This window comes from Ranitomeya variabilis, chromosome 7 (genome assembly GCF_051348905.1).
Source record: "Ranitomeya variabilis isolate aRanVar5 chromosome 7, aRanVar5.hap1, whole genome shotgun sequence".
In the NCBI taxonomy this organism is placed as follows: Eukaryota; Metazoa; Chordata; class Amphibia; order Anura; family Dendrobatidae; genus Ranitomeya; species Ranitomeya variabilis.
This window is the reverse complement of record NC_135238.1, coordinates 181,174,605-181,235,552: the sequence shown is the minus strand read 5'-3', so window position 1 is coordinate 181,235,552 and position 60,948 is coordinate 181,174,605. Positions and strand designations below refer to the sequence as shown.

Here is a 60,948-nt window from a genome sequence, read left to right as displayed (position 1 = left end):
TTCATTGACAGTTGGATTATTATATCGGCGAGGGTCTTGATTCCGATCTTGTTTAAGGGCCATGATGATATTTGGCATGAGAGTGCCATTAGCTTCAGCTTTAAGATGTTCTTCATGTTCCACATCTCGTAACATTTTGTAGGCAGCAACAAAGGGATTCACATTGTCTAACTGAAGAGCAATTATACTCATCAAAGTGGGATGACATTTTTGATTTTGTTCACAGTTTAAACGTTGTTCATTCGCGGTAGCGGTATCCAAAATATACAGTTGGGCATAAGCTGGAACTTGATCATCACTGGGATGTAGGGTTCCAGTACGATGATATATTTGTCCATGTATACGGAAACAGTAAGGGCCATGTCCAGGTGGAGGGGATATATTGGCACCCATGGAGGCGAAAGCAAATGAGCTGTTAATACTACAAATATTTTCCATGAGATTCTTACTGAACTCACTCTCCCCTGTCAGCAATCGTTTAAAAACCTCGGGATATTGGGGTATAGGTATATGCACTTTACTCTTGTGACAACACAGAGTAAAATTTTTATCTGCTGGTATCTCAGCATTAAAATGTAATGCTTGACAATGTTCACATAAATAGTTCATAGGACCACAGGAGTGTTCTACTATGGTACTGTCATCATTAGTAAAACCTGTAGGATGTTGAGGTACAGGTTGTGGTAACGGAGCATTGGAATGTTTCTTTAAGCCAACATATATAAAGCGTGGTATCAACCGATACTGATAAGCAAAAGCACAGAATTATAGAATGTATATCTGTGTCCACATAAGGGGATAATATCATGAAAAAACCATGAAAAAACTCCATGCAAAAGATAAATACAAACAACCTACAAAGAAGATAATTGCACAAGGGAGATTAAAGTGTTAAATAATAAACTTTATTGGGTTAAAAACCAAAGGACAACGTAGAAGAAATGCTATGAAGGTGACGCTGCACCATAGCCGCAGGACAGAGGATATATAAAGTAGACTAATCATAGAAACAGACAAGGTAACATTTGTACTGATATAATACGAGATTTAAACATAACTCGGCTGGTAAATAGTATCCAGTGCAGCACAAATGTATAATATACAAAGAAAATGTCTATAGAAATGAAGCACAAATACCTCTGACCTGCGGCGCCACCTGCGGGGTGGCGCCGCAGGTCAGAGGTATTTGTGCTTCATTTCTATAGACATTTTCTTTGTATATTATACATTTGTGCTGCACTGGATACTATTTACCAGCCGAGTTATGTTTAAATCTCGTATTATATCAGTACAAATGTTACCTTGTCTGTTTCTATGATTAGTCTACTTTATATATCCTCTGTCCTGCGGCTATGGTGCAGCGTCACCTTCATAGCATTTCTTCTACGTTGTCCTTTGGTTTTTAACCCAATAAAGTTTATTATTTAACACTTTAATCTCCCTTGTGCAATTATCTTCTTTGTATATATAAAGCGTGGACCTGGTAGAGGATCTTCACTGTCCACAGATTCAATCACTGAGGAGTTGGAAGGTGTATCGTGGTCAGGGTTTATTAATATGGAGGTGCAAGCGGTTTTTTTGCGCCGTTCACGGCGTGCACCAGCTGCATTTGGTAATGGTTTGTTTCTTGCCTTAGAAGAGTCAGGTGTGAAGCATGTCTTATAAGCAGACTTAACGGTGTACAGGCGACGGCGTTTATCATTTGGAGTGTAAGTAGGACAGTGTTTGCGCTTACGTGCAGATTTACCAACGGTTAAAGGAGCTTCAGGCTGCACACATTCTATGAATGGAGACAAAGAAGCTGTATTGTGAGCAGAATCTATGACTGAGGACGTGGAAATATTATGTTTGCAATGTTGAGAGCGTGCAGCAGCAGCTTTATTACTTAATCGATTAGTTTTGTCCTCAAAAGACTCATTAGTAATGCGTTTATTGCAAGCAGCATTAGCAGTGTCCAGGCGCTTCTGTCTGTCCTCTGTAGTCTCGTTAGCACGCTGTTTGCGCTTACGTGTGGCATCGGCGGCTTTTCGCTCTGTGTCATTGGTATACTTATTATCAGACCTGATGTTACGTGCGCCATCAGCAGCTTTGGGCTCTGTGTCATTAGTATACTTAACAGTGTCCAGGCGCTTGCATCTATCCTCTGTACTCTTGTTAGCACGCTGTTTACGCTTACGTGCAGCATCGGCGGCTTTTCGCTCTGCGTCATTGGTATACTTATTATCAGACCTGATGTTACATGCGTCATCAGCAACTTTGGGCTCTGTGTCATTAGTATACTTAACAGTGTCCAGGCGCTTGCATCTCTCCTCTGTACTCTTGTTAGCACGCTGTTTGCGCTTACGTGCAGCATCGGTGTCTTTTCGCTCTGCATCATTACCATACTTTATATCAGACCTGATCTTACGTGCGCCATCAGCAGCTTTGGACTCTGTGTCATTAGTATACTTAACAGTATCCAGGCGCTTGCATCTATCCTCTGTACTCTTGTTAACACGCTGTTTGCGCTTACGTGTGGCATCGGCGGCTTTTCGCTCTGCATCATTACCATACTTTATATCAGACCTGATCTTACGTGCGCCATCAGCAGCTTTACACTCTGTGTCATTAGTATACTTAACAGTATCCAGGCACTTGCATCTATCCTCTGTACTCTTGTTAACACGCTGTTTGCGCTTACGTGCGGCATCGGCGGCTTTTCGCTCTGCATCATTACCATACTTTATATCAGACCTGATCTTACGTGCGCCATCAGCAGCTTTGGACTCTGTGTCATTACTATACTTAACAGTGTCCAGGCGCTTGCATCTATCCTCTGTACTTTTCTTAGCACGCTGTTTACGCTTACGTGCGGCATCGGCGTCTTTTTGCTCTGCATTATTAGTATACTTTATATCAGACCTAATCTTACGTGCGCCATCAGCAGCTTTGGGCTCTGTGTCATTAGTATCCTTACTATTAGAGCTCATGTTGGCTAAGCTAAACAGCTTTAAGCGTGGTGGTGGCAAACAACAGGTTAATAAGAGGCAGTGTCAGGTAGTAGGAAAATAGCCAGTTAATAATAGGCAATAGTTCTTTGCAGGAATACAGATATTAATAAATAGGCAGTTTATATTGCAGAGAAATTGCTGGGCAATAATGGACAATGTCCTTATGTGGCAAATAATAGAGCAATATACCCAGTGTGGCAAAGAAGAGGTTAATAAACGGCAGTCTCTCAGTATAACAGTCAGTGAATAATAGGCAGTATATGGAGAAAACACCAAACAAAAGTTCAAAATTGGTGTGAAAATGTCACTGAACCACTTCACAACTAAATATATATAGTTTTGGTAAATGGTATTATCATTTTTTTGACGAAATTCGGCAGGAGCTTGAAGAGCGACGTCACTGGGACCGCCTCCACGCAGTAGAAACTTGCTGTGAGGTAAAAATTCAAATATCACACCAAAATGGCGGGCGGAGTGTGTCACAGTACGGCACATTTCTGATTGGTCGCTCGCGGCAGGCGGCAACCAATCAGAAAAGTGCCGCGCACCACGAAGGCATATATCTTTGTCCACCCTGAGCGGGTGTAGGACGCTGGTGACGTCACTTATCTCCGGACATTATCTCCGGACAAAGCCACGGAAGTTGGCACAAATTGCCGGAAGTAGTATTCTAGGCAATTATATATTAGATTTTAATGTTATCAGTGTTTACCTTTGAACATTTATATTGTATTGTCCTGTCACCAGCCATGTGTACGATTATCGGCCGAAAGCCTCTCTGGAACCAATAATCACCCCATGTAAAGGTATCTTTATAAGTTAAAGATTCAGAATACTATGACTTTTATCATATCCTGAACAGTCAAGTTTTTTATGAACCGTTAAGGTTTTCTGGTTGAAGTAAAAAAAACTCTGAGTGTTTACAGTTTGAAACCATAAAATGTTGAAAAATTATGTCATTCTTGAGTATATCACTCAATGGTGCTCATAAACGTGTCAAATTTGATCTATAATATACTTTAATATACGTTACTTTAATCTTTAATATACTTAAGAACAGGGCCCCAGACATCACACAGGGGGTCTGAAACACCGCACAGTGGTCCAAAATATCGCTGTGCTCTGCCTGGGGCCCCATATGCTGCCTGGGGCCCCTGTGCTCTGCCTGGGGCCCCATATGCTGCCTGGGGCCCCTGTGCTCTGCCTGGGGCCCCTGTGCTCTGCCTGGGGCCCCATGTTCTGCCTGGGGCCCCTGTGCTCTGCCTGGGGCCCCATATGCTGCCTGGGGCCCCATATGCTGCCTGGGGCCCCATATGCTCTGCCTGGGGCCCCATATGCTGCCTGGGGCCCCTGTGCTCTGCCTGGGGCCCCATAGGCTGCCTGGGGCCCCTGTGCTCTACCTGGGACCACTGTGCTCTGCCTGGGGCCCCATATGCTGCCTGGGGCCCCTGTGCTCTGCCTGGGGCCACTGTGCTCTGCCTGGGGCCCCATATGCTGCCTGGGGCCCCTGTGCTCTGCCTGGGGCCACTGTGCTCTGCCTGGGGCCCCATAAGCTGCCTGGGGCCCCTGTGCTCTGCCTGGGACCACTGTGCTCTGCCTGGGGCCCCATATGCTGCCTGGGGCCCCTGTGCTCTGCCTGGGGCCACTGTGCTCTGCCTGGGGCCCCATATGCTGCCTGGGGCCCCTGTGCTCTGCCTGGGGCCCCTGTGCTCTGCCTGGGGCCCCATGTTCTGCCTGGGGCCCCTGTGCTCTGCCTGGGGCCCCATATGCTGCCTGGGGCCCCTGTGCTCTGCCTGGGGCCCCATATGCTGCCTGGGGCCCCTGTGCTCTGCCTGGGGCCCCTGTGCTCTGCCTGGGGCCCCATGTTCTGCCTGGGGCCACTGCTCTGCCTGGGGCCCCATAGGCTGCCTGGGGCCCCTGTGCTCTGCCTGGGACCACTGTGCTCTGCCTGGGGCCCCATATGCTGCCTGGGGCCACTGTGCTCTGCCTGGGGCCCCATATGCTGCCTGGGGCCCCTGTGCTCTGCCTGGGGCCCCATATGCTGCCTGGGGCCCCTGTGCTCTGCCTGGGACCACTGTGCTCTGCCTGGGGCCCCATATGCTGCCTGGGGCCCCTGTGCTCTGCCTGGGGCCCTATATGCTGCCTGGGGCCCCTGTGCTCTGCCTGGGGCCCCATATGCTGCCTGGGGCCCCTGTGCTCTGCCTGGGGCCCCTGTGCTCTGCCTGGGGCCCCATGTTCTGCCTGGGGGCCCTGTGCTCTGCCTGGGGCCACTGTGCTCTGCCTGGGGCCCCATATGCTGCCTGGGGCCCCTGTGCTCTGCCTGGGGCCCCATATGCTGCCTGGGGCCCCTGTGCTCTGCCTGGGGCCCCTGTGCTCTGCCTGGGGCCCCATGTTCTGCCTGGGGCCACTGTGCTCTGCCTAGGGCCCCATATGCTGCCTGGGGCCCCTGTGCTCTGCCTGGGGCCCCATAGGCTGCCTGGGGCCCCTGTGCTCTGCCTGGGGCCCCATAGGCTGCCTGGGGCCCCTGTGCTCTACCTGGGACCACTGTGCTCTGCCTGGGGCCCCATATGCTGCCTGGAGCCCCTGTGCTCTGCCTGGGGCCACTGTGCTCTGCCTGGGGCCCCATATGCTGCCTGGGGCCCCTGTGCTCTGCCTGGGGCCCCATATGCTGCCTGGGGCCCCTGTGCTCTGCCTGGGGCCCCATGTTCTGCCTGGGGCCCCTGTGCTCTGCCTGGGGCCACTGTGCTCTGCCTGGGGCCCCATATGCTGCCTGGGGCCCCTGTGCTCTGCCTGGGGCCCCATATGCTGCCTGGGGCCCCTGTGCTCTGCCTGGGGCCACTGTGCTCTGCCTGGGGCCCCATATGCTGCCTGGGGCCCCTGTGCTCTGCCTGGGGCCCCATATGCTGCCTGGGGCCCCTGTGCTCTGCCTGGGGCCCCCGTGCTCTGCCTGGGGCCCCATGTTCTGCCTAGGGCCACTGTGCTCTTCCTGGGGCCCCATAGGCTGCCTGGGGCCCCTGTGCTCTGCCTGGGACCACTGTGCTCTGCCTGGGGCCCCATATGCTGCCTGGGGCCCCTGTGCTCTGCCTGGGGCCACTGTGCTCTGCCTGGGGCCCCATATGCTGCCTGGGGCCCCTGTGCTCTGCCTGGGGCCCCATATGCTGCCTGGGGCCCCTGTGCTCTGCCTGGGGCCCCTGTGCTCTGCCTGGGGCCCCTGTGCTCTGCCTGGGACCACTGTGCTCTGCCTGGGGCCCCATATGCTGCCTGGGGCCCCTGTGCTCTGCCTGGGGCCACTGTGCTCTGCCTGGGGCCCCATATGCTGCCTGGGGCCCCTGTGCTCTGCCTGGGGCCCCATGTGCTGCCTGGGGCCCCTGTGCTCTGCCTGGGGCCCCATAGGCTGCCTGGGGCCCCTGTGCTCTACCTGGGACCACTGTGCTCTGCCTGGGGCCCCATATGCTGCCTGGGGCCCCTGTGCTCTACCTGGGGCCCCTGTGCTCTGCCTGGGACCACTGTGCTCTGCCTGGGGCCCCATATGCTGCCTGGGGCCCCTGTGCTCTGCCTGGGGCCACTGTGCTCTGCCTGGGGCCCCATATGCTGCCTGGGGCCCCTGTGCTCTGCCTGGGGCCCCATATGCTGCCTGGGGCCCCTGTGCTCTGCCTGGGGCCCCTGTGCTCTGCCTGGGGCCCCTGTGCTCTGCCTGGGACCACTGTGCTCTGCCTGGGGCCCCATATGCTGCCTGGGGCCCCTGTGCTCTGCCTGGGGCCACTGTGCTCTGCCTGGGGCCCCATATGCTGCCTGGGGCCCCTGTGCTCTGCCTGGGGCCCCATGTGCTGCCTGGGGCCCCTGTGCTCTGCCTGGGGCCCCATAGGCTGCCTGGGGCCCCTGTGCTCTACCTGGGACCACTGTGCTCTGCCTGGGGCCCCATATGCTGCCTGGGGCCCCTGTGCTCTGCCTGGGGCCACTGTGCTCTGCCTGGGGCCCCATATGCTGCCTGGGGCCCCCGTGCTCTGCCTGGGGCCCCATGTTCTGCCTAGGGCCACTGTGCTCTTCCTGGGGCCCCATAGGCTGCCTGGGGCCCCTGTGCTCTGCCTGGGACCACTGTGCTCTGCCTGGGGCCCCATATGCTGCCTGGGGCCCCTGTGCTCTGCCTGGGGCCACTGTGCTCTGCCTGGGGCCCCATATGCTGCCTGGGGCCCCTGTGCTCTGCCTGGGGCCCCATATGCTGCCTGGGGCCCCTGTGCTCTGCCTGGGGCCCCTGTGCTCTGCCTGGGGCCCCTGTGCTCTGCCTGGGACCACTGTGCTCTGCCTGGGGCCCCATATGCTGCCTGGGGCCCCTGTGCTCTGCCTGGGGCCACTGTGCTCTGCCTGGGGCCCCATATGCTGCCTGGGGCCCCTGTGCTCTGCCTGGGGCCCCATATGCTGCCTGGGGCCCCTGTGCTCTGCCTGGGGCCCCTGTGCTCTGCCTGGGACCACTGTGCTCTGCCTGGGGCCCCATATGCTGCCTGGGGCCCCTGTGCTCTGCCTGGGGCCACTGTGCTCTGCCTGGGGCCCCATATGCTGCCTGGGGCCCCTGTGCTCTGCCTGGGGCCCCATGTGCTGCCTGGGGCCCCTGTGCTCTGCCTGGGGCCCCATAGGCTGCCTGGGGCCCCTGTGCTCTACCTGGGACCACTGTGCTCTGCCTGGGGCCCCATATGCTGCCTGGGGCCTCTGTGCTCTGCCTGGGGCCACTGTGCTCTGCCTGGGGCCCCATATGCTGCCTGGGGCCCCTGTGCTCTGCCTGGGTGCAGGACACTGGTGACGTCACTTATCTCCGGACATTAGCTCCGGACAAAGCCACGGAAGTTGGCACAAATTGCAGGAAGTAGTATTCTAGGCAATTATATATTAGATTTTTACAGACTGAATGATACATGTGAAATTGTGGAGACTTGTTCAATGTTGATTTGTTAGAGTTGCATTGATGATTTTGATCTATGGAAAAAAAAAAAAAAAAAAAAAGGACTACACTTGGATGCCATCCAAGTGCATTTTTTTTTTTTCATGGGTTGCTAGTTACCTTGTGTGGTGTTTTTTTTTTTCTTCTTTTTTTCTATCTAAGAAAGGCACACCTATCTGAGACCAGTTTTCTTGTATGTGTTGGGGGAAAAAAAACTGATGTGTGAATGAGCCTTAGCTTTCGTTCCATGGGTGGGGAAAGGGTATTCAGATTATTAAGCTTGTTCCTGCTGACTGTTATACGTACAAAAACTTCAAAGGAAATCCTGACTGATTTTGAATAAATCAAATCCAATTTTGTTGGTATCTGTTTCCACCTGTATCCAAGATAAGTTCTCTAATCCGCCTTACAATCTTCCTGTTATCCAGACTGTTGATGTGCTGGCAGCAGCTATTTTTGCGACTGAGGGTATGTGCACACGTTGCGGATTTCTTGCAGAAAATTCCTGAAGAAAACCGGAAATTTTCTGCAAGAAATCCGCATTTTTTTTTTTGCGTTTTTTTTCCGTTTTTTTCGCGTTTTTTTAGCATTCTGCAAGCGTAATTAGCTTGCAGAATGCTAAAGTTTTCCCTGCGATCTGTAGCATCGCTTGGAAAACTGACTGACAGGTTGGTCACACTTGTCAAACATAGCGTTTGACAAGTGTGACCAACTTTTTACTATAGATGCTGCTTATGCAGCATCTATAGTAAAAGATAGAATGTTTAAAAATAATAAAAAAAATAAAAAAATGCTTATACTCACCCAGACATCTCACCGGCGTCCGTTCCGTATAGCTGGTCTGTGCGCACAGGACCTCCCGTGACGTCACGGTCACGTGAGCGGTCACATGACCGCTCACGACCAATCACAGGACAGTGACGTCATTCGGCGAGGTCCTTCAGCGCACACCAGGTACAGAAACCGAACGGCAGCGTGCGAGGAGGCGGCAAGACATCGAGGGTGAGTATAGGACTGTTTATTATTTTATTTCTTATTTTTTGACCAGTTATATGGTGCCCAGTGCGTGGAGGAGAGTCTCCTCTCCTCCACCCTGGGTACCAACCGCACATAATCTGCTTACTTCCCGCATGGTGTGCACAGCCCCGTGCGGGAAGTAAGCAGATCAATGGACCCCTAGGTGTGCGGAATCCCTGCAATTCCGCATTTTTAATGAACATGTTGCTTTTTTTTCCGCTATGCGATTTTTTCGCGGAAAAAATCGCAACATTTGCACCAAAAATGCGGAATACCCTGTAAATAATAGGAGGCTTATGTAAGCGGTTTTTTTCGCGTTTTTATCACGTTTTTATAGCGAAAAAACGCGAAAAAAACGCTAACAATCCTGAACGTGTGCACATGGCCTGAAGGATGCCGGTTGTTGGATGTGGACCCCGGAGCATCGACCAACAGAACGGTGTACACCTTCGTGGGTTCCCCAGAGGCAGTTGTTGAAGGGGCGCTGAATGCGGCACGCATTGCTTTTAAGATGATTGATATGAGCAAACACAAAGGTAAGTGTCTGCCTCCCTCATATTAACCTGTCATCTTTGGAAATGCTGCACAGTCTTAAATATAGCAGGAGAGCATTATAGACTTCTTCTGTTTTTGAGGCTTGACAACTGATTCTCAATTGAATTGAGATCTGGGGAGTTTCCTGCCCATAGACTTTTTTTTTTATTTTTTTAATAAAGATAGATATATCTGTCTTTGCTCACTGAGCCACTCTGTCATCTTTGCCTTGTAACATGATGCTTCAAGAAAACATTGCTCTTCACCAAGTTGCTCCTGGATTATTGGGAGAAGTTTCTCTTGGAGGATGTTTAGACACATTTTCCATCCCTGATTCATTATGGTATTTGTTAGTGATGTGCTAATAAACCGGTAATCCTTGCATGTGCTGTGTCTGTCGAACAGCCGTGAGACGTGCAGCCACGGGGACAAGAACCCCTTTTTTTTTTTAGACCACGGAAAACCAAAATATCCTCTGGGTGAAAAAAATGTAACTTCCCAAAGCACTATAAAAGATTTTTAGACCACACCGAATCGTTCTGTTGGCCCACGAGCATGCTCAGATAACGTCTTATCTCAGCATGTTCGCTCAACTATCATCCTACAAATCTGCTAATTAATGTATACATAACTGCATATTCCACACTTATGTCATTGCCCTCCAGGGGAGCATCCTCGTATGGGCGCTCTGGATGTGTGTCCATTTATTCCTGTCCAAAATGTGACCATGGCTGAATGTCAAAGCCGAGACAAAATAGTGCTTTAAGGCCACTAGGAGTTATTACCACTTATAACAACCAGTGGCAGGAAATCCGTGGGATCCTTACAAAATATTGGGGGATCCTATATAGTGAACCTAAGTTAAGATCACATATAGCCGAACGACCTAGCCTAATCGCTAGAAGACCAAAAAATCTAAAAGACTGCCTGAGCCATAGCCATTTTAAGCGCCCGGTAACTAAGCTGAATAGGGGTTTCAGGGTAACTGGTACATTTCCCTGTGGCAAATGTAATATATGTCCATTTATTGGTAGCAGTGACATATGTCTCTCATCTTCCTCCTCTTCATTTCAGATGGTGGCAAAATCGTATTTCAATTGTAAATCTCGCAACCTGGTTTACGCTCTTGTTTGCCCATGCCCAAAGACATATGTTGGTCAAACAACACAGGAGCTGAAAAGAAGAATACAACAACATCTATCAAATATAACCATGGCCAAGAAGGATCTGGAAAAGGGCAAAGCCTTGACTTCGGTGGCATCGCATTTTTTAACAACACACAACTCACAAAATAAAGGGATCAAGATTGTGGCCTTGGAATCCGTCCCATCAGATATTAGAGGGGGAGACATTACATTGGAACTACTCAGACGAGAGTCTAAATGGATTTTTAATTTGAACAGTCAGACCCCATTTGGACTGAATGAAGATCTTTTGTTCACAGGGTTTTATAAACAGTCTTGAAACCGTATTTTGTGTGCTGTGGGGGTAATTTGAACCTGGTTTTGAAAGTTTCTGCTCAACTATATGTATTAATGAGTGATAAGGATATACAGCAGGTCCAGGTCTAATCTTTTGAATTTATCCTGGTGCCCACCTGGCCCCTGACCTCTGCATGAACAGTCACATCTTTCTAGTGGAGGCTCATATCTCCTCCGCTTAGATGTCTGCATGTACATCACAAAATCCACCTGATTGGTGGCTTGAATATTAGACACGATGGGAAGTGGCCTTTGTCCCCCAGTACAATACATGTTGGTTTTTTGTGGGGGGGAGATTTGGGGTTGTGTAGTTCCTTTTTTCACTCGGTGGTTGCACCTGTTATTAAATTTGAGTCTCTTGCAGAAATATGTGTTTTTTATCCATTCTTTGGCAATTGAAGGGTCCATTATGGCTCGAGTCTGAGAGGACCTTAGTTGTATCCCGGGAGACTTGTATTTTTTCGTTGAGTGAGTTTTCACTAGGTTTCCCTCTTGTTCCTTGAAACATTTGGTGCAGGAACTATGCCTATCTATATTCATGAGCGGCTTCTTGTGTCACCTGATTTATGATGTGTGGCAAAGTGACCCTAATGTATCTGTGGGGCTAAAATGATGTGTCCTCCCCTAGTGTATGTGGGTTGGAAGCTTGATGAGGGTTGTATCAACCATAATTCTGTAGCATATGTATGTATGATTTATTGATCAGCAAGCTTCCTCCTACGTACATGGGTGTTTAGGAGTCCAGTGTTCATCATATTATATCTTTTTGACTGGTCTCTCTGACTATGTTTTAGGCATGGTTATATGATGATAAGTAGGGATTTACTCCTTGCACAGAAATAGGTTGCCACTGTATTGCAATAGAGATTATCAGGTTTGGCCAAACTTGAATATAGTCTGTGGATGCAAGTATTGAAGTGCTCCACAACTGTCGCACACGACCGGTAGCTATGGGCACAAAACCGGCTGTGTGACGACGGATAGTAGTAGGAGCCCTCCCTTATGTGCCTTATGGTTTGGCTCTGAACTACCACACCTATAGGGCATCATGGTAAATAATGTGGAAATAGCAAAATGTAGGCAGGAGGGGTGATTGAGCTTTAGGGCTCATCTGCTGATGCGGCTGAGCCAGGACTTGTTGCGTCCGGAGGGCTCCATGATAATGGCAAATAACTACATGATGGCTATTGGGGACATTCCCGTATTATAGGCATACTGTTAAAATGCCGTGTTAGCGACTACTAGAGTTGAGCATAAGGGTCTGTGTGTGCACGCGCCGTAGTGCCATTCAACTGCCGCACACAGCCGGTAACTATGGGTACCAGACCGGAAGTGTGACGGCAATCAGTAGGAGGAGTCTCCTGTATTATACGTGGCGGATGAGTGAGAGACCGCCGCGTCCTCAGGGCACTATGGCAACTGCAGTACGTGTATTAAGACGAAGGTAGGAGTGGTGAAGCCCTGCCAGCTTATTAGCTGTGATCTTGTACAGCACTGCCTCTGATATCCCTGTATGTGTCACTATAGGCATGCTGTTTAGGTGCCGTGGTAGCGACTACCAGATTTGAGTATAAGGGTCTATGTACGTACGCGCCGTAGTACCACTCAGCTGCCGCACACAGCCGGTAACTATGGGTACTAGACCGGAAGTGTGACGGCAATTAGTAGGAGGAGACTCCTGTATTGTACGCGGCGGATGAGTGAGAGACTGCCGCGTCCTCAGGGCACCATGGCAACCGCAGTACGTGTATTAAAACAAGGGTAGGAGGAGTGGTGGAGTCCTGTAAGCTCATTGGTTGCGATTGTATGCAGCACCGCCCCTGAAATCTCTGTACGTGTCTGCCTCTGTTAAGCAACACAGCTGCAGCTGCGTAAGAAGCAATCATTAGACTAGATAAGGACGCCGGATTTCCACAGGAGCTACCCCTGACGAAGCCACTGCTGTGGCGACACGCGTCGGGTCTCTGCTCCTCCTGTCGACACCCCCCACTGTGTACGGGGCCTGAACAGCACTTGGGTTTGCACACCAGTTTTATGCCTTTTGGCCATTGATTTTTTTTTTTTTTTTTTTTCTGTCAGCAGGTTTTCTATGCGCCTTACCACAGGGGCTGTGGCAATTTATGAGTAAGGTTTCACTATATGATTTCACTATTCAGTGGAACCGCTAAACTATCTATTTAGTGATTACACATTGTTATATCTTATAGTGAGCAGTGTTGCTTGTCATCATTGTGGTTCAGAACCCAATTTATTATTCATACATACATGCCGATGTGATATGGTTTTTGTCCATGTTGTTTCCACATTGTTAACGGGGTTTTCTTTTCCACATGCAACTGTTCATTCATGTCATAAGTTAGCCTGTTGACGTTAGTTATTTGTTCGCTGGTGCACTTCCTTTTTTGGGCAATACTATTGCCCTAAGATATAGGTATTCCATCGCATGTGTTTGGTGCTGTTCATGCAGACGTCCCACACTATATATATTAACAGCCTTTTATTATAGAAAGGGTGTGGGAGGTGTCGTACGAAGGGGAGGGTTCTATTGTGAGCCGAGTTTATGTATATAGGTCCTATGTGTGACCATTTTTAAATGTTTTTAATGTGTGTGCTCCATGTGGTGTTTTGTATGTCCATATATGGCATTTCAATAAAGATTGTATTTTTTTCATATTCAATCCATTGCCTTGGGTGATCCCCGTTTATGGTCTATTCCTTGTCTTGTTTCCATGGCTGAATGTGTTTCCTGCGCAACCACTTTGCTGAAAGACTAGCGAATGAGCTGCATGTCCCAGGTAAGAAATGGGCGTTTATAGCCCTTATTTCGGTGCAAACTTTTGATTCCTATAAATAATCATACAAAGTTTAGTGAAGTGGATGTAGTGGGGCAAATTCTTCCACGATGTGGAGTTTTATAAACAAAATCTCTAATAGATTCAGGTGACCTTTTAAGGCACCCTCCTCATTTGCTTCTCGTCAGTCTTTCAACCAATACCTTCTCCTCCAACTTAACATCGCAAAATTGGTCAACCAAAATTTTGATCTTTTTAAAAAGGAGAAAAATTACTCTCGGACCCATGTATTACCATGGTTATTTGCCAGGTATAACCCAGATTTACCAGCAGAAATATGTTCTCAACAAAGAAAATGTGTGGTGCCCCTGAAGGTCCAGTCACCACAGAGGTGTACTGCACCTCAGCCAGAGGTGTGGTACTCTGCTCTCGGGTAAGGAGGGGGCACTACCCGAGACCCACACTAGCATCCAACACCACTCCCGGCCAGGGGATAGGTGTGGACCCTATTGAGGGAGGGCCCCATCTCAGGCTGGAGGGTGAACTAGGTAGAGGGTGTGGGTGGAGAGAGAGTTAGAAGGTGGAGTGTGTCAGTAATGAGTGGAGGAGAGCAGACGTGGAGCGAGAAGCTACTGAGAGAAGGAAGGAAGGGGTCCTAGTGGACAGGGAAGTGAGGAATCTACCCTGGGTGCCCGAATCCATGCTGACCGTAGTCGGGTGGAAGGACCAGGTCGCAGTGGGGGGACCAGCCCCCAGACTAGTGGAGGAACTACAAGACTCGGCTAGCAAGCCAGAGGCTGTGGTATCTGTATGTGCCAGCCACATCCACACACATTCACTGAAAAGGCAGCCATATAGGATCAAGGGGACCAGGAGAATGTCGCCGACAAGATCCGAGGCTGCTGGCTTGGAACACTGTATGAGGCGCAGGGCAGGAGGGCGAAGCCAGCTCAAAATGATGCCAGGGAAGGAGCATAAGAAAGGGAGTCTCAGGAAAAGTGAACCACAAATTACCTGAGAGCTGGCTGGATCACGGACTCGGAGGACACAGCACCCTCCTGGGGACTGTACCTAAGAACTGTGAAGACTCCACCCTGCTGTGTCCTCAGAATTATTTACTACGTCACCTGCCCTGCACTACAACATTCACTATCATTGACTTTAACTGCCCTGGGGCCTAGCTCTACCCGTGGAGAGCTGGAACATCTCTGAGGCGTCACCAACTGCCCCCAGTGGACCTGAACTGCAGCATCGGCCATTTCTTTATTGCTGAACACCACGGGTGGCGTCACAAACTAATATCCTATAAACTTTATTCCCCCTTCATTCCCATTTTATTGGACGCCCAGGGCCATGGACCGGGTCACTGCTACTGTGACAACAACCCCCGACGAACTGTCCAACCCGGCCCGAGTACCCCACGGCCCTGGTGGGCACTCCAAATGTAGATAGGAAATGGATAATTGAATTTCAGCCAAGAGTGGCAAGCTCAGCAGGTGAGGCGACCATTGGGCCATAGTAGAATCCTGTTGGGAGCTGATGCCTGTTAGAGGGGTAAGAATGGCAAATCGTATAATTCAAAGAAGGGGAAACTGGAGACGTTCCGGATAAGAGCATGTGTGGGTTACATGTGACGGCATCTAGGGACTAGTGAAGACATTTTAGTAGGAAATGGTTACCGTATTTTTCAGACTATAAGATGCACAGGACCATAAGACGCACCCCAAATTTTCAGAAGGAAAATGGGGGAGGGGGGGGGAAATGTGTCAAATGGGGGTCCGTCTTACAGTCTGAATGTAGCTTACCAGTGAGGGGATGGGCACAGGTGGGGGAGTGGGGGGAGTGGTCACAGGGGTCATTCGGTGGTCCAGGCTGGTGCGGTGGCCTCCGGGAAATCCCAGGCTGGTTCTGTGCGTCAGGGGTGGTGGCTGTGTGCTCAGGGGCTGTGGCTCTCTGTGCTCCGCCGGCATTTTGTCAAAGCCCGGAGGCCCCCGCTCATCCATTAATGTCATGTTGTGGTGGCCTCCGGGAACATGGCCGGCGCACGCTCAGATTCAGATCTCGGGACGAGATCTCGTTGCCAAAATTTGAATCTGAGTGTGCTCCGGCTTGGCGGCCATCTTCCGGGGGCCTCTGGGCTTTGACGAAATGCCAGCGGAGCCCCCCAAGGAGCAGAGAGCCGCTGCCACTGCCCTGGAGCACTGCACAGCCCACCACACCACAGACCCCAGCCGCACCAGCCTTGGAAGGGAGGCTGCATCGGGACCGCTGCCACCGCCACAGGATTTGTAAGTATATTGTGACCATACGACGCACCCCCATTTTCCCCAAAAAAATTTTGGGGAAAAAAAGTGCGTCTTATAATTAAAAAAAAAAAAAAAAAATACTGTAACTTGCAAGAGAATGTTAATGGAATATTTGGTTTCAGCAATAAATTCTAATATACTGATCTTAGCTTAGCTTCATAAATTCCATCTCCCTTTACATTTGCAGACATTATCCCTGTCCCCATTGGGGCCCACAATCCCGATCAGTATGTGTTTTATATGTTCTCCCCAGTTTCTTTCCAAACTTCTCTCAGATGTTTTTGTATTTCTTCCCCCATGTCTACAGCCTGTTGCTACAGTATATTAATGAGTAATTTCAGTGCACTTGTCTACTAAACTATCAAACTTTTTTTTTTTCTCCTTTTTATTTTAGTGTATCTTTATGCAGAGGCTGCACGCACTGAGAATCGAAGGACTCTCCCCGCTGTGAGAGCTGGAGAGTATGAAGCTCTTCCCACCAAGGTATATTATATGGCTACAAATCTTTAATTTTCTTTCTCTTTACCATGTAGCATATTTATCATTTGTGTAGGTAGCTGTATATGTACAATAGGAAGTTATTTTAGATATGTTCACTACAATAAGTCATGACCAATGTTTTATCAGTCTTGTTGTATCTTCAATTGCGGGTCAATTTTAATGGGGGCCTTTACGATAATAGGTGATTTTCCATCAGATTTTTGTCACCTCTGATTCCAGTGATGCCACTTACTGGGCTGCTTGCTGTAGATTTGATAATCTCCTGCTGATAAAATAGTGATTTTATCACAAGAGGACTAGTAAACCTGCTGCCATGTAGTCCTCCATATTCGTGAGCTCTGTATAACCTCATTTACACCACTGATTGTCAGCTTCCTTTCTGTGTACACTGTGCATAGTGGTGGGGTTATACAGAGCTCATGAACATGGAGGACTACCTGGCAGCAGGTTTACAAGTCCTCTTGTGATAATCTCCTGCTGATAAAATAGCGTTTTTTTTTTTTTTCAAAACTACAGCTATCAGCTCAGTAAGTGATATAGCCCTAGAATATGGGTCTCACTGTACATTATGTTGATTTACAGGTTGTGTGAATAACAAAATCTTGTCTTTGGCATTTTTAAAAAGCAACAGTGACCAACCTCAATTCAGATGTGCACAGAACGCTCACTAATGGATGATTCTGTGTGCACAGGCTGCCAATATTTTAAGGAACGCAGGTCCTGTTTACACAGAACGATGTGCTGCCATTGGTGATCTTTCATGTAATTCAGACTGATCTCGAGTTTACTTTAACTTCTTTTTTTTTTTTTTTTTTTTTTTCTCCTCTAGTTGCACAATACAGAATGGAAACCAGATTATGGGGAGCCAGTTTTTGTTCCAAGTTGGGGGGCAACTGTGTCGGGAGCCCGGAAATTTCTCATAGCGTACAATATAAACCTACTAACTACAAAGGAGCTTGCTCATCGTATAGCGCTTAACATCAGAGAAGGTGGTCGCGGGAAAGGTCAGGTGAGCAGAAATGTTCTATACGCGGTAAAGTATGACTAAATCCAATGGAATTGTTTGCATTCTGAATAGAGGGCCCAGCTTTAGAAATGAGATGCAACATGTTAATTATATGACCATTTTGTGATCTCTGATGGTGATATCGGGACCAGCCGTGGATTTCCTGACCACTCGTATATGAGGCTGTTGAGTCTAGCTCAGGAGACCACTCTGCCCATATTCTGACCCCAGATGTTGGTCTTGCACGTACTTCTGCATACTTATTCACATTGACTTCAATTTTGGAGACTCTGTAGTCAGGTTTGCACTACAGGTTAACCTATAGTGCGAGAAACCCTGATGGCCTGTCACCTAGTAGGATGTTTTATATTTGTAGTACTCTTCTTCTGTATCTGCTGCAGTGTGTTCTTGATTACAGGTGACAGAATGCTAACGTCGGAGTCTCTCAAATCGGGCTGCCTAAATCTAGTGCCAGATTTCCTGAGACCTGCAGCTAAAATGTTCTTCATTGACACTGCCATTTGATTATTACTGGTGGTTACTTGAATACTTGTCATGATCAGAGCACTTTCAAAAAAAGCTCTTCTTCTTGACTTGCACATTGCAAAGCTTTTCCAATGCCTTTTTTTTTCCCCTTTTATTTCAGCCTGGACGTCTCAAAAAAGTGCAGGCGATTGGCTGGTACCTGCAAGAGGAGAATCTGGCTCAAGTGTCTGTAAACATATTAGATTATGAAATGACTCCTCTTCACGAGGTGTATAAAGAAACGCACAAAGATGCCAAGGTACTTTTTTGGTTTAGCTAAACTACTTTGTCTTGCTTTAGGAGTTGAGTCTTCCGATTCTCGGCTCGCAGTTGGTGGGTTTAGTGCCTCTTCAAGCCTTGATAACTTCTGCAGAATATTATATCAAAGAAGAAAACTTGTTTATATTGGAAGAAGAACACAAAATTCGACTGGTAATCTTCGCCTTCCTTCAATGTAGGACCAGTTATTCATAAGCTCCTGTTCCGACAGATTACCATTCCCATATTGTGGCTTTTCTAGGGCAGATTATACAATGTGCTACTCACAAATTTTGTTCAACAAAATCTTGATTTATGCATAATTTTAAATCTGTCAGAAGGAAGGGGCTGAGACACTGATTTCAGTGTGTGGGTTACTAAGATGTGTTGTAGTTTCGATATACATACAGTGTACATTAAAATCTGCTAATCAGTGGAGGTACGTATAAAATTTATATCACAACAGCTGCACTCCATAAAGTGACCGCTGGAATCAGGGTCTCTTTCCCTACATCATGCTCTCAGATGGGGTAGTGAACACCAGTTGACAGATTCCCTGTAAACTATATTGAATATTATTTAGGATGAGAACCCAACAGATTTGTATTACATACTGAACTGTTTTTATACTTTTCCTTCTTGTCAAGGTTATAAACAGACTTGGACTTGATTCATTGGCTCCTTTTGAACCTCAGAAAAGAATTATAGAGTAAGTTGAACCTTCCCTCCTACCGCCCGGTATTCTGCCGATTCTACCCCAAAGTTCTTAGCTGTAATTGATAATGAATACACATTATGTATCGCAGGTATCTTGTTCAAGACGACGTGTCTGGATCACTTATCACACAGACGTTGAAAGGGTTTGTGCAGAGTGTGGGGGCGCGGACGGCCACCCCCGGAGGTGGCTCTGTGTCTGCTGCCGTGTCGGCTATGGTAAGAGCAGGGGTAGGAAAATTTTAGATGATACAATGTGTTTCTATGCAATTATTGTGTAGGAATAAAGCGACGCACAATCAGGTGACCCAAAAACATTTTTGCTTCATTTTGTGTATGTTTGGCACTTAACAAACTTTTTTTCTTTAATTAGATTACATTTTTATTCAATCTTTCAAAATACAACAAACACAAATTCCAATTTTACAAAACTTTTTTTAAAGGTCACTCCACCACTTTTTATATTGATGACCTATCCTAAGGCCATGTTCAGTATCTGGTCAATTGGTGATAAATACAGAAGAGGTGACTTGTTTATGTTCTACTTTTCTCTGATTGTTCCACTCCTGATTTTGGTTTACAAATCCGGATGTAAAATGGTGAACGTGGCCCTCCTGGATAAGTCATCAATATCAGATCGGTGATGGGCTGGACCCCCACTGTTCAGCTTTTCTAGGTCCCAGTGACAGCCGGATGTTGGCAGTAGTGTGGCTGAATAGCTCGGTTCCATCAATGGTGTAGTGGCCATCGCTGTGCACTGCATGACCCCACTCTTAATCAAGGGGGAGATGTGCAGTAGCCACTATACAGTTGATGGAGCTATGCTGACATACTCCACTACTGCTAACCAGTGTAGATGGCATGTAAAGCATCAACTGGGAAACCGCCTTCCTTAAAATTTTTTTTTTTTTTTTTTTTTTTTAGTGAATCTGTCTAGTATTAATTCCTTAAAGAGCGCAAAATACAAAGATGGGTTTTCTATCTGGATTCACCATGGTACTTTGTTCCCTGTACCACTCAATGAACCAATATTCCAAGGCAAAATCCATTGATGCGTGTCGCTTCGCAACATTCTGAATTGTAATTAATCTGTTGTGTGTGTTTTATATATATTTTTTTATTTCGAACACTGATAATCTACCTCTCCATGATTACTTAACGTTTCATTTTGCTTATACCCTTACTTCTAGCATACTATAGACTTGGCACATAGATGGACCTATACCACTGTCATCTTTGTGGGTTAGAAATACACCTATATTTTAGCTGTATGTGGTAGTGAAGGTATAAACCAAGTTGGTGTCCATCTAAGAGCAAGTTCACACAAGTGTATTAAATAAATAAATCTACAACATTGGATGAATCTTCGCGATTCGGTCTTAATTAAGAGCTCACTGGAGTACAATGCGCCAAATTCATTAAGTGGCATACGTCACATAATGAATCTGACACGTCTTCTCAGTGGTTTGCACCTCTGTGGCAATTACTTTTACACAATAGAGGCATTTAACTAGCAGGTAAGTTGCATAATAATTTTGAAAGGAGACCACTTTTTTTTTTTTTTTTTTTTAATGAAATCACATTCTTGTTTGCTGGATAATTGTAATGTTGCAGTTTGGGTCACATTCTCATTTTAGGGAGCAGCACTAGGATGTATGGTGGGGCAGATGACTTACGGAAAACGTCAATTTGAATCTTTGGATGGAGCGATGAGGGAGTTGATTCCCTCTTTTCATCATGCAGTCGGTCAGTTGCTGGCTCTCGTAGACTCGGACTCCAATGCATTTGGAAGCTATATGGTAATTTTATTTTTAACTAGATTTTGACTTTAGCTCTGTTTTACCCTCCAATACCCAACTCCATTACGTCTTTTATTTTCTTCTCATCTATTACGACCTAATTTCGACTTTCCCTCTTGGTGTTCCCCTCTGCAGGCTGCACTAAAGCTTCCCAAAGACACTGAAGAACAACAACAGAAGTGAGTATAAATGATTACTACTGTAGCACAAAACCGGTCTGTGTACTGACCGCACAGTATAGTAAAGGGTTAATAACTGGGGGTGCATAAAGTGTGTATATAATTTTTTTTTTTTAAACACTTTTGAGACCCAATACCTCCTGTATTGGGTCCATTCTTAGGGGGTTATGCGTTTGTATTAGATTATTTTCATATTTTGGACCTAACTGCATCTAGGGTGCATTTTTGGATATTTACTTGCAGAAATTTCAGTTTTCATGGCCTGTTCTTCAAGGCTGGGAAATAAAAGGTTAATCCATGATCCAAAATTCAATTGGCAATAGCACTTCAATTGTACATAATTATATAAGTTTACCTATTAAGGTATGAAATGACGCAAGAGGTAGTGAATGCAAACTTTTTTCCTCTATTAGCATAATACTTAAAACAAAATATTTTATAGTAAAAAGACAGGGAGATGGGGAAAAAATGGGACCTCCAAAAGAGTCAGGGTGTGACACGAGAAAATAGGTTTATGATATGTCTGCCTATGGAAGGTGTCCTCCTGGAGGGGTTATATAGACATGCTTAGGAGGGGGCGGACGTCACAGCGTCTCCTAGTTTCCCCTTTTTAATCCATTATCCAAGAGTGAACACAGACCAAGAAAATCACCAATAATTACCTTACAACAGGCATCGATTCAATTGAAGTTACTAACAATCAGCTCAAGGGAATAGAATAGAAGGAATCCCAACTGTAATAGGACTTAGAAATCTTACCCAAGATGTAATTTGTAAAAAGAGCCACTAGATGGCAGGCAAGTATAATGTAAATGGGATAAGTGATAAATGAATCCATTGTATTTATCACTTATCCCATTTACATTATACTTGTTTAGCCCCAGATTGAACAACCGTGTATATATATATATGTCCTAATCGGCAGCTCTTGCTAGCGTTTTGTTACTTGATTTTCATTTTGGGTAGTGGTAAACCTTAAACTAAATAAAGAAGCCATTTGGAGGATAAGACTAGTGCAGGAGAGACCTTTTCTAGCCAACATTTTATATGGGCTTCAAGTATTCGTATCCGGCTTCTGTGCCTCTGACTCATAATCTGGATATTTAACAACAAGGACCTCAATCTTATCTGTGGTGTGTTTTTTTTTTTGTGCTTTTTATTTTATTGCACTTTCATCTTATTTTGGTAGATGTGACTGGATTTATTCTTTTTTAATTAGGTGGCAGCTAAAGCTTTAGAGACCGAAGTCTTTGGAGCTTATTTCAATGTTCTCATAAACCTCCGTGAAATCAAGGATGATGAATTTAAAAGTCAGGTAATACATTAAAGGATTATTCACTTTTTTTTCACCAAATGTGTTTGGGCATAATTTTGTGGTACTCCTGTACATGTATTACTGGATCTCATTATTATTTTTTGGTGAAGTATTGCCCGTTAGTGTAATATTTAGTTTACAAAATTGAAAGATGCGATAATGTATGGATTCATAGAAAATGGCTTGGTGGAATAGTTCAGATGACTCAAAAGCTAATGAAAAATGCGTGCAGTATAGAAGACAACCAAAAGCTACATACAGTATACCAATGTAAGGGGTGTGGACTGGACTGTCGGGTTCATAACCCTGAAGACGCCAATCGCGGTGTCTGTATAGTGTATGGCTGTGAGCAGTGCTGCTGTTGGGTGAACTACCAAAAGGAGACTAAGGAACTAGGGAGTAGTGCAGCCTACAGCTGACCGAAGATGAGACCATGGCCTCCCACCTTTAAGAGGTCTCTGGACAGAACGACTTGTCACAAGACACCCGGAGCTTGCTAAACGCTGAAAGTAACTGACCTATACAGGGCTAAGTTTGTGGGACTAGTGGGTGGTTCCGAGCCATAGATCTTGGGTGCCAGTAGAGGAAGAAATAGGACGTGGGACCTTTTGAGCAGAGAAAGACCTGCTGAATAAGGCTGATGGGCCGGTGTGGTTGCATGTTCCTCCATTAATTGCCATTTTCAGAATCGTAGCTTTATGCAGTCTCAATGAAGTGCTGTCTGCTTGTTAATATAGCTTTTCCGTAAGCGAGGAGATCGGAGCCACATAAACTGGACAACAGAGTAACTATGGATACCCGCACTTGTCCAAACATCAAAGGAACATGTTTAAAAGCTGCAGGAGGCAATAACCACAGTTGGTGGTGTGATTAGTTCCTATAGGGCACAGCTTGGTAAATAAGGGATAGTATGGCCCCTCCAGGTCTCCGTACACGAGCAACACCGTGACGTCACACGCCGACTGCTCTCACACGCGGCTCTTCACCACATCGGGTGGGTCACTGGCAGGGACTCCTGAATTTAGTTTGCTGCGACTGACTCCTGGACTTTCCGGCCTACTGAGGATATGCAGCACTGACCTCTATTTTGCACTTTGAGGTACTAATCGGACCTATATATTGGTTCTAGTTACAATCGGTGGCAACATAAATAAGGACTGGTTACAGCAGGCTTGCTTACATGTTTGGCTCATGAGTGGCAGAAGTCCAAATCTAGTTACTTGGACACCATTTATGCATGATCCATGTTGCCAAACAGGTTATAACATATTTATACACAGAGAATATACCATTGCCTCTTAAGCGCTGCTTATAAATACTTTTAGTTTTATGTAAATCGGAATTACACCCTTTTTGGCTCTATAGACATTGAGTGAATTGTCTTGCACTACTATAGATGGATGGATGTGTGTACATAACCTGGCTGTAGCTGACTACTATATGTACTGTATGACCCGCTGTGGGTCTGTTTTTACCGGTTTGGTTTTGGTATAATACATTTTCAGTTGGTGACAAAACACGCATTACACTAGTACACATCATTTGTGCAGGTTAGTTGCTACTAGTTTCTTTCAGCTTTTTGCTGGCAATTCACACCAGCTGTGACAGTCACTAATGCCTTGGTTTAAGGGCAATCATCACCGGTATATATCTAATTAGAGCAGAGGACTTAGTGTACCAACTTGTGCTCCTATATAGACTGGACAACCCCCTTAATGGTGTAAAATGTTGCAGAGATATCTTAATATGTAATATAATTGGCAGTAAACCTTTGAAATTGATCAGCAAAGAGTTTTGAACCTCAATATGGAATAACAGTAACGTCTCAAGAATGTTCCCTCAGGTGCATACGATGTAGGGAACACATCAAGGTAATTACATTCCTTTCCTGGCATAAAAGTTGCAGATAATTGCACAACCCTGAACAATTCCTGATAATTTATTTCAGAAATTGGCAGAAATCTATTTTAGCTTGTGCTTGGTGACTATTTCAGTTTGTGGCGCCCAAAGATGCTCTAAAGTTACTAACGCTGGCATACAAAACCGGACTCTTGATGAATTCCCACCTACGGTAAGTGGTATTTTTGTATGCACTTGTCTACAGAAACTGATACCCATATATTTTTTTTTTGTTTGTTTATTTCCCTTAGACTCAGAAGAAGATTTTCCAGCTGTTGGATGAAGCAAAGAAGTCTACTGAATCTGTGCTGCTGCTTTGTGAGGGGCGAGAGTGAGATTTAACTAAATAAACATTTATTTGCTGTCACTCTTGACTGTTCTGAGTTTTTGTACTTTTTGGTGCAACAGAAATTCAATTCATAGAAATATTCTTGTGGGTTTTTTTATTTTTTATTTATTTTTTTTTTTACGGACTGCATGTGGTGGTTTATACTGGTCTTAATCTTTCGAGAGATTCAGATTTTGAGAAGTTTGGAAATATTACACTGGAATTAAGTAAACATAAGATATTAAATTATAAACATGGGTTGTAATTGGCCTTAAGAATATTAAAAAAATTCATAAGCTTTAAAGTATGTGCACATATTCAGAATTTGCAGCCGGGTAAGGTCAAAGAACCCCCCGGCTGCATGCGCACTTCAGTACTTTACTCAGCCCTTGTCAGGGCAGAGAAGTACGACTGCACAGGAGCCAGATGAAGACCAGTGACACCGGACTGCCCCGCAGTTGAGCATAATACAGTGTGTCCGTAAAGTCATGGTGCACTTTTAACCAGTGACAGGATCTATCTATAGTTTACATTTTGGTGCCCTTTCTCTGGCCCAATCATATCAGACCTGTTCATGAGGAGAGATAACAAGAACCAATCAAACACAAACTCATTTAAGCGGTTGCTGAGCCCCCAGTCAGATTAACCCCCTGATAAACTGAACTCTAATCAATACACTGCCAGGTCTGTGATATTATGCAACCACAAGCTTATGCCAGCTGTGTGGTTTTCCATGCCAGTCAAGATGTGGATGGTACAGAGGACAGTTCAATGTGTTCTGTGGCTCGCTAAATTCGAATCAGTGCCCAATGTGCTACGTGAATATCAGTGCATTTATAACGAAGCGACAAGACATGGGAATAGGGATAAGCAGTTGAAGGAAACCGGCAGTTTGGTGGAGAAACCCCGTTCTGGTAGGCCATCAGTCAGTGATGAGTCTGTAGGGGCTATATAATAGATAAGTAACTTGGCACTCAACTTAGTAAATGGTGATGATTTTTAGGCCGGCCTCACACTCAGCGTATCAAAATACGGTCCGTATTTTACGGCCGTAATACGCAGAAAAGTCCCCAAAATAGTGATCCGTAGGCAGGGTGTGTCAGCGTATTTTGCGCATGGCATCCTCCGTATGTAATCCGTATGGCATCCGTACTGCGACATTTTCTCCCAGGCTTGCAAAACCGACATCTAATGGATTTATGTGCTCAAATGTTCGGTAAAACATATATATACAGTGTGTATGTGTATATATATATATATTTAATTCAGCACGATGTATGTGAAAAGCCGGTAATTCAATTGCCGGCTCTTCATTTCTCCTTCCCAGACCCGACATGATATGAGACATGGTTTACATACAGTAAACCATCTCATATCCCTTTTTTTTTTTTTTTTTGCATATTCCACACTACTAATGTTAGTAGTGTGTATGTGCAAAATTTGGCCGCTGTAGCTGCTAAAATAAAGGGTTAAATGGCGGAAAAAATTGGCGTGGGCTCCCGCTCAATTTTCTCCGCCAGAGTGGTGAAGTCAGTGACTGAGGGCAGATATTAATAGCCTAGAGAGGGTCCATGGTTATTGGCCCCCCTGGCTACAAACATCTGCCCCCAGCCACCCCAGAGAAGGCACATCTGGAAGATGCGCCTATTCTGGCACTTGGCCTCTCTCTTCCCATTCCTGTGTAGCAGTGGGATATGGGGTAATGAAGGTCTTCAGGTGGATTAAGAGTCTAATAAAATATTACAACACCCTGTGTCTTTATTTCATTAAAATACTTTGTAATGTGTGTGTGTGTGTGTTTTATTAACCATTCAGTACTATTGGATTAATAATGGAAAGGTGTCATAATTGACGCCTCTCCATTATTAATCTGGCTTAATGTCACCTTACAATAGCAAGGTGACATTAACCCTTCATTACCCCATATCCCACCGCTACAAGGGAGTGGGAAGAGAGTGGCCAAGTGCCAGAATAGGCGCATCTTCCAGATGTGCCTTTTCTGGGGTGGCTGGGGGCAGATGTTTGTAGCAAGGGGGGCAAATAACCATGGACCCTCTCTAGGCTATTAATATCTGCCCTCAATCACTGGCTTTACCACTCTGGCGGAGAAAATTGCGCGGGAGCCCACGCCAATTTTTTCCTCGATTTAACCCTTTATTTTACAAGCTACAGCGCCCAAATTTTGCACATACACACTACTAACATTAGTAGTGTGGAATATGCAAAAAAAAAAAAGGGATAGGAGATGGTTTACTGTATGTAAACCATGTCTCATATCCTGTCGGGTTTGTGAAGGAGAAATGAAAAGCCGGCAATTGAATTACCGGCTTTTCACTAACAGCGCTGCGTATTTCTCGCAAGTCACACTGCTGGTCCGTGTGTAATCCGTATTTTTCTCGCCCCCATAGACTTGCATTGGCTTTTTTTAAAAAAATTTTTGCGCAATACGGTGACAAACGCAGCATGCTGCGATTTTCTACGGCTGTACAAACCGTATAACATGGATCGGTAAAATACGGCTGATAGGAGCTGGGACATAGGGAATCATTGGGTCGTGTGTTATGCGTATTTTACGGGTGTATTTTCTGCGCTCATACGTCCGTAAAACTCACTAGTGTGAGGCCGGCCTTATTCAGATGGCAGTCCAAATTAAACGTTTCGGTCAAACATTAGACTTTCTTCAGTAAACTGCATTGCAAATGCATAACAGAATACAAACAATTGTAAATATACAAAAAGACAATAAGTCAAAAATAAAACATAAGGATAAACCTCATAATTAATGTGCAATATGTGATGGATAAGAGGGTAGGAGAGGTGAGGAATAGGTAAGTAACATCTTTTTACATACCCGACTGCTTATGTAACAGGGATGGAGGATGTCTCTAATTATGGAGTAGGTCCCAGATTATGGTTTCGAGTGGACCTGTCTGGGTATGGTAATAGCCCTATAATGGTAACAGAGACTGTATAGTACGGTGTACAGTTCAACGAATAAAGGAAAAAGAAGGAGCACAAACCATGGGGTACTGACCGAGTAAGATATCAAAGAAGAGTATCGTATATGGGCCTGGTGTTCCAGGTTTGGAAAAACACTGCAACTGTGATAAAATATAGATATAGCTATTAAGGAATGGCTAAGGGTACCGTCTCACAGTGGCACTTTTGTCGATACGATGGCACGATCCGTGACGTTCCAGCGATATCCATACGATATCGCTGTGTCTGACACGCAGCAGCGATCAGGGACCCCGCTGGGAATCGTACGTCGTAGCAGATCGTTTGGAACTTTCTTTCGTCGCTGGATCTCCCGCTGTCATCGCTGGATCGGTGTGTGTGACACCGAACCAACGATGCGTTCGCTTGTAACCAGGGTAAACATCGGGTTACTAAGCGCAGGGCCGCGCTTAGTAACCCGATGTTTACCCTGGTTACCGTCGTAAATGTAAAAAAAAAACAAACAGTACATACTCACATTCCGGTGTCCGTCAGGTCCCTTGCCGTCTGGTTCCCGCACTGACTGACTGCCGGCCGTAAAGTGAAAGCAGAGCACAGCGGCCCTGCGCTTAGTAACCCGATGTTTACCCTGGTTACCCGGGGACCTCGGCATCGTTGGTCGCTGGAGAGCTGTCTGTGTGACAGCTCCCCAGCGACCACACAACGACTTACCAACGATCACGGCCAGGTCGTATCGCTGGTCGTGATCGTTGGTAAATCGTTTTGTGAGACGGTACCCTAAGGAAAGAGGGGATCAGCATGAGATAAATGGGAGTTGTATAGGAAAACATACCTAGTGTAGGTAGCTTGCTGATAACTAGGTATATGGTTTTATGTCCACTGTGGTATCATAGGAAATATTGATAATAACAAACTGAAAGACAAGTATGGCTAATATAAATATGGTACAATGTTGGTGTATGTCCTTAACCCCTTCACCCCCAAGGGTGCTTTGCACGTTATGGACCGGGCCAATTTTTACAATTCTGACCACTGTCCCTTTATGAGGTTATAACTCTGGAACGCTTCAACGGATCCCGGTGATTCTGACATTGTTTTCTCGTGACATATTGTACTTCATGATAGTGGTAAAATTTCTTTGATATTACCTGCGTTTATTTGTGAAAAAAATGGAAATTTGGCGAAAATTTTGAAAATTTTGCAATTTTCCAACTTTTAATTTGTATGCAATTAAATCACAGTGATATGTCACACAAAATACTTAATAAGTAACATTTCCCACATGTCTACTTTACATCAGCACAATTTTGGAACCAAAATTTTTTTTTGTTAGGGAGTTATAAGGGTTAAAATTTGACCAGCAATTTCTCATTTTCACAACACCATTTTTTTTTTTTTTTTTTAGGGACCACATCTCATTTGAAGTCAATTTGAGGGGTCTATATGATAGAAAATACCCAAGTGTGACACCATTCTAAAAACTGCACCCCTCAAGGTGCTCAAAACCACATTCAAGAAGTTGAAGGTGTTTCACAGGAATTTTTGGAATGTTTAAATAAAAATGAGCATTTAACTTTTTTTTCACACAAAATTTACTTCAGCTCCAATTTGTTTTATTTTACCAAGGGTAACAGGAGAAAATGGACCCCAAAAGATGTTGTACAATTTGTCCTGAGTACGCCGATACCCCATATGTGGGGGTAAACCACTGTTTGGGCGCATGACAGAGCTCGGAAGTGAAGGAGCGCCATTTGACTTTTCAATGCAAAATTGACTGGAATTGAGATGGGACGCCATGTTGCGTTTGGAGAGCCCCTGATATGCCTAAACATTGAAACCCCCCACAAGTGACACCATTTTGAAAGTAGACCCCCTAAGGAGCTTATCTAGAAGTGTGGTGAGCACTTTGACTCACCAAGTGCTTCACAGAAGTTTATAATGCAGAACCGTAAAAATAAAAAATCATATTTTTTCACAAAAATGAACTTTTCGCCCCCAATTTTTTATTTTCCCAAGGGTAAGAAGAAATTCGACCCCAAATGTTGTTGTACAATTTGTTCTGAGTACGCTGATACCCCATATGTGGGGGTAAACCACTGTTTGGGCGCATGGGAGAGCTCGGAAGGGAAGGAGCGCCGTTTGACTTTTCAATGCAAAATTGACAGGAATTGAGGTGGGACGCCATGTTGCGTTTGGAGAGCCACTTATGTGCCTAAACATTGAACCCCCTCACAAGTGACACCATTTTGGAAAGTAGACCCCCTAAGGAACTTATCTAGATGTGTTGTGAGAACTTTGAACCCCCAAGTATTTCACTACAGTTTATAACGCAGAGCCATGCAAATAAAAAATATTTTTTTTCCACAAAAATTATTTTTAGCCCCCAGTTTTGTATTTTCCCAAGGGTAACAGGAGAAATTGGACCCCAAAAGTTGTTCTCCAATGTGTTCCGAGTACGCTGATACCCCATATGTTGGGGTAAACCCCTGTTTGGGCGCACGGGAGAGCTCGGAAGGGAAGGAGCACTGTTTTACTTTTTCAACGCAGAATTGGCTGAAATTGAGATCGGACGCCATGTCGCGTTTGGAGAGCCCCTGATGTGCCTAAACAGTGGAAACCCCCCAATTATAACTGAAACTCTAATCCAAACACACCCCTAACCCTAATCCCAACGGTAACCCTAACCACACCTCTAACCCAGACACACCCCTAACCCTAATCCCAACCCTATTCCCAACCGTAGATGTAATCCAAACCCTAACCCTAACTTTAGCCCCAACCCTAACCATAACTTTAGGCCCAACCCTAACTGTAGCCCTAACCCTCAACCCTAGCCCTAACCCTAATGGTAAAATGGAAATAAATACATTTTTCTTTTTTTTCCCTAACTAAGGTGGTGATGAAGGGGGCTTTGATTTACTTTTATAGCGGGTTTTTTAGCGGATTTTTATGATTGGCAGCTGTCACCCACTGAAAGAAGCTTTTTATTGCAAAAAATATTTTTGGCGTTACCACATTTTGAGAGCTATAATTTTTCCATATTTGAGTCCACAGAGTCATGTGAGGTCTTGTTTTTTGCGGAACGAGTTGACGTTTTTATTGGTAACATGCTTGGGCACAGGAGATTTTTTGATCGCTATTTATTCCGATTTTTGTGAGGCAGAATGACCAAAAACCAGCTATTCATGAATTTCTTTTGGGGGAGGCGTTTATACTGTTCCGCGTTTGGTAAAATTGATAAAGCAGTTTTATTCTTCGGGTCTGTACGATTACAGCGATATCTCATTTATATCATTTTTTAATGTTTTGGCGCTTTTATACGATAAAAACAATTTTATAGAAAAAAATAATTATTTTGGCATCGCTTTATTCTGAGGACTATAACTTTTTTATTTTTTCGCTGATGGTGCTATATGGCGGCTCGCTTTTTGCGAGACAAGATGACGTTTGCATCGGTACCATGATTATTTATATCCATCTTTTTGATCGCGTGTTATTCTACTTTTTGTTTGGCGGTATGAGAATAAAGCGTTGTTTTTTTGCCTCGTTTTTTTTTTTTTTTTTTTTACGGTGTTCACTGAAGGGGTTAACTAGTGATATAGTTTTATAGGTGGGGTCGTTACGGACGCGGCGATACTAAATATGGGTACTTTTATTGTTTGATTTTTTTATTTAGATAAAGGAATGTATTTATGGGAATAATATATATATATTTTTTTTTATTTAGGAATTTTTTTTTTATTTTTTTTTACACATGTGGGAATTTTTTTTTTTTTACTTTGTCCCAGGGGGGGACATTACAGATCGGTGATCTGACAGTGTGCACAGCACTTTGTCAGATCACCGATCTCACTTACAGCCGTGCAGGCTTACAAGCACCTGCACGGCACCCGGAAGTAATCCCTGCAGGACCCGGATGCAGCCCCGCGGCTATTTTGGATCCGGGGCCTGCAGGGATAGGAGGTAGGAGACCCTCGCAGCAACGCGATCACATCGCGTTGCTCCGGGGGTCTCAGGGAAGCCCGCAGGGAGCCCTCTCCCTGCGCGATGCTTCTCTGTACCGCCGGCACACCGCGATCATGTTTGATCGCGGTGTGCCGGGGGTTAATGTGCCGGGGGCGGTCCGTGACCACTCCTGGCACATAGTGCCGGATGTCAGCTTCGATAGGCAGCTGACACTCGGCCGCGCTCCCCCCGTGAGCGCGGCCGATCGTGCTGGCCGTACTATTCCGTCCTTGGGAATTAGGGCCCACCCCACATGGACGGAATAGTACGTCCAATGGCAGAAAGGGGTTAAATACTGTAAAAAAAGGGGTCTCACCATAAAGGAGAACTGTGAACCATGTATTATGGCCTCAGGTGCCAGGTAATTAAGTTAAATGGTATTGGTATCTAAAAAAAAGCAAAAGACCGGATGGGTATAATAACATAGACAAGGGAGGAGGGGAGGAAAATCCAAAATAGACTTAACATATTGAAAGCAGAAGCTCCCCTACTATTTGAGGTATAAAGTGGTCTGGTGAAATGGGCGCTTGGAATAAACCGCTGCCTGTGATGTGACAATGCAGAAGTCAATAGCATATCGTAAAAGGTATGTATAGGTGATGTACCTAGGTGGAGGAAGGACTTACCCCGTGTGCGGTGTAGAGCTGGTATGCCTCAACGCGGTATCCGCCACTAGTTGAATGGCATATGTTTTGTGAAAGGGGTTTAAATGGCTGTGGGGCGGGACAATATGTGTGTCCGATACAGGAAGCGCGTCACCAATTGTGGCGCGCACTTCCGGTAATCCCAAGCACTGGCTGTAGTCATAGATACAGACAACAAGCACAGTGTTAGCTATGCATACCTAGTCTGGAGCCGGAAGTGTGTCACAGATTGTGACGCGGACTTCCGGTAATCCGTGAATGGAATGTTGTCGTGGTAACAGACAACAAGCGCGTTATAAGTAGAGCCTTATGCACCTAGTAAAAAGGCATATGGAGGGCGTAGCTAGTGTCGCTGTAATAGACTAGGGGAACCTAGCTGAATGTAACGCTAGCTTCCATTATTTTAAGAACAGCATAAGTACCCTAATAATGCCTAACCTCAGTGCATGTGTTAGGTATGGCTGGTGTTGCTGCCCAAGATAAAAGGTGCGGTGCTGGCCATACACCATAAATTAAGCATGAAGGTCTTGGTAACCATTGGGCAATGTAATAAAGAAAACTGTGTGATGCTTCTTAAAGGGAAAGATAACAACATTTTATTGAACCCTAACATGTGAACTGTATACCTCGTGGGGGTATATAAACAGAGAGCAGTCGGGTAGGGGACACAGGATGGGGGAGTCCAAAGGAGGGAAGGGGTCAGGAGGTGACTTGCGTGAAGTGGTCAATAAAGGCGACTCTGTAAAGAGAGATAAATAAATTAGCATACATCCTAAATAATAACTGTCATAACTTAGTGAAAGGATGATATTATATATATTTACATTTATCAAATAACAATGGCATGAGTCACATTGATAAAGGCTAGGGGGTCATATTCCCTATTCAGGCCTTTCGGTGCTAAAGTCTGTAACTCATGGATCCAGTATGCCTCCCTCTTTTTCAGGAGATCTACTGTTTCCTCCCCGCCTGGGGGCCGGGATATGTTCAAGGACCTGGAACTTAAGTTGTGATATGTTATGTCCCTTGGAGATGATGTATGTGGAATTTCCTGAAGAAGAGGTCGCACTGACCTTGAAACGCGTTGAATAAACCACCTTTTAAATTTATTATCCTTGGAACTTCATCATTAAGGCTACTTTCACACACAGCATATTTGCTGTGTATTTTTACGCGCGCGTATTTTGCTGCTGCTTTACCTGCGTTTTTTTACGCAGGCAAAAAACGCAGCTGCTTTCACACACTGCGTTTTTTGCTGCGTTTTTTGCTGCGTTTTTTGCAGCTGCGTTTTTTTCAGCATTGTGTACTGAAATTAAAGTTTGTTTGAAAAAAAAAAAAGGGGGAAAAAAAAAAGAGTCATTGAGGTCATTTCCTGTCTTTATGACTCAGAATACAATACACACTGGAGTTAACACTGGAGTTTTCCGGTACTCCACATTGTTTGCTGTACGTTATTCCTGACACTCCTGTGAGTTCTTCTACCATAGATATAGAGTGCCTTCTATTCAGCAGTTCCCCTCGTAGTATATCTGATTTCTAGGGGGTGTCCTCTATTCATGGCAAGTGGGTGTTATGTAATGTGTATTTTTTGCCATGGTCAACAAATCAAAGAAGCAGACTACATCATAGTTAAAAGTTCAAATATTTATTTGTAGTAACTGTCAAAATTGAAAAACTTTTCTAATAAAATTGAGAATAGAATGATTTGTTGTTTTTTTTTGTTATTAACAAAATTCCACACGTAAACACTGTAAACATCCCCAAAATGGGATTATAAACCTGTGGATGTCCAAGTCCACTCATTAATTGCCGCCAGGAGGGCATGCTTCCAGCTTTCATTAGTATTGCGCAAGGCCCTTTCCTCGTCACCACTGACGGTGAGTCATTCGGCACTTGCGCAACACTAATCAGAGCTGGAAACATGCCCTCTTGGCGGAAACTGAGGAGTGGACTTGGACATCATGGCGTTTTAAACATGAAAAGCAACATTATGCCTACTGGTCCTCATATAGGCTTTGTGAATATGAGTAGTAGCTCCAGTCTGGATGGTGTTCTTCAGACTGGGCTACTACTCTGGATGTTGGTGCATCTGCAGCAGCACTTGGAGCAGATGGCAGAGGTCTATTGAATGCTGCTGCAGGTGCAAGAGGAGTCGGCGTCGGTGGATGCCAGATGTGGTTTAGTGAACAAACCATTTCTTCAAAGGTTGGATTTATATGCGGATACTTCTTAAAACATGTCACCGCCATTGAAATATACGTCATGCAGGAGTCCTGGACCTCGGGGGACAGAGTACGCATTCTGGAAGCTAGAGTGGTTCCATATGCTGAGAATTGATCCTCTTCAGGTTGGCGATCAATTAGAGAAATTGCCCTTGCCAAGGCAGCCGTCTCCTCATCCTCCTTTGAAGAGCCTCTTTTCCTCTTCCTCTGTGTTGAGGCTGGAGGTGGAGGTGGTGTTGGTGGCGGTGGTGGCGGCGGCGATGCCAATGAACTAGTCTCGGAGAGGGGCAGATCATCATTTTGGGTAGAAGGGTCAGGCCTTGGCTCATTTGGAAGAGAGCTGGTAGCAGGCTGTGAAGCATGTTCATACACTGGAGTTGTTGCTGTGGCCGGGATTTCGGTCATCGGCTGGACATTGCCTATGGTTCTGTAAAGAGAAACATCAAAACAATAGTTTTAATACATTTTATTTTCTATTCAAAATTAAAGACGTTACTGATACTTACGGTCGGTAATGTAGACTGCCGTTTAAAAATTGGAGTTCCTGTTCAAAACGCCCTTGAGAAGCAGGTGCCGCAGAGCCACTTGGTGCTTCTGACCGTGACCGTGTAAATCTGTCCCTCACCGACCTCCAGCGGGTTCTCAAGGCTGAAACTAAAAAGTGAAAAATTGAACCTATTAATATACTATTCAACTACATACAGACAAGAAATTCAAAAATACTCCTCCAAAATGGAAAATATTTACCAATTTCTTTTTGCCGCTCCTTTGTGTATGACTCGTACAGGGGATAGAGGGTGACACAGACCTTGTGCCAGGAAGCAGTTTTTGTATATTTGTTGGAAAACTCCCGTCACCCCTTATCCCAAAGACATGGGAAGTTTTGAACCTAAAAAAGGTAAAACATTAACTACTAGTTATACAGACAAAATTTGACAAACTAGATAGAGGCAGAAAAAGTAACACAGGCTGCTGAGGAATGACAACCCCAACTGCTTGTTATTACCTTCACACGCATACGGGACACACACGCACAGGGGACACACACGCACAGGGGACAGAAAATCCGGTGAAGAGCGTTTTTTTAAATAAATATTTTGCTAGGTTTAAAACTAAATTGGAAATAAATAGGGATTCAACGCAGGGCGCAGAGAACGCAGCAAGTTGCGTATTTAAGTGCCACGTGCCACGTATTTAAGTGCCACGTATTTCGGTGCCACGTGCCATGTATTTAAATGCCACGTATTTCGGTGCCACGTGCCACGTATTTAAGTGCCACGTATCACGTATTTCCGTGCCACGTATTTAAGTGCCACGTGCCACGTATTTAAGTGCCACGTGCCACGTATTTAAGTGCCACGTATCACGTATTTCGGTGCCACGTATTTAAGTGCCACGTATCACGTATTTCGGTGCCACGTATTTAAGTGCCACATATCACATATTTCAGTGCCACGTATCACATATTTCAGTGCCACGTATTTCAGGGCCACGTGCCACGTATTTCAGTGCCACGTGCCACGTATCAAAGTGCCACGTGCCACATATTTCAGTGCCACGTATCAAAGTGCCACGTGCCACGTATCAAAGTGCCACGTGCCACGTATTTCAGTGCCACGTATCAAAGTGCCACGTGCCACATATTTCAGTGCCACGTGCCACGTATTTCAGGGCCACGTGCCACGTATCAAAGTGCCACGTGCCACATATTTCAGTGCCACGTATTTAAGTGACACGTGCCACGTATCAAAGTGCCACGTATCACGTATTTCAGTGCCACGTATTTAAGTGACACGTATCACGTATAAGTGTCACGTATTTAATTGCCACGTATTTAAGTGCCACGTATCAAGATTTTCCATGGAGAACAGACACATCCAGAGATGTGTCTGCTCTCCACGGCTGCAGCAACACACTGACAGGAGCCATAGTTCCTTTCGGTGTGTCACTGCGCATGCGCGAGCGAGTTTACCGGCGGTCATTGACCCCGGCACTCTCGCTTAACGGCAGTGCTGCGTGGGAAAGTTCAACGCAGCTGTACTGCTGTTAACCGAGACGCCGGAGCCATTGAACTCCGGAACAGTACGCGATACACTGCTAGGAGCTTCGCTCCTGGCAGTGTATCGCCGGAGAGCAGGGGATCGGCGTGGGACACTCGTTTTATGGATTCTGCGGACAGGGAGTATGAATTTGGTTTATTATTTTGTGATTTTTTCCTGGAGGATCGAGGGCTTCGCCTACAAGTGTGCTGTTGGTGAGTATATACTCTGTGTTATATGTTTTTTGTACTGTGTGTCATGTATGTGTATTGTGTGTAGGTGTTTTGTGTAACTTTACAATTGTTCTAAGTCGCCGGACACAGGGACAACTCTCCCATCCTAATACCGGATGGGAGTAGTAGTCCCATACGGCGACTTAGCACAATGGTGGCACTAGCGTCGCATGGGGACACACACACATACACACACACACACACACACACACACACACACACACACACGCGCGCACACACACACACACACATACCGTCTCGATCAGCAGCCCCACGTTTATGGTCATTCTGTTGAATGACTCCATGCTGCTTCACTGGGGGGCGGGGGCTTCCCTCTTCCTGTCCGACGTCACGTCCGGTCCTGGGTGTCAACCCCTCCGTACAAAGACGCCGACACCCAGGACAAAGGCGCTGTGTGTGGACGGTAAGATGGGGCCCTATGGGGACACGCAGACACGCCGCTGCGTAAAGAATTGACATGTCAATTCTTTTTACGCCGGCGTGTTTGCAGACAAAAGCGCCGCGTTTTTTTGCGGTGTGTCTGAACGGCAAAGTGAATTTCTCATTCACTTTGCCGGCAGACGAAAATGACATTGCGCATTTTTGAAAAGCGCCCGCAAAATAGCGCTCAAAAATGCGCTATGTCTGAAAGTAGCCTAAGGCAGCGCGGATTTAACCCACACCTCCTGCACAGTTTATATTGTCATACGGCCGTTGATCGGCTTGTGGATCTGCAGCAGCCGAAATTGTTACATGCTCTTCATTCAACAAAATCAGGTGAGCAATTCTAAGAAAGCTCTCTTGGTTATCTAAAGGATAAGACCCTATTTTGCGCTTTGTGTCTCCATTTTTTTTCCTTGGAGATGAAGTGATGTGGGAGTGGCAGTAGCATATTTTGACAACGTATAGTCGACTTGTGTTTGGAAATGCGGGATTTGACTGGTTGGGTGGTTTCCCCGATGTATAAAAGACCACAGGGGCATTTTATAGCATAAATCACAAAAGTGGTGTCACAAGTTGAGTAGCATATAATCTTGTACCTTCTGCCAGAGTGGGGATGATAGAAATGGTCCCCCCTAATAACATTGTTGCACTGGTTGCAGTGCAGGCACGGGAAGGTGCCATGTTTGGTTCTGTGTAGAAAACGTTGTGAGGTGTCCTGCTTGCTACCACCGAAATCTGCTCTGACTAAGGAGTCACGGATATTAGTGGAGCGTTTGTAGCACGGTAGAAAATGTTCCTGAAATTCAGGGATGCCCGGGTGAGCTGTACGTAATATATTCCAGTGACGTCTAATCGTGTGATGTAGAATATTAACGTACGGGTGATAGACATGGACAAAAGGAACTCTTATATTGGCCGGTGGACGCACATTAGTGACAGGATTGATAGCCTCAGTCAATAGGGTAGGGGGGTAGCCGCGTTCCCTAAATTTAGAATACATCTCATCTGTCCTGACTTTCAGGAGATCGGGTTCAGTAACGATTCTCTGTATTCTCTTGAACTGGGACCGAGGAATGGATTTTTTGGTAGCAATGGGATGTTGACTTTGAAAATGTAGGAGACTATTTCTATCAGTGGGTTTAGTGTACAAATCGGTTTTTAGAACTCCCAACTCATCCTTTATGACCAAGGTATCTAGAAAATTGACCTGTTGTGTACTACTTGTAATAGTAAAGGTGAGACCTGGCCAAGCCGTGTTGAGGGTATGGAAAAAGAGGTCTAGGGTTTGTGGTGTAGCAGTCCATAGACAAAACACGTCATCGATGTACCGTTTCCAGAAAGGGCAAAAGGCCTGTTATTTGATAAATGTAAATATATAATATCATCCTTTCACTAAGTTATGACAATTATTTTTTAGGATGTATGCTAACTTATTTATCTCTCTTTACAGAGTCGCCTTTATTGACCACTTCACGCAAGTCACCTCCTGACCCCTTCCCTCCTTTGGACTCCCCCATCCTGTATCCCCTACCCGACTGCTCTCTGTTTATATACCCCCACGAGGTATATAGTTCACATGTTAGGGTTCGATAAAATGTTATCTTTCCCTTTAAGAAGCATTACACAGTTTTCTTTATTACGTTGCCCAATGGTTACCAAGACCTTCATGCTTAATTTATGGTGTATGGCCAGCACCGCACCTTTTATCTTGGGCAGCATCACCAGCCATACCTAACACATGCACTGAGGTTAGGCATTATTAGGGTACTTACCGTATATACTTGAGTATAAGCCGACCCGAGTATAAGCCGACCCCCCTAATTTTGCCACAAAAAACTGGGAAAACTTATTGACTCGAGTATAAGCCTAGGGTGGAAAATGCAGCAGCTACCGGTGAATTTAAAAATTAAAAATAGATGCTCCATACCGTTCATTATGGCCCCATAGATGCTCGACATAAAGCTGTGCCACATATAATGCTCTGCACCGTTCATTATGGCCCCATAGATGCTCGACATAAAGCTGTGCCACATATAATGCTCTGCACCGTTCATTATGGCCCCATAGGTGCTCCATAGATAGCTGTGCCATATACAGTGCCCTGCACCTTTGATTATGGCCCCATAGATAGCTGTGCCATATATAATGCTCTGCACCTTTGATTATGGCCCCATAGATAGCTGTGCCATATATAATGCTCTGCACCTTTGATTATGGCCCCATAGATAGCTGTGCCATATATAATGCTCTGCACCTTTGATTATGGCCCCATAGATAGCTGTGCCATATATAATGCTCTGCACCTTTGATTATGGCCCCATAGATAGCTGTGCCATATATAATGCTCTGCACCTTTGATTATGGCCCCATAGATAGCTGTGCCATATATAATGCTCTGCACCTTTGACCTTTGATTATGCCCCATAGATGCTCCACATAAAGCTGTGCCTTATATATAGTGCTCTGCACCGTTGCCCCATAGATGCTCCACATAAAGCTGTGCCTTATATATAGTGCTCTGCACCGTTGCCCCATAGATGCTCCACATAAAGCTGTGCCTTATATATAGTGCTCTGCACCGTTGCCCCATAGATGCTCCACATAAAGCTGTGCCTTATATATAGTGCTCTGCACCGTTGCCCCATAGATACTCCACATAAATCTGTGCCATTGCTGCTGCTGCTGCAATAAAAAAAACAAAACACATACTCACCTCTCTTGCTTGCAGCTCCTCAGCGTCCCGTCCCGGCGTCTCTCCGCACTGACTGATCAGGCAGAGGGCGGCGCGCACACTATATGCGTCATCGCGCCCTCTGACCTGAACAGTCAGAACAAGAGGACGCGAAGATAGAGCGGCACCCGGCGGGTGGAACGAGGGAAGGTAAATATGTAATACTTACCTGCTCCCGGCGTCCCGCTCTTTCCCCCGGACAGCTGGTCTTCGGTGCCACAGCCTCTTCCTCTGTCAGCGGTCACCGGCACCGCTGATTAGAGAAATGAATTATGCGGCTCCGCCCCTATGGGAGGTGGAGCAGCCTATTCATTTCTCTAATGAGCGGTCCCATGTGACCGCTGAACAGGGGAAGAGCTGCGGCACCGAAGACCGTGGGACGGGCAGGGGGAGCGCCAGGAGCCCCGGGAGCAGGTAAGTATGCCTCAGCGCCCTCTCCCCCTCACCCGCCGACCGTGACTCGAGTATAAGCCGAGGGGGCACTTTCAGCCCAAAAATTTGGGCTGAAAATCTCGGCTTATACTCGAGTATATACGGTATGCTGTTCTTAAAATAATGGAAGCTAGCGTTACATTCAGCTAGGTTCCCCTAGTCTATTACAGCGACACTAGCTACGCCCTCCATATGCCTTTTTACTAGGTGCATAAGGCTCTACTTATAACGCGCTTGTTGTCTGTTACCATGACAACATTCCATTCATGGATTACCGGAAGTCCGCGCCACAAACTGTGACGCACTTCCGGCTCCGGACTAGGTATGCATAGCTAACACTGTGCTTGTTGTCTGTATCTATGACTACAGCCAGTGCTTGGGATTACCGGAAGTGCGCGCCACAATTGGTGACGCGCTTCCTGTATCGGACACACATATTGTCCCGCCCCACAGCCATTTAAACCCCTTTCACAACACATATGCCATTCAACTAGTGGCGGATACCGCGTTGAGGCATACCAGCGCTACACCGCACACGGGGTAAGTCCTTCCTCCACCTAGGTACATCACCTATACATACCTTTTACGATATGCTATTGACTTCTACATTGTCACATCACAGGCAGCGGTTTATTCCAAGCGCCCATTTCACCAGAATACTTTATAACTCAAATAGTAGGGGAGCTTCTGCTTTCAATATGTTAAGTCTATTTTGGATTTTCCTCCCCTCCTCCCTTGTCTATGTTATTATACCCATCCGGTCTTTTGCTTTTTTTAGATACCAATACCATTTAACTTAATTACCTGGCACCTGAGGCCATAATACATGGTTCACAGTTCTCCTTTATGGTGAGACCCCTTTTTTTACAGTATTTAAGGACATACACCAACATTGTACCATATTTATATTAGCCATACTTGTCTTTCAGTTTGTTATTATCAACATTTCCTATGATACCACAGTGGACATAAAACCATATACCTAGTTATCAGCAAGCTACCTACACTAGGTATGTTTTCCTATACAACTCCCATTTATCTCATGCTGATCCCATCTTTCCTTAGCCATTCCTTAACCCCTTCACCCCCAAGGGTGGTTTGCACGTTAATGACCAGGCCAATTTTTACAATTCTGACCACTGTCCCTTTATGAGGTTATAACTCTGGAACGCTTCAACGGATCTTGGCGATTCTGACATTGTTTTCTCGTGACATATTGTACTTCATGATAGTGGTAAAATTTCTTCGATATAACTTGCGTTTATTTGTTAAAAAAACGGATATTTGGTGAAAATTTTGAAAATTTCGCAATTTTCCAACTTTGAATTTTTATGCCCTTCAATCACAGACATATGTCACGCAAAATACTTAATAAGTAACATTTCCCACATGTCTACTTTACATCAGCACAATTTTGGAACCAAATTTTTTTTTGTTATTTGAGTTATAAGGGTTAAAAATTGACCAGCAATTTCTCATTTTTACAACACCATTTTTTTTCAGGGACCACATCTCATTTGAAGTCATTTTGAGGGGTCTATATGAGAGAAAATACCCAAGTGTGACACCATTCTAAAAACTGCACCCCTCAAGGTGCTCAAAACCACATTCAAGAAATTTATTAACCCTTCAGGTGTTTCACAGGAATTTTTGGAATGTTTAAATAAAAATGAACATTTAACTTTTTTCACACAAAATTTATTTCAGCTCCAATTTGTTTTATTTTACCAAGGGTAACAAGAGAAAATGGACCCCAAAAGTTGTTGTAAAATTTGTCCTGAGTACGCTGATACCCCATATATGGGGGTAAACCACTGTTTGGGCGCATGGCAGAGCTCGGAAGGAAAGGAGCGCCATTTGACTTTTCAATGCAAAATTGACTGGAATTGACATGGGACGCCATGTTGTGTTTGGAGAGCACCTGATGTGCCTAAACACTGAAACCCCCCACAAGTGACACCATTTTGGAAAGTAGACCCCTTAAGGAACTTATCTAGATGTGTGTTGAGCACTTTGACCCAACAAGTGCTTCACAGAAGTTTATAATGCAGAGCCGTAAAAATAAAAAATCATATTTTTTCACAAAATGATCTTTTCGCCCCCATTTTTTTATTTTCCCAAGGGTAAGAAAAGAAATTAGACCACAAAAGTTGTTGTGAAATTTGTCCTGAGTACGACGATACCCCATATGTGGGGGTAAACCACTGTTTGGGCGCATAGCAGAGCTCGGAAGCCCCTGATGTACCCAAACAGTTGAAATCCCCCACAAGTGACCCCATATTGGAAATTAGACCCCCCAAGGAACTTATCTAGATGTGTTGTGAAAACTTTGAACCCCCAAGTGTTTCACTACAGTTTACAACGCAGAGCCGTGAAAATAAAAAATCTTTTTTTTCCCACAAAACTTATTTTTTAGCCCCCAGTTTTGTATTTTCCCAAGGGTAACAGGAGAAATTGGACCCCAAAAGATGTTGTCCAATTTGTCCTGAGTACGCCGATACCCCATATGTTGGGGTAAACCCCTGTTTGGGTACACGGGAGAGCTCTGCAGGGAAGGAGCACTGTTTTACTTTTTCAACGCAGAATTGTCTGGAATTGAGATCGGATGCCATGTCCCGTTTGGAGAGCCCCTGATGTGCCTAAACAGTGGAAACCCCCCAATTATAACTGAAACCCTAATCCAAACACACCCCTTACCCTAATCCCAACGGTAACCCTAACCACATCCCTAACCCTGACACACCCCTAACCCTAATCCCAACCCTATTCCCAACTGTAAATGTAATCCAAACCCTAACCCTAACTTTAGCCCCAACCCTAACTGTAGCCCTAACCCTAGCCCTAACCCTAGCAATAACCCTAACCCTAGCCCTAACCCTAGCAATAACCCTAGCCCTAACCCTAACCCTAGCAATAACCCTAGCCCTAACCCTAGCCCTAACCCTAGCAATAACCCTAGCCCTAACCCTAACCCTAGCAATAACCCTAGCCCTAACCCTAATGGGAAAATGGAAATAAATACATTTTTTTTATTTTTTATTTTTCCCTAACTAAGGGGGTGATGAAGGGGGGTTTGATTTACTTTTATAGCGAGTTATTTAGCGGATTTTTATGATTGGCAGCCGTCACACACTGAAAGACGCTTTTTATTGCAAAAAATATTTTTTGCGTTACCACATTTTGAAAGCTATAATTTTTCCATATTTGAGTCCACAGAGTCATGTGAGGTCTTGTTTTTTGCGGGACGAGTTGACGTTTTTATTGGTAACATTTTCGGGCACATGACATTTTTTGATCGCTTTTTATTCCGATTTTTGTGAGGCAGAATGATCAAAAACCAGCTATTCATGAATTTCTTTTGGGGGAGGCGTTTATACCGTTCCGCGTTTGGTAAAATTGATAAAGCAGTTTTATTCTTCGGGTCAGTACGATTACAGCGATACCTCATTGATATCATTTTTTTATGTTTTGGCGCTTTTATACGATAAAAGCTATTTTATAGAAAAAATAATTATTTTGGTATCGCTTTATTCTCAGGACTATAACTTTTTTATTTTTTTGCTGATGATGCTGTATGGCGGCTCGTTTTTTGCGGGACAAGATGACGTTTTCAGCGGTACCATGGTTATTTATATCAGTCTTTTTGATCGCGTGTTATTCCACTTTTGTTCAGCAGTATGCTGAAGCATTTTTTTGCTTCGTTTTTTTTTCTCACGGTGCTTACTGAAGGGGTTAACTAGTGGGACAGTTTTATAGGTTGGGTCGTTACGGACGCGGCGATACTAAATATGTGTACTTTCATTGTTTTTTTTTTTATTTAGATAAAGAAATGTATTTATGGGAATAATATATTTTTTTTTTCTTTATTTAGGAATTTATTTTTTATTTATTTTTTTACACATGTGGAAATTTTTTTTTTTTACTTTGTCCCAGGGGGGGACATTACAGATCGGTGATCTGACAGTGTGCACAGCACTCTGTCAGATCGGCGATCTGCTGTGCAGGGCTGCAGGCTTACCAGCGCCTGCTCTGAGCAGGCACTCGGTAAGCCACCTCCCTCCCTGCAGGACCCGGATGCCGCGGCCATCTAGGATCCGGGACCTGCGGCGAGGAGGGAGGTAGGAGACCCTCGGAGCAACGCGATCACATCGCGTTGCTGCGGGGGTCTCAGGGAAGCCCGCAGTGAGTCCCCTCCTTGCACGATGCTTCCCTATACCGCTGGTACACCGCGATCATGTTTGATCGCGGTGTGCCGGGGGTTAATGTGCCGGGGCGGTCCGTGACCACTCCTGGCACATAGTGCCGGATGTCAGCTGCGATATGCAGCTGACACCCGGCCGCGATCGGCCGCGCTGCCCCCGTGAGCGCGGCCGATCGCATATGACGTACTATCCCGTCGGTGGTCATACGGGCCCACCCCACCTCGACGGGATAGTACGTCAGAAAGGGGTTAATAGCTATATCTATATTTTATCACAGTTGCAGTGTTTTTCCAAACCTGGAACACCAGGCCCATATACGATACTCTTCTTTGGTATCTTACTCGGTCAGTACACCATGTTTTGTGCTCCTTCTTTTTCCTTTATTTGTTGAACTGTACACCGTACTATACAGTCTCTGTTACCTTTATAGGGCTATTACCATACCCAGACAGGTCCACTCGAAACCATAATCTGGGACCTACTCCATAATTAGAGACATCCTCCATCCCTGTTACATAAGCAGTCGGGTATGTAAAAAGATGTTACTTACCTATTCCTCACCTCTCCTACCCTCTTATCCATCACATATTGCACATTAATTATGAGGTTTATCCTTATGTTTTATTTTTTATTTTTGACTTATTGTCTTTTTGTATATTTACAATTGTTTGTATTCTGTTATGCATTTGCAATGCAGTTTACTGAAGAAGGTCTAATGTTTGACCGAAACGTTTAATTTGGACTGCCATCTGAATAAAAATCATCACCATTTACTAAGTTGAGTGCCAAGTTACTTATCTATTAGGTTTCCCACACCAGTAGAAAAATATCTTGTGCACCAACGCAGCTGTGCCACGATATACTTCACTGTAGAGGCTATATGGTATAGCTACCTAAGGAGCCCTAAATAAAAATCTATGCGTGGGTGTGCTCGACAATTACACCTAAGCAAGACTACAGTTCATAAGGTGTTAAACATCTGTTTTACGGGGTACTAATTGCGGCTGTTGCATACTATCAAACCAGCGGATAGACCCAACGATGCGTTTTTGCTACAGATATGCTTCATGAGATCGACAATTATTTTTGCAGAAGATTGTGTTTAGCGATGAGGCGACCACTCTGTTACACCAGATGTACTTAGCCGTGTGTGGCAAGAACTTCACTATCGTTTGGATGTGTGTAGGGCAACAAATGGAGCCCACATCGAATTGCACTGAATAGGTATGAAACTGGGAGAGTTTCTTTCATTTGGAGCAGATTTCATTATTTTTTTATTTTTTATTTTTTGTTTGTGTTGCTTTCCAGTGACTGGTCAAAAGTGCACCATGACTTCAAGGACACACTGTAGAAGCTCTTCTCTTGCAGGTTGGGTTGGGGGCAGATATAGAGCATTATACAATGCTGTATATCAGCCCTGAAAAGTGGTGGTCTTATTTCATATTGGCCAAAACTGGTGACAGGTTCCTTTTTTAAGCTAAAATGTATTGTGGCAAAGGGAACCTGTCGGCTCCCTGCGCTGCAATACATGCCGCCGGCCAATCGGAGGGAGACAGTTGATGGCATGACTGGGGGTGCACAGCAGTGACATCATGTGCCACAGAGGGGATGCCGAAGTAAAGCTGCCCACACCGGAAATAGAAGAGGATCTTGCACGGTGTGGGGGAAGGTGGGTAGTATAGTTTGTTTTGAATGCATTACAAAACAGGGAACATGGGATGGAGTATATTACAGCTGGTTGGGGGACATATACAAAAGGTTGGGGCCCAGGATAAGGGACGTACGAGTATGTACCAGATTGGGGCACATTATACCAGCATGTGGGACATTATACTAAGAAGGACAGGATGGGGGACATTAGCCCAGGAAGGGGCCCAGAATGGGGGACATTATTGCTGCAGGAGTCTCCCTTATTGCGTACCATCCTCTCTAGTTATGTATGGGGCAGTCAATTATTATGTAGTGTCCTCTGTTTTATGTACAGTGCTGTCTCATTATTACATGGCATCATATTGAGAGACACTCTCACTCACACTCTCTTATATGGATACACCTAAATAAAATGGGAATGGTTGGTGATATCAACTTCTTGTTTGTGGCACATTAGTATATGGGAGGGGGAAAGCTTTTCAAGATGGGTGGTGACCATGGCGGCCATTTTGAAGTTTGCCATTTTGGATCCAACTTTATTTTTTCCTATGGGAAGAGGGTCATGTGACATCAAACTTATTGAGAATTCCACAAAAAAAACAATGGTGTGCTTGGTTTTAAAATAACTTTATTCTTTCATGAATTATTTACAAGTTTATGACCACTTATAAAATGTGTTCAAAGTGCTGCCCATTGTGTTGGATTGTCAATGCAACCCACTTCTCCCACTCTTGACACACTGATATCAACACCGCAGAAATGCTAGCACAGGCTTCCAGTATCCGTTGTTTCAGATGCTGCACATCTCGTATCTTCACAGCATAGACAATTGCCTTCAGATGAACCCAAAGATAAAAGTGTAAGGGGGTCAGATCGGGAGACCTTGGTGGCCATTCAACTGGCCCACGAAGACCAATCCACTTTCCAGGAAACTGTTCATGTAGGAATGCTTGGACCTGACACCCATAGTGTGTGTGTGTATAATATATACACAGCTCTATAAAAAATTAAGAGACCACTGCAAAATTTTCAGTTTCTGATTTTTCTCTTTTATAGCTATATTTTTGAGTAAACTGAAAATTGTTCTTTTATTCTATAAACTACTGATAACATATCTCCGAAGTTCCAAGCAATACATTTTTGTATTTATTTTCTGAAAATGAGAAATGGGCGAAATATCAAAAACATGCATTACTTGCAGACCTCAAATAATGCAAAAACAAAAAAGTTCATAATCGTTTAGAAACACTAATGTTTTAACTCAGGAAGAGTTCAGAAATCAGTATTTTGTGGAATAACCATGATTTATAATCACAGCTTTCATGCGTTTTGACATGCCTTCCACCAGTCTTTCACACTGCTTTTGGGTGACCTTATGCCACTATTGTTGTTTCTAAATGATTATGAACTTGTTTTTATTTTGTATTATTTGAGGTCTGCAAGCAATGCATTTTTTTTTATTTTGACAATTTCTCATTTTCAGAAAATAAATACAAAATGTATTGCTTGGAACTTCGGAGACATGCTGTCAGTAGTTTATAGGTATATTTTTGAGTAAAATGTAAATTGTTCTTTTATTCTATCAAGAGAAAAATCAGAGAAACTGAACATTTTGCAGTAGCCTCTTAATTTTTGCCAGAGCTGTATATATTACACATAAATGTTTACTATAATAGGGGGGCCCAAACACAATTCTTGACAAGGGGTGTGGGTTGAGACCATACTTCAGGGAATGGAGAGGACCAGTGTGACAAACACACTGTATACCCAGTGACTCGCATATCTAGGACTTGCGGCCTAGCAGGAAATTCCACTGTAATGATCAGAGGTGTTTAAAGAGACTATGACTGGGGCTGGCCTAGTACTGGGAGTGACACCCGTGAAGTTGAGACTTTAACCCCTTCAAGACGTGGCCCTTTTTCGTTTTTGCATTTTCGTTTTTCGCTCCCCTCCTTCCCAGAGCCATAACTTTTTTTATTTTTCCGTCAATATGGCCATGTGAGGGCTTATTTTTTGTGGGACGAGTTGTACTTTTGAACGACATCATTGTTTTTACCATGTCTTGTACTAGAAAATGGGAAAAAAATTCCCAAGTGTGGTGAAATTGCAAAAAAAAGTGCAATCCCACACTTGTTTTTTGTTTGGCTTTTTTGCTAGGTTCACTAAATTCTAAAACTGACCTGCCATTATGATTTTCCAGGTCATTACGAGTTCATAGACACCTAACATGTCTAGGTTATTTTTTTATATCTAAGTGGTGAAAAAAAATTCAAAACTTTGCTAAAAAAAAAAAAAAAAATGACATTTTCCGATACCCGAAGCGACTCCATTTTTCGTGATCTGGGGTCGGGTGAGGGCTTATTTTTTGCGTGCCGATCTGATGTTTTTAATAATACCACTTTTGTGCAGATACGTTCTTTTGATCACCCGTTATTGCATTTTAATGCAATGTCGCGGCGACCAAAAAAACGTAATTCTGGCGTTTCGAATTTTTTTCTCGCTACACTGTTTAGCGATCAGGTTAATGCTTCTTTTTTTTTATTGATAGATCAGGCAATTCTGAACGTGGCGATACCAAATATGTGTAGGTTTGATTTTTATTTTATTTTTTTTATTTTATTTAGGATGGGGCGAAAGGGGGGTGATTTTAAACTTTTACATTTTAATTTTTTTCATATTTTTTAAAACTTTTTTTTTACTTGTGCCATGCTTCAATAGCCTCCATGGGAGGCTAGAAGCTGGCACAACTCAATCGGCTCAGCTACATAGCAGCGATCATCAGATAAATCATCAGATAAATTTAAGCTAGACAGCGGCGCGCCGAAAAGCGTGTGCTGGGGAGATTTGGAGAGCTGCGCTTTCTTAGGGCTGTCCCACACGTCCAGATAATTCCGGTACCGGAATAAATCGGTACCGGAGTTATCCGTGTCCGTGTGCCTGGGAACTCACGGAGGCCATACCTGCGGCACACGTGTGCCGCCCGTATGGCGAGTGGGTACCACACGGAGCGTGTGGTACCCACTCTGCATGGTGCTGAAGCTGCGATTCATATGTTCCCTGTAGCAACGTTTGCTGCAGGGAAAATATGAAGAATAGTGTTTAAAATAAAGATCCATGTGTCCGCCGCCCCCCCCACCCCCTGTGCGCCCCCCCCGCTGGTCAGAAAATACTCACCCGGATCCCCCGTCGGCAGTCGCTCCTTCCTGGTCTGGCCGCGGCTTACTGTATGCGGTCACGTGGGGCCGCTCATTTACACTCATGAATAGGCGGCTCCGCCCCTATTGGAGGTGGAGCCACATATTCATGAGTGTAATCGGCCGCATACAGTAGAGAAGCCGCGGCCAGACCAGGAAGGAGCGACTGCCGACGGGGGATCCGGGTGAGTATTTTCCGACCAGCGGGGGGGCGCACAGGGGGTGGGGGGGCGGCGGACACATGGATCTTTATTTTAAACACTATCATTCATATTTTCTCTGTAGCAAACGCTGCTACAGGGAACATATGAATGGCGGCTTCAGCACCATGTGGGGGGGACAGCGCTTACTGTAGCGCTGTCTCCGGCACGCCACACGGACCCCAGACGGAGAATGTCCGTGTGAGGTGCGTGTTTTACACGGACCCATTGACTCTATTGGGTCCGTGTAATCCGTGCGCTCCCACGAACACTGACATGTCTCCGTGTTTGGCACACGGAGACACGGTCCGCACACGGTCCGCACAAAATCAATGACATCTGAACAGATGCATTGATTTTTATGGGTCTACGTGTGTCAGTGTCTCCGGTACGGGAGGAAACTGTCACCTCACGTACCGGAGCCACTGACGTGTGAAACCGGCCTTAAGTCTTAATTACATCCACCACCTTGAATGATGGACTGCGGAGAAAAGAGGACTAGGGTCCTGACTAACTCTTATCAGTCCATAGGACAGCATCAGGAGCCCCCAGATGAGGAGGGGGTTCACTGGAATAGGAGTCCTCCTTTCCATATCGTTATGGTCCCAGATGGTGCAGAAGACTGTGTCAACCGAGGGGGGGGGGGGTCACTGAAGAGTGACAATGGTCTTCCTCCTGGCACCACTCCGAAGAGAGGGCTGGGGTTGGGGACAGGCAAGGACCTTCTGCCACGAACCACCCTGAGACACTCTCTAGATGTGTCAGGGGGTTAGGTCCTGCCTCGCAGACCAGTGAGGGTAAGATGTGGATGGCATCACACTGTTCTCTCATTTGCTTAGTTGGTAAGTCAGGGTGAGAAATTGCACCCTATTACCCTGAAGAGAAGAATCTGAAAAACAAAGGGAAAAGATAATAACACATGACAAGGTGATCTAAGGAAGAAATTGGATCTGGGATCAGATTCAGGTCTGTCTCCTGCTGACACTAAGCTATATTTGATATGCTTTGTGCCAGTCGGTGGGTGTACCCTGCTGAGGAGGAGCTAACTTTTTTTCTTTTTTGGCTAGTGTCAGCCTCCTAGTGACAGCAGCATTACACCCCATGGTTACCTGTGTTACCAATTAAGCGAATAATGGGTTATTCCTGAAAGTATCCTTATTGGTTTAGCATGGCCTTTATTACCTTTACTTTACGCTGATATATCTGTGCAAGTGCCGTCACTAGCTTATCTTCATGCAGAATGTAGAAGCTTTGTATTAAAGGGGTGTCATAAGATTTTATTCAAAGTTGTTTACATGCATTCCTTAGAGGATGGGTCACTTGCCATAAATATGCAAAAAAAATATTTTTTTTGCCTGGTGTAAATGCTGCTGTTCATTAATCTTAACTGTTTTTCATTCCTGTGCCCCTTCTGTTCCTGAGATATGGCCTCTGTTTCCCCGCTTAGTCAACTGGGCATGGTTCTTGTTAGATTTTCATACAGGAAAGTTAATGATCACTCCCACTTGCCTAACAAGAATAGGTTTACATACAGATAAGGGGACCATAGCTCAAAACACACAGATGCAGAAACAAAAGAAAAACACCATTTTCAGGAGAACAGCAGGTAAAAAATATATATATTTATTCAAAGTTCTAGATCCTGTTTAATTTCAGATAGTACCACAATGGATATCTTGAATTCATTTCCATTGGCAGGGTTTCTAATAATTATTTGAATAGCTTTTATTCTCATCAAAATATATATTTTTTTTTCTCTTACGTTTCTTAAGCGAGTCGTCTATAGTTTCTGATCAGCTACTGGCAGATCTCGTACAGAATTTTTTTAGAAATGTCACAGAAGAAGAGAAAGGCTGAGATTGAAAGAATGAAAGAGGAAAAACGAAGGAAGGCAGAGGAAGCCAGGTAACATTGTCCTTATACCATGTGACAGTATTCGAGCGTTTAAGAAATGACAATATCTGATCTTACAAATTTTACAACAGGAGGATTCAAGAAAGAGAGCGACTCCTTTCTTTGGAGACCCAGTCTCAATGTGTTCGCCTCATAAATGATGTCGTCAGAGAGAATGTCCACAAAATATGCAAAAGAGAGCTTCAGTAAGTGCTTTCAGAAATTGTTTTGCCAGAAACCATGCTAAAACTCTTAATTAGTGATGAGCGAATATACTCGTTACTCGAGATTTCCCGAGCACGCTTGGGGGTCCTCCGAGTATTTTTTAGTGTTCGGAGAGTTAGTTTTCATCGCCGCAGCTAAATGATTTACATCTGATAGCCAGCATAAGTACATGTGGGGGTTGCCTGGTTGCTAGGGAATCCCCACATGTACTTATGCAGGCTAAGAGATGTAAATCATTCAGCTGAGGTGAAGAAAACTAAATCTCCGAGCACTAAAAAATACTCGGAGGACACCCGAGCGTGCTCGGGAAATCTCGAGTAACGAGTATATTCGCTCATCACTCCTTGTAATCCATGCCTGTGATACAAATTGTGTGCTCGCTAATGTTTAAAAACCCTAATTTTAGACTAGCAAGAAGAAAAAAGTGAGTTTAAATGCAGGATGAAAAGTATCTCTCTGGGGTATTTTTTTCTGTTTTTGATCCTTTATTTCTACCTTTAGTTTACATTACTTAAAGAGGTTGTCTTATGCTCCTAGATGGGTATAATTGCTTGTAAAAAAACAAGCAACTCTGCAGTTTACCCCTCATTAAAAAAAATCAGTCCTTCTGAAAAACAAATGGATTTTTAATTTTCTAGTGTACGGCTGGTTGCATAGGTTCCTGCCACCTTGCCGTTTTAGATTGTCTGTTATCTAGGCAAGGAGTGTGTGGCACAAGCTGGCTCTATGCTTTACAGCTTGCAAGATGTTCTCTGAAGCTGTTGAGATCTGTGGATCTAACCAGGCTCTGTCCCCCTGCACTTCTATGCTGCAGAGGCAAAGCCGCCTCTAATTACAGCCTGGACGATGGCAAAAATCAAACCATCAGCGTGACCATGTCGCTGGTCCAAACGATCAATCTTCAGGAGCGTGCTGCTCCCATCAAAGTAGGAGTGATGCCCTCTGGAAGATTTTTTAGACAACCCATTTAAGGCCCTATACACATATTTATTATTGTTACTATTATTATTAGCCACACTAACCATTATCAGCAGGATCGGTCAATCTAAAGCTTCTTCCCTCTTTGACTATGATTTCTTTGCTTCAGGAAAGCCGTGCAACTCGATCACAACGAGCGCATTTTACGCTGCTCTCAGCTTGTCTGTGACCAGCATGTTAGCCAATTTGTGGATGAGGAGATCTTCCACACAGCTGGAGAAACCCTTTATGAGATGCAATGTTGCAGCCAATATATTCAGAGGTTAGTTGGGTCTTTTTCATTTGCAAAGCTAATTTGCAAACTTTTCCTGTAATATCTCACTAGTAATGTCGTCCTGTGTTTTCAGATGGCGGGAAGTTTTAGCTGCACGCAAGAAATTAAGACGACAAATGTGCGCTTTTCCAGCAGCACCTGGGTCTGTGGGCCGTGATGGTACACTGAAAGCTTTACTTCCCAGTGCGTATACCCGCGATGTACAGAGTTTGTCTAAAGGAATTGTTAACTTGGGTCGTGCTGGAAGATTAAACGTTTCCTTTACAAGGTGGGCTCATTGGTCTTTTAGTGCTCCCCCCCACACACACATTTTGACATAACCATTAGACTTTGTGCATAATCAGTGAAATTGTAGAGAACTCCTTCTAGTTACACATTCGATTACAGTATATACAGATGCTTCATTTATTTTATATCTTTTATTTTACATTTTATAAAACTATTGAATTTTCTTCTTCACTCCAGGTGTCAACAAGTTAGGGAACAGCTATTTCACAAGATGAAGGTCCAGCACTATTTCCAAGAGCTACAATGGTTGGTATATAACTTCAACAAACTAAGGGTAACAGTCATTTCAATTAAAATAATTGTGCACCATGTGATGAGAAAGTGTTTAAAGAGAACCTGTCACCCCAAAAATCGTATCTGAGCTAAGCCCACCGGCATCAGGGGCTTACCTACAACATTCTGTAATGCTGTAGATAAGCCCCTGATGTAACCTGAAAGATGAGAAATAAAAGTTAGATTATACTCACCCAGGGGCGGTCCCGCTGCAGTCCGGTCCGATGGGCATCGCAATCCGGGTCCTGCGCCTCCTATCTTCATTCAATGACGTCCTCTTCTTGTCTTCTTGCAGCGGCTCCGGCGCAGGAGTTCTTTGTCTGTCCTGTTGAGGGCAGTATACTCAGACAAAAACACCCTCACATAAACGGCCAGATAGTAGAAGAAACTGTATACTTTATTAATATAAAACCACAAAAACAATGGTACACATATACAGGGTAGTGACCACCAGTGCAGCAGCAATGGTGGGTCACACACAGGAAACAACCTCAGTACAAATATAAAATGAAGCAGCAGAAGGTAATCCTATATGGCAACACGTATGTAACAAATATATAATGGATCCCTAGACATAAAGCATAGTATATGCATATATATGTAACGTGATGGCAATGCCCATACACAGATTTGATCAGCCAAACCAGTCTGACAAAAAACCTAACACACTGCATGAATGTAGCATAGAAATGTAAAAATAATTACCAGGAGGAGGCACCCGTGGACCCACCACACCCGACGCGCGTTTCGCACCGAAATGCATTTCGGTGCGAAACGCGCGTCGGGTGTGGTGGGTCCACGGGTGCCTCCTCCTGGTAATTATTTTTACATTTCTATGCTACATTCATGCAGTGTGTTAGGTTTTTTGTCAGACTGGTTTGGCTGATCAAATCTGTGTATGGGCATTGCCATCACGTTACATATATATGCATATACTATGCTTTATGTCTAGGGATCCATTATATATTTGTTACATACGTGTTGCCATATAGGATTACCTTCTGCTGCTTCATTTTATATTTGTACTGAGGTTGTTTCCTGTGTGTGACCCACCATTGCTGCTGCACTGGTGGTCACTACCCTGTATATGTGTACCATTGTTTTTGTGGTTTTATATTAATAAAGTATACAGTTTCTTCTACTATCTGGCCGTTTATGTGAGGGTGTTTTTGTCTGAGTATATTGTTATGGTTGGACCCTCATGGTTTTGTCAGGGATATTATTCTTTGGTGTTTCTGTTGAGGGCAGAGCAAAGTACTGCAGTGCGCAGGTGCTGGGCCTTTCTGACCTGTCCCGGTGCCTGCGCACTGCAGTACTTTGCTCTGCCCTCAACTGGGCCGATAAAGTACGCCTGCGCCGGAGCCACGGCAAGAAGACAAGAAGAGGACGTCATCGAATGAAGATAGGAGGCGCTGGACCCGGGTCATGACGCCCATCGGACCAGACCGCAGTGGGACCGCCCCTGGGTGAGTATAATCTAACCATTATTTCTCACCTTTCAGGATACATTTGGGGCTTATCTACAGCATTACAGAATGCTGCGGATAAGCCCCTGATGCTGGTGGGCTTAGCTCAGATACGATTTTTGGGGTGACAGAGTCCCTTTAATAATGTGTCTTACTGCGTAAAAAAAAAATCTCCATAGAAAATTACGAATTTGGTAAAAGCAATTTGATGTGTTACGCAGTGTTCAATGCTCATCTTTTGCCGCAGCCTGCCTGAGTGAACAGGCTATTACACGACCACTGATTGGTACATTTTTACCAAATAGTGGTCGTTTAATGCCATCAGTCTGTCCATGTGAGCAGACCCTTAGACTGCAAGGGAACTGATGTGCGTCTGTACAAACGCATGGCTCGGGAACTTAATACCTGCTTTCAGTGATTGACAGCAGCATTTAAGAAGTTAGTGCTGTCAAAGACCTATGCCAGCCATGTAATGTAGCCGGCATCTGCATTGGATGGAGCAGACTCCGCACCATGATATCATAGTATGTCATAAAGCGTTAAGGAGGTTAAGACCTTTTGTGGAGTGTGGTGTGTGAAATATCTGGAAAAAAAAAAGTAATAAAAAGAGTAAGTATATTCAAGAAAAAAAATCCTGTTTCTAGCTTGCTCGCTCACTCCTGTCAAAATGAAAGATGTCCAATATCTAAAAAAAATTTCTTCGGAAAAGCAAACTTACTTTCAAATATTTTGTAGCGGTCCTTTATGGTTGTAAAAAAATAAATAAATAAACTAGACATGTATTTCCTATTTTTCTTTATATTTTCCCTTCGATATCCACAAAAGAAAAACAAATAAGGAATATAAAAATAACATAATTAAGCAAAGCTCCATGTATTGCATAAAAAGCAAACCTTTTAGAGCCGTTAAAAGCACATATACAAAAAGAAAAAAAGAAAATGTGTCTGGTCATTAACGGGAGCAAATGGCCCAGTCCTGAACTGATTAACAATGCTTCATCTCATAGTTAGTGTTGAGCGATACCTTCCGATAGCGATATATTGGATTGGATCGGCCGATATCCAAAAAATATCGGATATTACCGATACCCGATACCAATACAAGTCAATGGGACACAAATATCGGAATATACTAAGCCCTTTCTGTCCTTCTACATCCAGTTCCAGAGGGGGGAAGAGTGTGGGCGGTGCGTGGGCGGACACTGTGCGTGTCTGGGTGTGCGGGTGGGGTCTGTGCAGCCTGCCGGGGGGGTCTGTGTGGGCTGCCAGGGCTCTGTGCGGGCCTGCCGGGGGGTCTGTGCAGCCTGCCGAGGGTCTGTGCGGCTTGCCGGGGGCTCTGTGCAGGCTGCTGGGGCTCTGCGGACTTCCGGGGGGTCTGTGCGGGCTTGCTGGGGGTCTGTGCGGCCTGCTGGGGGGTCTGTGCGGCCTCTAAGGGGTCTGTGTGGGCTGCTGGGGGTCTTTGTGTCTGTGCAGGCATCGTCCGATGAGACTACAAGTCCCATCGGACAATGCCTTCTACAATGACAGTGATTGACACATTAGCCAATGATGGGACAGTAGTAGTCCCATGTAAAAAAAAAATACTTAATACATGCTACATACGTACTACATACACATACATTCTACATACATACTACATACATGCTACATACATGCTACATACATGCTACATACATGCTACATACATACATACATACTACATACATACTACATACATACATACATTCTACATACATACTACATACATACATGCTACATACATACATGCTACATACATTCTACATACATACTACATACATACTACATACATGCAACATACTACCTACATACATACTACATACATCCTACATACATTACATACATACTACATACATTACATACATACTACATACATACATACATACATGCTACATACATACATACTAAATACATACAACATACATACCGTATATACTCGAGTATAAGTCGACCCGAGTATAAGCCTACCCCCCTAATTTTGCCACAAAAAACTGGGAAAACTTATTGACTCGAGTATAAGCCTAGGGTAGGAAATGCAGCAGCTACCGGTGAATTTCAAGAATAAAAATAGATGCTCCATACCGTTCAATATTGCCCCATAAGATGCTCCATATAAAGCTGTGCCACATGTAATGCTCCATACATTTCATTATGGCCCCATAGATGCTCCATATAAAACTGTGCCATATAGAATGCTCCATACATTTCATTATGGCCCCATAGATGCTCCATATAAAACTGTGCCACATATAATGCTCCATACATTTCATTATTGCCCCATAGATGCGCCACATAAACTGTGTCATATATAATGCTCCATACTGTTCATTATTGCCCAATAAGATGCTCCATATAAAGCTGTCCCATATATAATGCTCTGCACCGTTCATTATGGCCCCATAGATGCTCCATATAAAGCTGTGCCATATATAATGCTCCATACTGTTGATTATTGCACCATAGATGATCCATATAAAGCTGTGCCATATAGAATGCTCTGCACCGTTCATTATGGCCCCATAAATGCTCCATATAAAACTGTGCCATATAGAATGCACTGCACCGTTCATTATTGCCCCATAGATGCTCCATATAAAGCTGTGCAATATATAATGCTGCTGCTGCAATAAAAAAAAATGACATACTCACCTCTCTTGCTGCCCGCAGCTCCTCAGCTTCCCGTCTCGGTGTCTCTCCGCACTGACTGTTCAGGCAGAGGGCGGCGTGCAGATTAGTACGTCATCGCGCCCTCTGACCTGAACAGTCAGAGCAAGAGGACGAGAAGACGGAGCGGCGCCCGGAGGGTGCGACCGCACTCTAGAGGCTCCAGGAACACAATGACGGGAGAAAGGTATCCTTCCGCCACTGTATTCCTCCGCCGCCGTAAAAAAAAAGTCCCTAGTCTCACTTTATGCCATTGCTGTGTGAGAAATTTTCCCACGCAGCAATTGCCATAAAGTAAGACTTTGAACTATAGTAACCTCAGTGATGCACTGCAGGAGCCATTGTCTCCTGTCAGTGTGTCACTGAGGGTCCTGTAGAGTGGTGACATCACCCGATGTCACTGTTCTGTAGGGGAGATCGTCGTGGGACACTCGTTAATAATTGGACTACGGCAGACAGGTAGTACACGGTTTATTATTTTACGTTTTTTTGCAGGCGCTGAAGTATGGTAAGTATGGTTAATTTTTCCTAATGTGTGTGTTTTATTAACCCTTTACTAGTATTGGATTAATAATGGATAGGCGTCTTATTGATGCCTCTCCATTATTAACCCGGCTTAATGTCATATTACAATAGCAAGGTGACATTAACCCCTTATTACCCCATATCCCACCGCTACACGGGAGTGGGAAGAGAGGGGCTAAGTGCCGGAATTGGCGCATCTCACAGATGCACCATTTCCGGGGCGGCTGCGGACTGGTATTTGTAGCTGGGGGGGGGGGGGGGGGTGCCGATATCCATGGCCCCTCTCTAGGCTATGAATATCAGCCCGCAGCTGTCTGCGTAGCCTTTACTGGCTATTAAAATAGGGGGAACCCCCCCAAAAAAATGATGTGGGGTCCCCCTATATTTTATAGCCGGAAAGGCTACGCAGACCGCTGCGGGCTGATATTCATAGCCTAGAGAGGGGCAATGGATACTGCCCCCCCCCCCCAGCTGCAAATACCATTCCTCAGCCACCCCGGAGATGGCGGATCTGTAAGATGCGCCAATTCCGGCACTTAGCCCCTCTCTTCCCACTCCCGTGTAGCGGTGGTGTAATAATTATAGGGGATAATTCAGGAGACTCTTTGCGTGGAACAAGACAACAGGGCACAGTTTTATAAGTGGTAAAGTTTATATTATCGCACGGTGATTCAAGCAGGTGCAGAGAGAAACTCAAGTCCACAACACTTCGTGCAAATAATAAACGCAGCTTAGCAGTCAATAGGAAACTTCAGAGGTAGATGCAAACAAACAAAGTCTATGAAGCACAGTTATACTTGAGGAAACTTGACACGAATAGATCCTTGACTTAGTCCAGACACAGATAGATATGCTATTAGGCAGTTCAAATCATATCTTAGCTCAACCAGGGAGGCCTGGTTAATAGTCTCAGGTTTTGCAGAGCAGGAACAGCTTACATGTCCAGCAAATGCAGATGGAAGTAACACGAGCAGCAGATGAAGGAGGATTACTGAACACTGGTGTATGCAGCAGGAACTTAGAGCAGAGTGGCAGGATCTCCAACACAGGTTCACAGGAGCAGGTGCAGGTGCAAGGCCAGGGAGTAATCAGGAGCTGGATGCAAAGCAGAATAATCTAGCACAGACTGAAGGCTGGGGTGGAGTTTTATAGCAGGAAGACAAGTGCACATGAGACCAAAGACGCCATGTTGGAAAAGGGCAGTAATGCACAAAAAGTAAAAAATGTTCAGAGTCCTGACATTACTCCCTCCTTAGAATCAGGACGATCCTGGACCTGGTTTCTCAGGGAATCTCTGATGAAAACGAGAAATCTTCTGTTGGGCATTGATGTTTTCCACAGGTTCCCAAGAGTATTCCTCAGGGGGATATCCCTGCCATCTTATCAGATATTGGAGCCGATTCCTGCGAATCCTGGAATCAATAATTTCCTCCACCACGAATTGTTCTTGCCCATCAATCACCACAGGCTGCGGAGGTGGCACAACACGTCCCTGGAAGGTATTAGGAGATACAGGCTTTAGTAAAGATACATGAAAAACTGGGTGTACCTTCATTGTCCTAGGTAGCTTCAGCCGGCAGGCCACAGAGCTCACAATACCGTTGATCTTGAAAGGGCCAATGAATTTCTGTCCAAGTTTTTGTGAAGCAACATTTAACTTCAGATTCTTAGTTGCTAACCACACGGAGTCTCCTACCTTGAACATGGGTGCAGGTTTACGGAATCTATCAGCCGATCTCTTATAACGTTCTTGAGCCGTGGTCAGGGATTCCTTCAGAACCTCCAGATTTTGTCTCATCGCAGTCAGCCTTTCCTCCACTGCTGGAACCGGAGAATTAATTGGAGACCTAGGTAAAATACACGGATGATAATCCAGATTGGCAAAGAAAGGTGTAAATTTAGTGGAGGCGCTCTGATAATTATTATATGAAAATTCGGCTAACGGCAACAACTCCAACCAATAATCCTGGAGATGGCTGACATAGCATCTTAGATATTGTTCCAGCGTCTGGTTGGTACCCTCAGTCTGACCATTTGTCTGGGGATGGTAAGCAGAAGAGAGACAGACATTAATATTGAGTGCAGAGCAAAACCCCTTCCAGAATCTTGAAGTGAACTGTACTCCACGGTCAGAGATGATCTCATCTGGCACCCCATGCAACTGAAAGACATTCTGTATAACCAAGTTCACTGTGTCTTTAGCAGAGGGGAGGCCGGTGCACGGAACAAAATTAGCAGCTTTAGTCAGGCGATCAACTACCACCATGATTGTATTCATGCCCCCCGATGTAGGCAGCTCCACAATAAAGTCCATTGATATAGACCCCAAGGGTGGGATGGAACAGGTAATGGTTGTAGAAGACCCGTAGGTGCCACATGAGGAGTCTTGTAACGGGCACATACCTCGCAAGAGAGAACATAGTCCTTGGTATCCTTCAGACAAGTTGGCCACCAGAAGAATCGGCTCAGGAACTCTTGTGTCTTCTGTACCCCCCTGTGACCAGCCAACATGGAGTCAAGTACCAACTTGAGGATCTGCAGACGGACGACCTCCGGGACGTAGATACGTCGATCTCTGAACCACATGCCACTCTTAAAGACAAGATTAATATCCACAGGTGGGTTGGCCAGAAATACATCACCTTCATAGGCCTCCCTGCACTCCTTCCACAAGTCCTGATCGTAGATAACTCCGATGAAATTGGCATCAGATAGAATGGTCTTGGACGGGGCTCCAGGTACGGAATCCGCAGCATGGATTCGGGATAAAGCATCAGCCTTCCCATTACGAGAACCTGGACGGTACGAGATAAC

At 44.9% G+C, this 60,948-nt stretch overlaps 2 protein-coding genes across 2 annotated transcripts; one reads left to right on the top strand and one right to left on the bottom strand.

Annotated features, from left to right (window-relative positions):
• Positions 1-12,288: 12,288 nt before the first annotated feature.
• Positions 12,289-24,677, top strand: LOC143784305 (formimidoyltransferase-cyclodeaminase-like). The gene is made up of 12 exons (XM_077272428.1): positions 12,289-12,399; positions 13,725-13,750; positions 16,448-16,536; positions 17,384-17,563; positions 18,207-18,344; positions 18,386-18,517; positions 18,991-19,052; positions 19,150-19,276; positions 20,695-20,856; positions 20,992-21,035; positions 22,255-22,350; positions 24,501-24,677. The coding sequence occupies exons 1-11, from the start codon at positions 12,335-12,337 to the stop codon at positions 22,271-22,273; spliced, it is 1,044 nt and encodes a 347-aa protein (XP_077128543.1). The 5' UTR covers positions 12,289-12,334; the 3' UTR covers positions 22,274-22,350; positions 24,501-24,677.
• A 9,211-nt stretch (positions 24,678-33,888) lies between these two features.
• LOC143785822 (uncharacterized) lies at positions 33,889-35,253 on the bottom strand. The gene is made up of 3 exons (XM_077274962.1): positions 35,154-35,253; positions 34,913-35,060; positions 33,889-34,833 (listed from the first exon to the last, which is right to left on the bottom strand). Exon 3 carries the CDS (start codon positions 34,809-34,811, stop codon positions 34,179-34,181), a length of 633 nt encoding a protein of 210 aa, XP_077131077.1. The 5' UTR covers positions 34,812-34,833; positions 34,913-35,060; positions 35,154-35,253; the 3' UTR covers positions 33,889-34,178.
• Between the last annotated feature and the right edge of the window lie 25,695 nt (positions 35,254-60,948).

What these genes read in the sequence shown, in the direction of transcription:
- LOC143784305 (XM_077272428.1), top strand. Translation starts at nt 12,335, where the DNA reads ATGAGTGAGAGACCGCCGCGTCCTCAGGGCACTATGGCAACTGCAGTA. An exon ending in ATGAAGCTCTTCCCACCAAG is followed by an intron (nt 16,537 to 17,383) that starts GTATATTATATG and finishes TTTCTCCTCTAG; the next exon opens with TTGCACAATACAGAATGGAA. An exon ending in CTGCTGCCGTGTCGGCTATG is followed by an intron (nt 19,277 to 20,694) that starts GTAAGAGCAGGG and finishes TTCTCATTTTAG; the next exon opens with GGAGCAGCACTAGGATGTAT.
- LOC143785822 (XM_077274962.1), bottom strand. Translation starts at nt 34,811, where the DNA reads ATGACCGAAATCCCGGCCACAGCAACAACTCCAGTGTATGAACATGCT.